This window comes from Cyrtonyx montezumae, unplaced genomic scaffold (genome assembly GCF_038088225.1).
Source record: "Cyrtonyx montezumae isolate F1298 unplaced genomic scaffold, pur_monq_1.0 scaffold_0, whole genome shotgun sequence".
Taxonomy (NCBI): domain Eukaryota; kingdom Metazoa; phylum Chordata; class Aves; order Galliformes; family Odontophoridae; genus Cyrtonyx; species Cyrtonyx montezumae.
Window position 1 is genome coordinate 8,384,530 of NW_027071824.1, and position 59,679 is coordinate 8,444,208.

The window sequence follows — 59,679 nt, forward strand, 5'->3', positions numbered from 1 at the left end:
GATTTTCACCATGTGATCAGGTTCAGACTTCTATTTTGTTGGTATTGTTTGTTTACACAGTTTGTGTTTACCAACACACCTTTCTTTTCTTAAAAACTCACATTAAAAAAAAAAAAACAACCCTGTCTTCACAGCTATTGCGCATAAAAATAAAGAAAATAACGACATGCGACAGGAACGTTCTCTCTGCTCCAGAAAATGACAGCGCTTGATGCTGCTGTGCCTACGGGTTACTGTTTTCTGTCTCCAGAACGCGCCTAACACAGAACTACAGCGCGTCATTCCTCTGACACAGCCGAAGGTGAGGCACGAGAGAAGGCGAGGGTTCCTCCCAGCAGGGCGAGCCGCCCACAACCAACATGGCGCCTTAGGCCTCACCCTGCCCACGGCCAAGATGGCGGCGGCACGCCGGGGCGGCCTTTGGACTACAAGTCCCACGGGCGAGCAGGCGCGGCCCAGCCGCCGCCCTCACGGGGTAAGCGGCGGCCGGGAGTGTGGCGGCGGCGGCGGGCGGAGCTGGCGCTGCCCTGGGATGACCCCTTCTGGGGGCGCCGGGGTTTGGCGGAGCTGCTAGCGGGGCCCCGTGTGGCCGGGCCCGGCCCGGGGCCCGCCGGGAGGTAAAGAGCGGCGGGCGGACGGGGATTTCAGGGGGCGCCGGGCGTGGGCGCGCTGCGGGGCCTCCGCCGGGCCTGGGCGCCGCGTCGGGTTCCACTGCCCTCCGTGCGGTCCGGCTGCGGCCGGGGGAGCAAGCCCCGAGCCTGGAGGCGTCGCCTGCGGCCCGGCCGTGCCGGCAGGTTGCTTTATGATTTGTTGGTTAGTTCCGCCAGAAAGGGAGCGAGCATGGGTACCCTCTGTTTCCTTGTCGTGTTGGTAAGATCCAGGTCAGCACCTTTTTCAGCAAATTCCCGACTTCCAGCTAGTCAGTGCTTTTCCAACTCCTTTCGAGTAGCTAAAGTGGCACACAGAGTGATCTTTTGTAAGAGTTGTTCTGCTGAGCGCTTTGAAGATGTGGCACTGAATTCAACAGGGCGGAGAATGAATTGTAGATAGTTATTGAGAGGGGAAGTTTGAAAATTAAATGGCGTTTGTATCCTTTTCCCTCGTCAGCATAACGAGATCGATTCCCAAGGTGTCACTTTGAGAGTCATTTACATAAAATTTTATATTTCTATGTGTGCCAACCACACTTCTAATACTAAATAAGAGATCATAATGTGCAAGCAGTATCTAAAAATGCAATTCTTATTTCATGTAGCTGAACTAGAACTAATAGAAAAATGTATATCCTGTATGTTTTAACTTGTAGAGAGGGAATAGCTTTTATAAATGTTGTGGTTTTGTGATTTTTGGTATTGGTATTCCACATCATAACATCATGTAGTGCATTTAGAGTTAAAGAGTTAATACTCCAGCTCCGTGGATCATCGATAGTTATGGGTATACCGGTCTCAGAAGAGAAGAAGAACTACATTCCCCAGAGGGCTGTGCGATGCTTTGTATTTTTACATAGTTCCGCTCAGAGGGAAAGATAAAAACTGTCTGCGGTCACGGGACATGCTCTTTCCTTTGGGATCGACTCAGCAGTGGGTGCTCGCTGCCGTCTCGCCTTCAGCATTTAGCATAAGACCTTCAGTTTATCAGACATTCTCTCCTGCTCATTTTATTTATTAACTTCAATTCCAATTATATTGTATTATATTATTTTGCTTTCCAATATCTATTTAGTAAATTAGCTTTCCTCCTCAGATCATTGCCGCTGTTTTGTTCCTAGGCCCATCTCCCTTTTCCTTTTTCCCTTTCTACCTTCCCCTTTCCTGGGGCGTGGGTATGTGGGTCCCCTGCACCAATCATCACAAAACCGGGCCAAACCAGCCCGTAAACTGTTGGCAATAAATCATGGCCTGGGTGACTTGCATCTACAGCCTTCTGTAGGCACGCTTCATTGCATTGAAATAGTAAAACATACCCTTTCTTTGTAGACACCCCATGCTGCCCCGTCATGTGCAGAGGCTGGGCCGAGACTGGATCGCCCACATCAACGGTTCTCAGGTGTTTGCCTTCGGCAGCCCAGTTCCTACCTGTGTGAGATGGGTCGGACACTGCCCGTGGGCCTCGTTCCCTCTGCCTGTTCCAGTTGATTTCTCAGCGAACTGGAGGCTCCCACCATTTTTTGGACCTTGGAGGCATTTTCAGAACTCTAATTGGCAGCTTGATAACTTTGCACAAAATTCTTGCTTTCACCTACCTAACCCTAGTATGAAAGCTGAGGGAGAGGAACCACTGACAAAGAAGAGGAGGCTCAGCACCCAGCCTGATACTCCAGGCCACAAAGAACAACCGAATTCCTCTGATCAGAAAGAAGCATTATGTGTTTCTGTCTCGAGGGATGAAGAAAGTGACAGTAACAAGAAAGGTGAAAGATGTTTTTTGCTTGTTTGTTCCTATCATGAATGTAAACTTGTAACAAATCACAGCACATTAGATGCAACTTTGCCCACCTCTTCTGAGTTAGTTTTTCTTGGCACCTCTCCCAGAAAACATCTCTTTAAAAATGTTACTGTGTCTTGTTGCTGAGACCTTTCTTAACTGCCCTAGCAAACACATCTTGATGTACTTAGATGTGAGTGGTCATTTTTCATTCACACGTTGTGACAGTACATAAAGGTACTCACAGAGGAGCAGTGTGGCTTCTCTCCTACTATGTAAACAGTGTTGAAAGCCTGGCTGAATTGCAGATACATTGCATTGAGGCTGTAGGGGCAGGCAGCGACATAAGCCTGTGTCACAGATTGGATTTGGCATCCTGGGCCAACAGCCTTCCTGCAAGGAAGGAGCAAGCAGGGGTGGTACGACAGAAGCAATCTCCTTAGACTGTGCCAGTTTCCTGTTTTCAAAGTAATTAGAAATCCAGGGCATGTAATTGTTTTCTGTTGTGCTGTTTACTGATGCTTATACAAAGATCATCTTCAGCAGAGATTCTAAATCATTGCTAATCAAATGAGCTTTTAGAATTGGTTAAGCAATTTCCAAAGCAAATAGTTGTCAGTAGAATGATTTCTAAGAGCAGTAAGAAGTCATATGCTTTGTTATGTAACTTGTTTTCTGCTGCGTGTGTTTTTTAACAGGAAATATCAAGAGGCACTGGGAATATTTCTGTCAGCACAGCAGGACAATGAAAATCTTTGAAAGTGCAGAAACTGACCAAAGCAATAGAGAATGTGAAGCCAAATTTGATTTCACAGTCATGTCCTACAATATCCTCTCACAGAATTTATTAGAAGATAACTCCCACCTGTACAAACACTGCAGGCAGCGCTTGTTAATCTGGACATACAGATTTCCCAACATTCTACAAGAAATCAAACAGCTGGATGCAGATGTGAGTAGAAAACAAGCATGTGGCTATTAATAAGAACTGATGCAATGCGGTAGCAGATCCTTGCTGGTTTTTATTTTAGTGGATGGGCTGCCTTGTGAATCCAGCTGAGCTGTTACTTGTGTCATGCCTGACAGTAGTTCTGATTTATGTTTTCACATTTAATGCATTCTTTGTGGTCCAAACTTACAGGAAAGGTAAACTATGGTCTTCTTGAGATGACTCTGATTTTCTACTGACACACAGCAAAATCTTTTCTTTTTTCCAATATTAAAACCTTCTTTCTTTACATAAATCACTCTCATTCTGATTTTCAACACATGCTTGAGTGTGCAGTAAAGAAGGCACTGAGTTTAAGAACATCTATATGCACAAAAGCTAAAGGTTCACTTAGTCCAGTGTCGTGTCTTCAGCACATCTGATTATAGATATTGTAGATGCATAATAGGAAAACAGAGCAGCTTCCTCTGGTAGTCTCATCTTCTGAAAGTTGAGAGCTCAAGTCTGTGTCATCAACTGTGCCAGAAGGTATTTAGTGCAAATGATGTGCAAGACTGAATGGCTGGTTGTTACTGGCAAATACTTCATTTTAAAGAGCATTTTTGTATTGGAAAGTGAATCCTTTTGTAGGATTATGGGGGCAAAAGAAAACAAACCTAACATCTTTTCAATTTTGTCTGAACACATGGACACTGCCAGCAGAGAGACAAATTAATATTTTTATCTGGTTGCATCTTTTAATTGTAAGCTTTTGTCTTAGGTACTTTGTTTACAAGAAGTCCAAGAAGACCACTATAGGAAAGAGATCAAGTCAAGTTTGGAATCCTTGGGTATGATGAAACTCTTATGGCCAGTACCCTTTTTTCTTAATCACTGTAATGCTTTACAGGTAATATCCAGAAAATACCTTTATTATGAAAGCCCACTTTGATGTGACTTGTTACTTAGATATGTATTTATTTTTCCCCCAACACGAATAGCTTGGTTTCCTAAACTATTTAAATGCTCATACATTGAAAAAAGTATTAGACCAAATTTACTGCAGTATTTAAACTGAAGATGGGACAGAATGCCTCTTGTGTTTGCTTTCCTTGCTGAATCATATTTTGAAGCCCTTATTAGTGAAGTCAAATCTTAGCATACAGAAATGGAATGATTGCTAGTGATACTTGATTATGTATGTATTATCAGTTACGTTAATTTAAAAAATACCAGATAATACCTTATGAAAAACTTACATTTTTACATTCTTAGCTGAAATTTATTTGGGGAAGTTAATATTAAACTATTTCCTGACTTGAGATGGCAGCTCAATGCCATGTGAAAGCAACTATTTTTGGAAAACAAGAGATAATGGGGATGATCCCCATCACCTTGAAGGATAATCAGGAACTAAGTTTTATGCAAGTTTCTTTTTACCATGACTCAGTTGTTTTGGTATTACTGTTGGAAGCCACTCAGGTCTGAGTTTCTCACAGGGAATTTGTGATGGATAATGTTTATGAACTCTGTTCTTTGCCTGGTATTTTGCAACACCAAATAATTTCCATTAAAGTTATCTTTCCTCCAAAGCATCAGGAAATTTAACCTCAAAGGATGCAGAGTTCAATGATGGACCTTTAAGAAGGGAATGCAAAGAGTGCAGTGAACTTCCCTTAGGCTTTGGTACTTCAGACTGCATCTTGAATGCTGTGGGAGGGGAAAAAGCAGCATGAAGTCTGTAATTTTTTTTAAAACAGATCTGTATTTTTTACAATAGCATTTTATGTTTTTAATTACCTTTCTTGCAGGGTATCACTGTGAGTATAAAATGAGGACAGGGAGAAAGCCTGACGGCTGTGCTATTTGCTTCAAAACTTCCAAATTTAGCCTGATCTCATCAAATCCCGTGGAATTTTTTCGCCGTGATATTCCACTCTTGGACAGGGACAACGTTGGACTAGTGTTGCTTTTGCAGCCTAAATTTCCATGTAAAACTAATGCTGCCATCTGTATAGCTAATACACATCTGCTGTATAACCCAAGGAGAGGGGATATCAAACTGACCCAACTTGCAATGCTCCTGGCAGAGATTGCCAGTGTTGCCCCTCAGAAGAATGGTACCTTCTGCCCAATTATCATCTGTGGTGACTTCAATTCTGTCCCTGGTTCTCCGTTGTACAGATTTATAAGGGAAGGGAAATTAAATTATGAAGGACTTGCTATAGGGAAGGTAAGCTTTTCATTTCTTACCTGAAAAAAAGTTGATTCTGATTTAAGAGAATTGATAGACGTTTGCTGTGGAGTTAAGCCTGGGTCTGTTAGCTGTGCCTTACAGAATGTTGTATCTGCTCCCATCACTCTAAAATGAAAAATCTGCCAAACAAATGAATTGTTCTTAAAAGGCAGTTATCTACAAGATGATTGTATCACTGTTTCTAAGTGCTCTGGTCTTTAAGTAGGAGAAAATAACCACTTAATCAATTACATACTGTGTTCTCTCTGAGAGGATGACTTTGAATTTCAGTGATTAGAATAATTGTAAAAATCAAATTCGGGATTGGGTGCTAGTTGTTTTTAGCCCATCTTTGGCCTTACTTGATCCCAGAAAAATAAGCATTAAAAAGATGAAATAAGATTCTGCTAGAGAGATGTCTGTATTTAGTCCTATTACGTTGCTAACATTGTTCTTGGTAATCTCTCAGCGTCATGTCATGACATTGTCATGACATCTTGGAAAGTTAGGTAGCTGCAAAAAAAAAAAATCGAAGAATTCACAGAGAAGCTGTGGTGCCCCATTCCTGGAGGCACTCAAGTCCAGGTTGGATGGAACCCTGAGCAGCCTAAGCTGGGGGGGGCAGCCCTGCTATGTCTGGGGGTTGGGACTGGGTGATCTTTAAGGTCCCTTCCAACCCAAGCTGTTCTATGATAAGGAGCATTTACTGTTTTTTTGTTTGGTTGTTTTTTTTATAGAGACTTGACAAACTGTTATAAAAGATTTATTCTAGGGGGCTGATTTATTGTACAGAAAACATGCAGTCATGCCAGGGTGTTTTGTTTTGTTTTTAATCAGATCTCTTCTGAAAAAGCTTGTTGTCTTTCTTAGGTCTCTGGACAAGAACAGTTTCCAAGGGGACAAAGAATCTTATCTATTCCAATTTGGCCCAAAAAGTTAGGTATTTCACAAAACTGCGTGTATGAAATCAAAGAGCAGCAAAAAGAAGAAAATGCAGGTCAGTTTTGGGATTGGTGGATTTTGTGGTCCTTTGAAAACATCCTTCAGGTAGCACTGAAAAACAGATTATCTTTTCTATTAGAAGGGAATCAAATTGCCTTGAGCTTGCACAAATTTATTGTTGGGCTTGTTAGAGTGTAAATTGTTTGTTCACATAGGCACGTGCAAATTTGAATATTGTACAAGATAAGCGTTTTCACATTTAAATCTTTGAGAAGGCACAGAATTTGCTGTTCAGGAGCTGACAAATAATCACATCAGGATTACTGTTTGCATCAGGACAACTGCTCGTGCTGTGTAAGGGAGACAAGAAAGGAATGCAGCACGCGTGTAGTGTCAGCCTACGTTCTGCTCCAGTGTTCATGTGTTACAGTGAGAGTATCTCATGGGACAAATTGGAAAAGCAAGTGATTCCTTGTTGAACATTGTTGTATCTTTCATCCACCCTTTTTGTGTCAGACAAAACAATTTGCAATGAATGTGATGTAGGGAATCTAAATAATGGAACAGAATAATTTAGTCCAGCTTTGTGAATTGTGCCTTGCTCGCCTCAAGAAATAAGCATACTTAGAGATATTCAGATCTTCTGTTGTAGCTTTTCAATATTAGTCTCACCTACATCCTACTTTTTAAGTAAACTGAATGTATTTTTATTTGGCAGGGGAAAAAATGGATGAAGCAACATTGGATAACACCAAAGAGATTGTAACAGCACCTGAAAAGTATGTCTTGTTGGGGAAAAATGGCAATCCCTGTATCTTATATAAGACTGTATCTTAGATTTGTTTTTTTTGGGGGGGTGGGGGGGAGGGGAGGGGTTGGGTTGGGTTTGATTTTAAAATTGTATTTGATTTTAGACACGGATGCACACTCACCCCAATCTGCCCATCTGGCAAAATAATCAATAGACTGCTGGGAAGAAACACGTGGTTATTTCTTTTTTGAAAAGAAGAATATATTAGCATTTACTTAACTGGGAAAAGCATGTAAAATAAAGCACAGAAGAAGGAAGCTCCTTTAATGGTATACTTGTGATGTCAGGCTCTAAGTTAGCCATGTCTTATCAGAACTGAGATCTTGGTATCGCTGCCAATAGATTAAAAATGTGTGGTAATCAAAAAGGCAAGGAAGTTCTGAGGAAAGGAGTTGATAACAGTACAGAAAATGCAATGCTGCAGTGTAAATAAATCTACAGCATGCCACATGTTGAAGACTGCTTGCAGGTTTTTTGCTTCATCTTATGTGGGAAATGAAGTAACGAGGATGATCAAAGTCATTGGAATAGCTTTGATCTGCAGAGTGACTAAATGGACTTGGGTCTCTTGATTTAGAAAAAAGAAAAAAGAAAGCTGGGAGGGGATTAACTGGAAAATCATTAAGGGCTAGCAGAACATGAGCAAATATTGAAGGGCTAAGTGGTGAATATACTGATGGTGACAAATTTCCAGACAGTAGATATAAAACATACAAAGGTTCTTCGCTCTCAGCACAAGTAGAACTAAGTGCTGAACAATGTTATACAAGGATTTAAGCAATGGTAAGGAAAAGTCATAGAAGAAAAATCAGTTGTGCATGACATAATTGATGTAGATGCAATGATTGTTGGCTGGGCTGTGAGTCGCACAGTTGCTGAACGTTATAGCAGTTCTCACTCCCTGCCCAACCATTTGGCACTGACTGATGCCATGCAGTTAAGGTGGGCTGTACTGACTCAGGAAAGCTTACACTTCTGCTAAACATGGATGGAAAAGGTCATCAAAATGCAGGATGCAGAAGTCTACAGAAACTGCAATGTATGGCCATGGAATCAATTGAAAAGAGGAACTTATTCCCCATCCATTTCGAGAGCAGGTGTTGTACCCACTGCCATCCAGGCTGATTTAATCAATTAGTAATAATAATAAATAAATAAAAAACAAAACACAACACTTGATTTTTAACCAGAACATATTGCAGATTAGGTTTAAAATGCAGCGGTGCAGGGTGAAGCAGGTACAGCTGAGGAGAGGGTGATTTGCTGAGCTGATGGGATCAAATGGCTGGGAGGGAGAGAAGAGCTCTTCTGCTGAAAGGTGCAGTTGTGCTTTTTTTTTTTTTTTTTTTTTTAAGGATTGAATAAACAGATGAGACAAACTGAAGAGGAACAGGCTTGCTGATGATGAGGAAAGGCAAAACAGGAGCCTGACTAGAGGAAAGTTTAGCCGTAGCCTAACTTGAAAACATTTTGAGTTTTAGTTCAGAAAAAAAAAAAAATTTCTTTATGTACCAAAGAGAGCAAGCAGAGATGAGTTAACAGTCAGTCCCTTTCTTATAAACTATTCTCATAGGAACATTTCTAGCACAAAAGGTGATGAGATGGATTGCTTAAGAGAAACACCAGTTTGCATATCCAGATGATTATTTGATTGTTCATTCCAGGAAATGAAAGAAAATAAAATGTTTTTATTTGATTCCTGTCTAGATTGTCCTCAAAACTGCAGCACCATTTTAAGTTGTCTTCGGTGTATTCTCACTACTTTCCTGGAACTGGGATGCCAGAAGTAACAACTTGCCACTCTCGAAGCGCAGTCACTGTGGATTATATTTTCTATTCTGCAGCAAATGATGATTCTGTTGCCCAATCAGGTAAAGAAACCAACTTTTAATTATTTTTCAGAAATGCTAAAAAGAACTTCTGGATCCAGTTGTAAGGGAAATGTGATAATTTGATTCATATCGAGTACCTCAGAGGTATGGCTGCCTTGTCAACCTACCACAGCTGGAATGTCACACAAGGCAAACTTTCACCTAGAGAAATATTCTTGTAGTTGCCATCTCGGCATGGAAACCAAGAGCTGAGGCTACAGAAAATCAGTGATGTAAGCAGCACCTCAGAAATACTGTTGACAGTAACTCATGGAGGGTCATAGTGGCCAGACCTACAACAAAGTAATTTTTCCAATCATTCAGCCAATAAAATGGCAATTCGTTACACGTGCTAAAGCTGATAAATGAACTACTCTGAAAATTACTTTTCAGATAGTCTTGGTGTAATCAATGTCAAGTGAACGGCCTTTCCACTGAGAGCAGGTGCTGGCAGGCCAGCTGTCACTCTCCTGCTTGCAGTTGCAGCTAAAACTCACCAGATGGTGCAAGAAAGACGCGGTGCCTCTGCGGGTGCCTTTCTTGGTGGGAAACTGCACTGCCCGGATCGTATTTGCGTGCTTAGTGTGGTACTCCTGTGCAGCACGAGATTCACATTACAGTTAGCTGCGTGTTTTATGCCACTGTCAGGCATGAGTGCTCAGTGCAGTGCCATCAGATTACATGGCTCTGCAGGACTCTGAGCAAAGAAACCTGGATTCTACTCCTGCTCAGGTTGCCACTGTTTTTTTGTGAATTAACATTATTTTTGATAACTGCAATGAAATCTGCCCCTTCAACTCTCATACTTTGTAGTCTAGATCATTAACATTCATTGAGTGAATGCACTGAAGTCTCGTTTGTGATAACACGCACAGGAAATGTTTAGCACAAAATATCAAATATAAAAGCTTAAAAGAGCTTTGGAAAGCTTTTCTAGAAGTCTCTATTCCTCCTGAATTCTGTGCAATCTGAGTGCTGTGTGATTTAAAAATTTATGGTATGCTTAGCCAAGAACTTTAGTTTGGTGTTCCGGAAATGTCTCAGTGAAAAAGGGAGTTAGTACTTACCTGGGTCCTGCAGGATTTGATTTGGTTGCTTCCAGAGTGCCCTGAGCTGGCACGAATCACTGCATGCGGACCACGTGCTCTGTAGCAATGAACTGCTGCTTTGTAGAAGTGCAGGTGCTGCCAAATAATACATTTGGCTCAAGAGCTGAGCAGACGTGTGCTCTAAAAACACTAAGACATTTTTGCAGCAAGGATTTCCTTCAAGGCAGCAGTAAGCAGCTGCTGTGTTGTCAGAGGCCTAGAAAGCTAGCAGTTGGCAAAGGGCTGAAGCTCCTGAGTTCTGCAAGGAGTTGAGCAGTTGTTGGGTCATCCTTTACATAGTTGTACTTGTAAGCCAGCCCTTAAAGGGTTCAGCTGGAAGTTCTGAAATAGCTGATCACTTTCATGCTCATTTTTGTTAAAGTTGCAGCTGCTGCTTTGGGCCATTCCTGAAAAGCACCCTGTGTAGTATCTCTGTGCAGTCATCAGGTAGGGTTCTGGAATAGTCTGCTCTCTCAGAGAGACAGCTCAAGAAGTCTAAAAGTTCAATGCAACATGAAGGATATTGTTCTTCATGAAATTTCTTAATGCAAAAAAAGAAAAAGCTTATCACTTTCTGCTGCTGCTGATAGCTTTGTGGTTTCTTCGTTTGTTTTTAACAAGAACACATTTTAAATACAGTCTAATAATAAGACTGTGAGAGGCTGTCATTCATCTTCCCCTCTTCCATGACCAATGTGGTGCTTTTCATCTGGGGGAGAAGGGGGATTTTTTTGGTACTTCTACGAAACACTACGAAAAATCCATTTCTTATGACAAGCCATTAGGAATGAAAATGCCAGAAGGTTTTCATCCTCAGCAGAGAGTACTGTCTGCCTGCTGGAGAACTGCATGCTCGAGGATACAGAAATATTACATGTACCAGTAACTCTCATGTGATTCTTAATTTTGCAAACGTCAGCTCTGTACAGCCATGCTGCTGTGCTAGGGAATAAGACTGGATTTATGAGGCTTTTTCAGTGAAGTTACAATGGCCAAATAAACAAATCCCTTTCCTTTGTTACCTCATCTCCTCCTACGAAGTGGAGGGGCTGTGTCCTTCTGAGTGCTGCAGCTCTCGTGGGAACAAAGCCCTTCTGCGTGGGAACAGTACTAAACTGACACAATTCCAAACCACAATTCAAAACCACGTGGTTTTGCATGGAACAATTATCAGACTATTGTCCATGTTTTCTTCTTTCTGAAAATGCCACTATTTATTTACTTCTTAGTTTAGTCTGTCTGTTTGTTCACTTAGGAATGGAGGATTCTCTTCACGGAGGTCTGAAGCTCCTCGGTAGGCTGGCACTTCTAACAGAAAAAGACCTCTGGACTGTTAATGGTCTTCCCAATGAAAATAACTCCTCGGACCACCTGCCATTGCTCGCAGAGTTCAGGCTCATTGAACGGTAACACCCCAAGGGCTTTCCATGTAGCTACAGTTACTCCCACCTTCTTTCTTAATGTGATCTTTATTTTTAAAAGTTAGTTCAAGCACTGCTGGTTCGGTTTAAATGTTTTGCTTGCATGCTGATTTGGTAGTGTTGGGTAAAGCAGACTTTTTAAAGAGACTTTTTTTTTTTAAGTGTTTTAATTACTTTTTGAAGTCTTTGAAGCAAAAAAAAAAAGTTTACACGAGCTTCCTCTTTGATAATGGAAAACATCTGTTCCAGTCTTCAAATGGCATTATTTTTCACTGAGATGCTGTAAATGGTCTTTACTGTAAAACTAAGTAAAATTGATTATTCCCTGAGAACTCTGCATTTCATCAAGCAGAAGGGAGAGAGTCTGGGTGCACACCACATTTCGCAGTGAGCTGGAAAGAATATTTTTTTATGGAGTTCCTTTTCAGCCACTTTTGTCTGAGTACTTCTGCAAAGAAATTCAACAGGAGAAGATGTTTAATAGGGAAGGATCATTCTAAGTAGTGGGATTTAACTTTCAAGCATCCCTTGTCTGGCACTCAGAGAAGTATTTGCTTAAGGCCTCAGCTCTTTCACAGGTTGGGTTTCACATCAGTTCCAATCTCTTCTACACCAGGAAGTACTTCTTTAGGCAACTCCAAACGTGCTGTAGGGCTGCTTTGAATCTTAAAAGTTTACACACATTTAAAAGTAAATGCTTTGGATGCACTGATCAATGGCTTTCTCTATTTGTCTTGTATTTGAATACTCCATGTCACTATGACATTTTAAAACAAATGGGGTATTTATGGAATATCACAACCTGGACATTTAGCAATAACAACCAGTGTTAGACAAGACAAAAAGTAACCCTAAGTCATTACAAAGACTACCATGATATTTTATTGAAGTCTTGCACTGTGCGTAAGCATACAAGTAATGAAAAAAACAAAGAGCAGCATGCATGTTTTCTACATTATTTGACCATTTTGCAGGAAGTTAAAAAACAGCCACTAGCACCACCATTAAGACAAATGCCATAATAAGCAAGTCTCAAGAGAAAATTTCATTTGAACGAGAACCACCTCAAAACAGCTCTGTAGCATAAAAGAGCTTCAGTATAAGTTTAGAGGTTAAGAAGAAATAACTCAGATTGCTCTGGACCCTGGTAATAGCTATATACTGACCACTGTTACTGGAGTTAAAGAGTAATAAACTGTGGTTCCACAGAGGAAAATAGAAATGTACCATAAACCCTCATGCTATACGATACAGCTGATCACCATGTCCATTTTTTCTACAGTATTTTACTCATGAGAAATCTGAGACACAGAAGAAAATTGTCACATGACACTGAGCAGCACAAAGTGTAAACCAAACTCTGTAGCTGAAGTCAAATTACACAAGAGTTTCTACTAAAAGAATTCTTCCCTCTCTTCAACTTCACTCCTGAACCAAAATTCCTACTGTGAACACAGGAGTGAAAAAGATTGGGGAAAAGAGGGGTGAGAAAGGCCTCCCTGTAACTGATCAAGTAATCTTGTATAAAGAAGTATAATACATTTGAAAAGCCTTTTTTTCCAGGCCTCATGAAGACTGATTACCAAAAAGCCTTTTGCTGTTTGCAGAAGGTTGCTGGGTCTCTGCTGGCTTCCTGTCCTAGGTAGACGAGTTCACTGACTCTTCTGAGCAAGGAATGAGGTTTGGGTATGTGCGCTCATTTTCTTCTGTTTTCATTCATTTCCTGGCAGATACAGGAAGGGTTTTAGGAGCTTCCATCTTCATTTCATTCAGTATTACTGTCATCGTGTTACAATGCCCTGTCTTCTCTGAGACTCCAAAACAAGTGCATGCCCAGAAGAGGAGGTACACAGGGCCCATGGCAGTATAATCTATAAGCACAGCACAGAGGGTAGAGGCTGGATGTTTGGAATAATCCAGTTTCTATTTAGGCACCTAATGAAATACTTTCAGGAATGCAGCACTCAAATGCTTCCAGAGAACTTCACTAATGTGAAAGGCATGAAAGTCTCTTACCACGTCACTTGTGAACGCTGCCATCCATCACCAGTCCTTAGCCAAGTCTCACAGCAAAAGGGCAGAGGAGGGAAGAAGCAGGCAAGCCTGGCTTATTATTGGCTTGGTTATTTCAGACACACAATGTATTTTATTGCTGAATGTGTTCCAGTACAAGCTTCCTTATTCAGGTCTGACTAAGCAGTTGTGATTACGATGCATACAAGAGAAATTCCCCGGGCAGCACGGTGGAAGCTTAACTTCAGCCTGTGATGTCTGATCTTAATATAAGATGTCAAGGCACCACTATCTGAGACCGCTCGGCCTTTCAAAGACAAGCTTCAAAGCTGCACACAGATCTTGAATGAGATGCATAAAGACTCAGCAACTGGGACATTTTTGCCATGATTCCAGTAACATTTACAAGGAACAAACCATTACTGTGGACACTTGTCCCTACAAAAACAGCAACCTCTTCTTGTGCTTCAGCAGTGTAGTCAGGAAAGACAAAAAGCTTGTGACAAAGTATAAAAAATTACGAAATTTTAGAAATTCATTATTCATCAATTAACAGTATTTTTTAAAAAAAACCTCATTTTTCCCCCAAGAAAATGTATGTTTAAGAGTACACTTGCATATTACTGTTACTCAACGTCTTTCAGCAACATGCACAAAACAATAATAGAGGTGGCAGAGCACATCCAGTGCCATTTTAATACTACCAGGAACGCTGGGAAACAGTACAAACTTGTTACAAAACAATCATACTGACAATTTTGCATATCTATTAAGTTCTGTGAGGTAATGTTGACACTTCAAAAAGTCATGCCACTTCTGCACTGGTTGTTTTATTGCTGAATTAACTATTAATTCTGAATGTGGTGGTGTTTGTTTTGTTTTTAAACACTGCACCCCAACACATCTTAGTACTAAGAACAGGAGTTGTAGCCACCCCAAAGGTACCACCCAGCACAATGTCCAAATTCAGTTAATGCTCATATAGTGAAGCCCTATTTGTAGAAACTTGCATACAACAACTGGTGTTACATCCTACGTGATAGTGAAGGTTCTCTTCACTGATGCCTTTTCCATGAACTGAATGAGAATAAATACTGCCACCAAGAAAAATCCTCTTCATTCTACTTTCTAGGTAAAGCCTTTACTGTAAGTGTCCACAAGTTAATAAATAGTCCCATTCCTTTTTTCTTCCAATGGAGTGAGGGTAAAGTGCAGTGGGAAGCACCGGGAAAGCCCTCTGTCCAGCCTATGGCTTTGTTAGATGCGGAGCTGGTAGCCCACCTCGTTAAGTGTAGCCAGGTCTCCCTTCTTGTCCACCACTGCAGGCCTACAAGGAGAGGAGGGAAGAGCGATCTGGCACTGCCACACAGGAACAGAGAGCACCTGTAAAGCCAGGTACAGCTTACTTCAAACTAAGGCTGACTACATCTGTTTTTTCTCACTGCAAGCACAAGCGTGCTGAATTTCTTACACAAATGAGCATAACCTGAGCTACTCACGTAGGCTCCCACTAAAGCCTAGCACCATCAAAGAACAAGTTGTCCATCCTCTGGCTTTTATGTTGATTTGAAAACTTCTGAGAGTCAACAGGCAAGGTTTCTCAAGTGGTAACAGCTGTCTCAGCCTACTCCTTCCCCTTGCCTGAGTCTGCATGAATTTCTAGAGCCAGCCAAACAGAAAGCCTGAGATGAAGCCTTTACAAGAATCTAATAGATTGGTACTATCAAGCCATTCACTTCAGTTATCTCACTTAAACACAAGCTGTTGCTATATCCATAACTCCAAGCAAATGAAACTTCAAGACTGAGCAATCACAGTCTTTCCCTGTTTAGCATGCAACAGAAGAGGTCCTGCAGCATCATTCTTAAACCTAAAAAACCCTGGCAGTGTATGGAAGCATTTAATTTGATTGATAGTTTATTCCAGGCTCTCAGCTATTCTCACAGTAGAAAAGCAAACATGTCTCAGTTTGTAAGTGCTTAAGACAATTATAGAAGCAGAACCATCCAGGCTGGCTTTAATTAAAAAGAGGAAGAAAGAAAGGACACTGGAAACTTCATATAGCGCATCTCTAGCTGGTCTCAGACTCCTGCTCTCAGCACCAGTGCTGTACATCCCCACAGGATAAGACACAGGCTTTGGTTCAAAATACAACCATAGATAAAGCTGCAGTGCCTATCCTGCACTGGAAGAAACCCCAAGGGAACCCCATCCCTGCAAAAGAACCCAGCAGATGAGGTGTGTGTGGGGGGAGCAGGGCCTGCCCCGACTCTAATTACTCATGCCCTAAGCACGGAGCTCACAGTGATGACGTCTGAAGCACAGCATCGTGGACCAAGTATGAATTCACAAGTTAAAATGAAAGCCTGCTGTGAAATCATCTGCTGCTAAACTATCTGGAAGTTATCTTTAGAAAGTTAGCCTAATGCCTTTGTTAGCCACTTGAAAATAAATAAATAAGTGCTGAGACAGTAAGTCCGGGAGCCTATTTAAAAAGAGGCGATCATAAATGCGTGACTAATCTGGGTGACGTCTGGGCTTTCGCAGTTGTCAGCTTCCTGGCACGAAGCAGTGCAGCTCGAGCGCGGCTCTTCCGCATCTAAGGTCTGGAGTCTGCTGGTGGCTGTACAAGGCCTGGCAGCTCACTTCTGTCCATTTAGAGGTATCGCTCGCAGTCAGAGTCTGTTCCTCCCCACTCAGTGGCAGAAAAACAAATAGCTACGAAGCGTGAATGAAGCGGCCTGGGTTTTTAAACCATTAAAATCCAAAGTTTACAATGGAAGGGGTATTTATGCTTTGGCAAATAGAGAAAGGCTGGCTTCTTCCACAATCCCCTTAGCTGGATAGCAGCCCAATACCAGTGCTACTCACAGGAGATCCAACTTCTTTTGGAACGGTGATAGCTGAGCACCCCACACCACTGGGAGATCTCTTTCTAATACCTACATCTCAACGCCCCAAAACATGATCAAACTGCTTTCCTCCCTGTACAGGCCTTCTGCACCCCAAGATATGTTCTCCATCTCTCCCCAAATGTATTGTATAAAAACTGGGGGGAGATAAATAAATAAATGGTAGATCTCACACTTCCACACTGTCACAGTCATTCAGCATCCTGAGCTGAACCAAACAAGTGTCACCAGGGCTCCCAGCAACACCCTATGGAGGAGCCTTCAGGGAGCAGTAAGCAAGCAGCGCCAGGACAAGCAGCACTACTGGCCTGGGGAGCCTGTCAGGCATTAAAGACCCTGGTAGAGTTTTCCTATAGAGGCCAGTGTGTACACTGTGCACGCTGTCCAATAATAGTGACAGCACAGGAGTACTCACGATTTGTCTCTTCTGAATGGCCGTCTTGGAGGGCTGGCCTGCCTTCGGTGAGGGGACAGCGACTTACCCCGAGACCTCTCCTTCATGGGAGAATGGGCACTTGAGGGCTTCAGAATCTGTGGGAGATGGGGAGGGAATGGAAAGTGTTCCATGAGGGCAACAATTCATGAAAAAGATAAAGATTAAATGGAGGGCCTTACACAGTAGGACAGACAGCACACACAGAGCCCTCAGTCCCTTGATGTCCATTCAAACATTGCTAGGGTTATGAGGAACTCCATCGGCACTGCATGCATGCTCCAGGCCGTTTTTAAGACTCAATCCTTCAAGTAAGCCCCCTTGCAATGTAAGTGCTCTGAATTAAATGGCTCACACTCCAAACTGTCATCTTGCGGCTGACTTAGAGGAGGTAAAGACAGCATCAGGCACAGCCTTAACCCGTGTGGGCTGAAAGCCCTGAAGCATGCAGGGCTGAGGTCCTGGCCTTGAGGACAGGACAGGACAGCACGGCTTGGTACAAACATAGAGCTGGTGCTCTACCAGAAGCAAGCACTTCAGGAAGCTGCCCACCCACACGGACTTGAAGTAGAGCCCACTTCAAGTGGATTGCTCTCCAGATGGTATTAGAAGGGCATGAATAGAGAAGAAGGGGGAAAAAAAGCTTTATTACTATGCAACCAAGCATATTGCCTAAGACGATATCAGGATACAAGCTGGCATGGCATCCTATCTGTGCCACTGCCCTACATGCTGGCTCTCCTCAGAAGCCCTGTAGGAGATCACTTTGGCTTCAGCGCTTTTCACTGCTGCCTCCTTCCCCTGTGCCCCAGGCATGTGCCCAGCAGCACACACAAGGTGACAGAGCCAGCAGTGATGCTCGCTGGGCCCACCTGGCTGCAGCACGGCAGGAGGACACAGCCCTCTCTGTCCCGGTGGGAACCTCGGGGGACTCCCAGAGATGGACACGCACCAGAGGCAGAGCGAGGGCACCGCTCGCTCCTCCGCCCTACTTGGCAGCACAGGAGAGGGCTGTCCTGCTGCCACCAAGCAGCACTCCATCAGGGGGCAGGAAGGCTGCCTCAGCCCCTACCAAAAAAGGCACATGGCTGCCATGTATGAGCCATTCCTCAGCAGGGCAGGGTGTGGGAACCCAGAATAACTCGCATACCACTCCAAAAGAGCCAACCCCATACTTAGAAATGCACCTGCTCAGCTCCTGCTGCCAGCAGAAGGCTGGAGAGGCCCCAGCTCCCCTTGTGCCTTAGCTGTGACCGGCTCTTTGCCCACAGCCGTGCTGGCAGCATGCTCAGGGACACCCCTTGCCCCAAGGGCAGCCAAACCCTGCAGCCCTCTGGCAGCCAGCCCTCTCTCCCTGTGTTTCCCTCAGTCCTGCCAAGGGTTTGCTTTCCTTTCCTCCCAACCTCACCTACCTCGTGACTGCTTCAGGGTGGCGGGAAGCATGCCCTACATGGAGAAGTGACTCTCCTCAAAATGTGCTCGCATACCTCGGGGATTGCCATCATGCTCCTCTACAGACTTGCACCTCTCAGCAGATAGAGGAAAGGTCCGTTTCCTTGTACTGCAGGCATCCACCCCTATGTAATGCTGAACCTGCCTGACTTGGAGCTGTACAGCAACCCCACAGCTCCAGCCCCAACAGCCTCCTCTGGCCACCCTCATCCAGACCTAGGAAATGTGCAGAGAGCAATATGAGTGCTGGCTGCTCGATAAACAGAAAAGAGTGGGGGGCTCCAGTGTCTCCCAGGCTGAAGGAGAGATCCTGGAACTAAAACCAGGCACCAGACCTACCTTCATCCTCATATCCCTGGCAAACTTCTCCAGCTCCTTTCTGACTTCTGCGCGTGTCATTTTGGACACATTGAGGACCAGCTGTTTCCACTCAATGGGCTGAAAGCTGTGTGGCTCATGAGGGACATACAATCCGATTTTGACTTTTTTGACCGAATGCAAGTACTTTTTATAGGAGTCTTCAAATTCAAAGATGAGATCGCTCAGAGTTCGGTACGTCAGAGGTTTGTCCATTAGATCCGAGCGCCTGCTCATGCCCAGCGAGCCGTACCGGCCATTGCAGTAAATCCCAAGCACCACATGATGAAAATAGTTCCCTGAGAAGTGGGTTTTAAAGCTGATGGGGAATCGTTCCACGGAGGGCTGCCCATTTGTTAGGTATCTGTGCACAGTGAGTCAAGGCAACAGTGGGGTTAAGAAGGGAGCACCACATTACAGCTGTGAGACCTCCAACAGTTTTCACTGCAAACACAAGTGTATTCTCACTGTGCCACAGCAATGGTCAATACTACTAAAGCCTGTGTTACTGTGTGGAGGATAAGACACAATTGTTCAGGCAGGAAAGGGCCTGACTCTACCATGCCTGTGGGGGAGAACAGAAAAACAAAGCAACAATGACAGTGCTCAGTGCAGTATGCTGGAGGAGAGCATCTGCCCCAGATCCCTGGGAGCTCCTTCATCTGACACCAAAACCAAAAGGGAACCAATGACACTTGGTAGGACTCCAGCTGTTTATCCTCATTTTCACACATCTCTGCAGCCACTAAGCAGTACAAACATCAGAATCCTCTCTGGGGTTACAGATTTGGCTTTTCAACACAATCCTGTCTGGCCACTCCTCATACAAGACCGCTTTTGTACATGTAACACATTGCTGAGATAAAGACAAGCTCCTGGGTTGACAGTTAACTGTTTCCAGATGAGCACAGACACACAGGGCTGGGAGCAAACCCTTCAAAAAAAAAAACAGAATTTGTCCCTGAACTGCTGGCCACCCATAAATGCACCAGGGGAAGAGGCTGAGGGCCAAGCTTTCTGACAGTAATATGGCATCTCAGATGGGAGCTGCGTGCTGGCCCAAGTGGTTTCCTTAGGACATCAGTGACCCTCGCAGAGGGGAAAGGAAAGAGATTCCTTCAAACAAGCAGGTCCAGATCATTGCCAAGTCTGTGAGGCTCCCTGCTGCTAACCCTGGACAGCTGAGCCCCAGCTCCAGGCGCTGAGGCCCACGGGGCTTCCTGGGCACAGGCAGGGCAGGTGCAGTGATGAGGAACAGCTGCAGCACACTTCAGCACACTTGGGGTACACCATCCACCCAACACTTGCTGGATTTCACATACTCAAAACATTTTTGCCGCACTCGGAATCAGGCCCAGTGCTATTGCGACAACCAGAAAACTCATCCCACTGTCGTCTCATTTAGGTCACCTTGCTCCAGGCCTTAAAAGGAGCACCGTGCATCTATCAAAGTCACCTTACAGTAACTTGTCCTACAGCCAGTTTCTTACAGAAGCCCATTGTATTTATCAATCTGTATAACTGAAAAAGCAGTATCTTTTTTTAACACCTACGAAGCGTTCAAACATCGCCACTATTTTCCCTTCATTATTAAAGGGTTTTCTCTCGCTCCCCCGCGCCCTTCTATTGAGCCCACACAAAGCGTGGCGGCCGCCTGCCACACATACACACTTCCGCCACCAGGCCTTGCAGAAGTTGCAATATAATCTCATTAAACGCTGGGTAGAAGTAAAAGGCCCCTTTGAGGATGGAAATTACCTGCCATCAAACAACCCAGCAACAACTGCTGTGGAAATTAACCTTTAGGTACAGGTTGCTTCTGCCGAGGGACTGCTTAATGAGAGTCCCCACCCGAGATGAAATACACAGCAACCGGGCCTCCCCTCCGCCCGCATGTCATTATTAGTTCCTTTCCTTTCTGCTTGCTCAAGAAGAGCTGTATTGTAGCAAACAAAAGGCAATGACACGCTGACACCACGGCTGCAATCACATTTCTGAGCTGGGCCTGTAACTGCAGGAGGAGTGTCAGGGAGTAAATTACGCAGCACAATGCTGACACAGCACGGAGCAGGAGAGGGCACAGGCGGCTGTGAGGAAAGCTCGGTGCCCTCCAGATGCTGGTCCTGGTGTGAGTCAAAGCAGCTTCCCAGGGCCCAGCCATGGGGCTACACAGCCAAAAAGTCAGTACCAAGGGATGCTGGTCACCTCAGACATCATCCAGGAGGACTATTTGACACTTTCTGGGAAACTACCTCCTGCTCCCACACAGGAAACACGCAAGGACAACACCTGGAGCTCCACAAGGGGATGTAGTGATAGGACAAGGGGGAACGGCTTTAAACTAAGAGGGGAGATTAGATAGAAATTCTTGACCCAGAGAGCAGTGAGGCCCTGGCACGGCTGCCCAGAGAAGCTGTGGCACCCATCCCTGCATGCACTCAAGGCCAGGCTGGATGGGGGCCTGGGCAGCCTGAGCTGGAGGGGCAGCCCTGCCCACGGTTTGTGCTGCGTGGGCTTTGAGGTCCCTTCCAACCCAAACCATTCTTAGGTTCTGTGAACATGCTGAGCTAAGGCATGATCTGAGTCAGACTCCATTTTAAAACTGCAACAGGACTAGATTCTGGATGTTTGTTTGCTTTTTAAATCTATATACGTACATGATGACTCCAGCAATGCTTTACAGTCAGCTCTTCTGCATTTTAATTTATTCCTTGGTAAACTCTACTACCAAAAAAGTCCCACAGAAATCCCAGCATTCTTCCACCCTGTTACAGACCATTCCCTAAATAGGCGCTCCCCACTGAGGAACACAGCTCCCAGCCAGAAGAGGAACTCTTCATCCCCTTCATTTGCCAGGAACAAATTTAGAAAGGGTTTTCTCTATTGCTTTTTTTAATTTTTAAATACATAATCTGAGTGGGACCTTTCCACGTGCTTGCAGTGTGGCTCCAGGCTTTGGATGCTGACATTTCTGGAAATAGGCCTTAGCAGCTGATGCCATCTACGCAGCTGGCTTCCCATGGCTACCCGAGCTTGTGTTGCTTATGACCAGCAGCCTCCTGCAGCCGCTGGGAACCGTAGCCAGCTCAACAGGTGGTGAGGGGACAGGCCGTGGGGTGCCAGCCCACTGGTGCCCAAACCAAGGGAGTGACTGTCACGCACCACGTGACAGCAGGCAGGGAGGCTCAGACAGCAAGCACAGGCCAGGGCAGCCCAGTTCCAGGGAGGAGGGGCAGTGCAGCCTGGCTGGCTGGACACTGCTGCTCATGGGCACCTGCAGCTGATGCAGCACTGAAATCCCTGCTTTGTATGGCCCTGCTGACCGAGCATGGAGCCAGATCTCTAATGCCCAGGTGCAGCTTGAGATGATTAGTTCAAGGTTAGGCCACAAAGGTGAAAACGACAACGAGGTCTCTGAGCTCTTCCCAGCTATCAGAGGGGCTGCAGCTCTTCAGCAGGGCTCTCCCTGCCCCTATTCCAGTTAGAAAACAGGTCAGGCTACAGACGAGCTTGCAGAAAGCAAGGAAGGGATGTCAGTAGCTCAGGCACCCTGCACAGACAGCAGGAAGAAACTCTCCCCCTTTCCAAAGCACCCACTAACAGCCAGGAACTTGCCTGCAAGACAGGAGGGACTCCAGCAGTGATAAACATCACGCAATGATTAAATGGACAGGGTGTAAAGCCATCAAATCATCTCTCCTCCTGGGGCACCTCTGCTCTTCCCTGCTTAATGACATTATTAGACAGCTGGAGGTCTCATACACCACACAGGTCTGCTGGTTACCTCGCATGAACCAGGCCAGGGGCACTGCAGACAGTGGGAGTAAGTTAGATTCACCTGCCACAGACAGCACTCTGCAGAACCCTGAGGATCTGTACTCACCCTCCATTATTTTGTTTTCCACATTGTAATAAAGAATACAACGTGGATAGCATTCCCTTGGCACCTTTTGGTTTACTACTCCCTTTCCTGAGCACAAGTAGTTTTGATCCTTGCTTATAATAGATGTAGTGAACACACCATTACTCAGCTGATCTACAGCTGAACTGAGAAGCATCCTAGGGAGGGCAGCAGGAAGAATGCCTCTGGTTAGGCACTGCTGAGCAGCCCATGAAAGCAACAAGACACAAAGCAGTTCAGACAGCTACACAGAGGAGATCTGTGCAGCCTGCTGCAATCAATATAATACTGGAAGATCTGTGTGAGCTTTTGGTAATCTCACAGCAGCTGCTCCCTTGCTGTGTGCAGACAGAGTAGCTCAGTATTTTACTCACTGCCAGATAAAAATGCTTCAAAATACAGCGCAAAGGCAATTATGCAAAACTTAATTCTGCACCAGGAGGGACTGCTACAGTATTTTACAAGAAGTCACGCTGCAAAAGGCAATTGCACAAGCCAGCAAGCAACTCAATTAAATGACACCTTGCTAAGCCTCTCAGTGGGAGCTGGGCTGTCAATGGGGGCTCACACTGAGTGTCCACCGTCAGCAAAGCCAGGCTTTGCTCCTTTCAGTAGCCAAGCAACAGGACAAGGCCTGTCAGCGCACCAATCACAGCGGTACCCTGCTTCTGGAGGCAGAGAACCTGAGGTTAACACACACGCCCATCAGGATGCTCAGCTCAGGTGGATGTAATTCAGTGATGTGACACTCAGAAGAGGGAACAGAGGGCAGCAGCATCTCTCATTTGGAAGCCACCCAACCCTGGAAAGCAAACCACAGCTGCTGCCTAACCATGTACACACCCGGAGGGTCACACTGAAGATCAGTCTTGTAGCTGACAAAAAAAAAAAAAAATCAGCCAAGGACACATTACAGAGATCTGCCCCAGAAACACACCTGGCACACACCATGAGGCTCCGCAGGGACTCAGGCTTTGTAAGGACCATTTCCAAAGCACACACTCAGGTGGTCCATCTACTTGCCAGTGATATTGTGTGCCCACACCTCTCCTTTAATATAAAATCTAAATATTTTGGTGGTATCTTTTAGCTTCCTTTTAACAAACCTGTTCCTAGACAACCACCTCGGCAGGCAGCCTCTGTTCTTACACAATGGACTTCCAATGCAGGAACTGGAAATCAAAGGAAAAGACAGCCTTATCCCACTCTCCCCTCTAAGCCTTCTCAAGAGGTAATCTCAACAAAAAGTACTTTCAAAATGTTTATGGAATACTATCTTGAGACAGAAACACTCATTCAAGGCTTAAAAATCCAAATGGTATAATCCAGAGCTTCCAATTGTTTTACCCCACCAAGAAAATGAGATCAGACTTGAGGGAAGCAGGAAAAAAAAACCCAACTTTGGAGCCCTGACACATGGATAAGCATAACACGCCTGCAGACATTGGTGTCAGTGCAAGCCACCTGCTGCCACCAAGCCCTCAGGACTCGCAGCAGCACACAGTGCAACTCTCAGACACCCCTTTGCCAGCACCAGGCAATACAAGACATGGCAATTCCTTCTGCCACGAGAGGGGGCAGCAGCAGCAAGCAGAACGCAGCAGAGCCACGCCAGGGGCCGCTCTGCACTGGGCTTTGGTTTTCATTGCTAGAAATCAAAATTGATCAGTTGCAGTGAGGTATACCCAGTGTACAGCTGTACCTGTAGGCCTGCCTTGCAGCGTTTGGGGACAAGCAAGTTAGTTTATCAGTGAGAGAACAAGGGGGTCAGGAAGTGAATCAGTCTCCAAATGAAAATATCCTTGTTATTTTCTGAATTTGAGTAGGAAATAGCCATTATGTTAAGTAAAGCATGAACACTTAACCATAGCGTACACCTGTTTCAAAGCACAACTGTGGACTGAGAAACAAAAAAATGAACACAACTTTGGTACACAAACACAGTACAAAATCTATGTTTCTCATGTATTAACAAGCTCCAACAGCAACTGGCAAAAAATGATGAAAAAAAGGAGGGACTGAATGAACAGACACTTATGCGGGCACTGTGGGCCAGATCCTGATGTCACATGGATTTCTGGGGCAGGAGGCAAAGCCAGCACGGCCACAGGAACACAAGCTGATGTTTGTAACAGCACACAGTCTGCCATCTCCTTCTGCCACACCTCAACAGCTCACCAATCCACAGCACGGGCAGTCCCCGAGCTGCATACACTCACCTTTGGCTGTGCACATCTCAGACACACTCCAGGACAGCTGAAACATCCAAGAGTGCTGCAGAGTGAGAAGTGACGGACACATGAAAGGATACATCCCCAGGATGACTGCTTCAAGGCATTTGATAGGTAAGGACTCTCTGGTCATTTCTCTTGCTGTTTCCATCAACCTAGGATGGAGACAAAAAGCTTTTAGTCCGTATGGTTGGAACAAGGTTCTCTCATGCTCTGGGAAACAGACATTCCGATTTCTCATATCTGCAGGTGCTGGATGTGGTCTGAGGTTCCCAGGGAGCTCTGTCTGGGTCACTGCATGAGTCCTTGGGACTGGAGAATCCTCAGGGGATGCAGAGGACACAGCACCTTGTAAGTGGGTGACAGCTGTCTGTGGAAGTGCTGGAAGAACAGCAGGCTCCTTCATCGCACTGTGTCTGTAACCCCTAGGGCTGCCTGTTAGAAACTCCCCTGCACACCACAGTCCCCTCTGCACTGCAGAACATGCCTGCACTGAGCTGATCCCCTCAGCAATTATGTCCCTCTTTGAGCTGATGGCTATAGATGCAGGCTGAAATTTCAGGCATTTTTATCAAAGTCTGCTCTGCAGCACAGACATCTTACACCACTGCAAGCTGAGTTATCTCCCTGCTGCTCTCCATCTCCTCTGGGCTGCCCAAACACTGGATTTCTTATAGGAGTGCAGGAAGCAACACATCCCTGGGATCATGGCAAGCCCATGACATTTAGTTGCAATCTGGACTCTTCAAATAAAATTACCAGGAGAGATAAAAGTGATATTCAATAGCAGCAAGACGATGCTAAAAGCTGAAACAAAGGACGACTTCTATTTTGAAATCTCCGCTAACCCTCCCTGAAGAGAGCTTCATAAAAAGAGAAATATTTCTACCAGAGAAGACAAGAATATGCATCTCAAGCCATTAATCTATTTTCCCACTTCACCCATCTCATGCATTCTACACCTTGTATTCAGCATAAATGGCAGTGCAGCTTCCACTGCTATTACTGTCTGTCACAGGGATTCCAGGCTACAAATTATCTTTTCATTTGTAAACAACTGCTCTTTACGCACTGCCTGCCATACAGCGGGCTCAGCAGGGCCAGCCTGCCTCTGCCATGCTCACAATCAGCGACAGGAGCCCCAGCACCAAGCAGCAGGTCTGGCAGGGACATAGTGGAGCCCCTTCACACCCCGCAGCAATGCGAGGCAATTCCTGTGGCTGCTGGGCTTGGGGTCAGCACCTCATCACCGCACACAGCACCGGCTTTTGTAACAGCTGCCTGCACAAGCTCCCTGCCATCAAGTCAAGTTGTCAGCTTGGATATAACGTTAATGACTCCCCAGCCAAGGAGGGAGGCTTCAAAGTAATCGGCCTAAATGAGCAGCCAAATTAGCCTCGATATATCTGTCACTGCAATACTCATAGTATTTAAGTACTGAGTTCTATTTAACATATGCTCTGCTTGCAAGTACAGCCCTTCAAGATGCTACACAATTATTAAGATAGACTTAATTTGATCAGAAGAGGCATTTTGCTTGCTTTAAAAAAAAAAAAAGTCACATTGATATACCACGGCTGCCTACTCTGAGGCTAGCAGCTGCTCTCCCGTTCCTCTGCATAGCATCAGAGAATAATTCAGCCTGGCAGGGAGCATGGCAAGCCCTCCTGTCCATAGGCAGAACAAGCCCAGGTCTCGCCTCAGCATGGAGCAAGGGGGTGCTAGCACCCTTGTGAGTCCATGGAGCACAGAAACTAAGTCAGCTGAGGGCTAAACAGAGCCCTGAGGATCTCTGAATCCAGCAATTCCACCCTGCCACACCCAGTCCTGGGCAATGCTCAAAGCTTTTTCCTTCAAATTTGCAATAGAGGCCACAGAGTTTGTGGATGACCCAGTTCAATAACCACCAAGAGCCTTTCTGCCACTCTTAAGAAGCCTGAGCTGAACCATGGCCTCAAAAACTGCATTTGCATTGGAGACAGTCTTCAGAAAATCCCTAAGCCACCACTCTGCCCCAAGGTAGCATAAGCCAAACCCCAATCGCTCCTCACTGATAATTTTCCAACCTACTTTGAACTGTGTTCTCAAAGGCTCGGGAAGCCACCCGTAAATCCATCATATACTTAACCTCACATCTGAGAAGGTCCCCTAATGTTTAAACTAAATCTTTATTTTTGCAATTTAAATGAGAAGCTATTTCTGCTATCCATGGTGGACACGGAGACCATTTATTAACTCTCCTCTTGCAACATCTATACACACAAAAGGCTGTAATCTACCCTCTCCACTGCAAACATGACAAAGCAAACCCACATTTACTATTATTATTATAGCCCTCCCTCCCCCAACTTTGCTGTAAGTCATGTTTTCTAGACCTTGGGCAATGTTTCTTGCTTTCCTTTTGTTCTCTTTTCACTTGTAGCCCTTCACTTAACCCCACCACAGCAATACAAACACTCATTATCTTCTCAGTCCAACTATACTTTTGCACCAGCGCAGTGCACTGTTGGCTCTGCTGACTCACACTGAATGCTTTTAAAAATAAATACAAAATCAGATCCTTGTATCCAAAACCAGCCTCTCATTCTCCACTGTGCATCCTCACAGTTCAAGATTCCCAAAACTATTCACAGCAACTGTCCTTACTAAAATACCTCCTGTTTATTCCATTCCACCTCCTACTCTCCAGAAAAACCCTGAATCCCAGCTCAGTCTTGCAAAGCCTCGTCACTTTGTTTAGCTTGGAGTGCAAAGCACATTCATTAGCAAACAATTAGTTTTATCCACACTATTAATAAAACAAAATAATTGAGCTAGGACAGATTTTGCACACCTCAACTGACAGTCTCTGCTAGCCCAAGAACAAGCTATTGTCATCATGCCACTTTCTTATCGCAGCTTTTCATGATTGTCAGAATCGTTTTATTTAGGTTGGATGCCCCTACCTTATCTGGAAGCTACCAAAAGCCATACTGAAGTGATCACTTCTGCAACTTCTCCTGCACAAAAACCTTTACAATCTCATAGAGATAAAACGTGTCAAACTCATGCTGTGTGTTACTTACCACCTTAATATGTTCCAGACACTCAACTATTTGTGCTAGAGTTTTTTGTTTTTTGTTTTTCCTGAGATCACAGACGTTTCTACCTAAAACCTGCTAGGCAAGTATTTGTCCCAGACCACAGTTACACTACTGTCCACGATAAGCATCGCAAATGTGAACGGGCTTGCATGCTTCTCCCTCCAGGTCCAGTCCTTGGCAAAAGGACTTCTCCCACATGCTGAATATAGCAATGTTCTCTCTCTGTGTGAGCATGCAGATGTTCAAAAGCCTTCTGCAGCCTGTTGTTTGGGGGATGGGATGAGCCCATTTTCCTTTACAGCTCCATCAGGGTTTCTTAATAACATGGTGTGTTGAAGCAGTATTATGGTTTTTCTCCTCCCTATTATTTGGTTGCATAGTTCCCACGTGCCTGCTTCTATCACTCTCCTCTTGCCATCCATTATCTGCTACCACAGAATGGCTCCACCTTCACAGCTCAGAGGCAGCTCTCCAGTTTCTCAAAGCACCCAGAATCCATCGTTTTTCAATTCAGCTGGAGTTACAGTGACCAACTAGCCAACGAATGGAGGGAACAATGCAATACCACACCTACCAACACCATCCCCATTATTTTGTGCAGAACAGAAATGCTTGCTCCACAGTGTGCTTCATGTCTGTATCCTAGATCAGAAGCTTGCAGAGGGTTTTTATTGCTCATTGTACAGCCAGTAATAAAAGTATCTTAGCACTGAATTAACATTTATAGACATTACTAGATTCCTGGAAATACATTTTGCTTTTCTGAAGCTCTTACTCAGTCCATGTTTGGCAGCTTTAAAAAGTGACAACTAAAGAATAACTGATTTTTAAATCAGAATTGCACAAACAGAAGTGGTAATGTAAATTCTGCCAGCATAATCCTGTATAGAAAAAAGAAAACCCGTCCTATTGGTAAGTGCCTGAAACACACATATCCCAGCTGCGCTCTCACACCTACCACGTATCAGCAGAGCAGAACTCCACTGAGTGTCCTTTACTTACCCAATTTGAAAGGGCACACCACAAAGCCTTAACCAAGGGCATTGCCCTGGATCAAGACATTCACACTATTCCCGTACATCTCGCTTCTGTACAAACCCAGGCAAGCTAAGATACAGTTTCAAATACACGTTGCCAATACCATAGGAACAAGACACAGTTTTCAGGGTCACATCTCAACCACCCCAGCTTACAAAGCCATACCAGTGCAATCTAACATTTTCAGAAGCGTCATCTGAGTCTAGACAAATTCACAGGGCGTCAGGCAGTCTAGATTCAAGTTGCTAACTGACTTTTTCATAGAAGAGATTATAAAGACAGAGTTGTATCAAGCCTGCATTGCTTTATGTTACATGTTCCTACGGATAATTTATGCTCTCCTTCCTAAGCCCAACCAGGCATTTTTATTCACTCATGTATCGCTCCGACGCTGACAGTAAATCTCCATAATAGTCCTCCCTCAATAACAGAAATATTCATTAATATGCTCCAGCTGCTTTAGGACACTTTCATGTGAATTTATGAATATTCATGGTTTCTACCTAGCATTCAACTTCTCTGTGTCCAGCCACCACTCTCATGAAGACAGGCCAACCGAGATCTCATAATACTTTCACTAGCCTGAGCCTTCATAATAGGAAATAAACAATATGTTCAGCATCAATAAATCATGACTCGGCTTCCAAGAGTTGGTAGAAATGGATAGTGCAGCATCTTGCCAGATTCACTTGCAAATACAAACCTCGCTTTGTCAGCAGGCTCCCGCATTATTTCAAAAGCAAGTGAGGGATCCTACGCACATCGTGTGCCGGGGCTAGTCCTGTCCATTAGGTCAAGGAGCAAACCAGGGCAGGCTTAGCAGCTAGCCCTGTGCAAATCCGAGGGAAGAGAGAGGAAGACAACAGTGCCTGGCAAGCCAGCCCCTAGTGGCCAGACCTCTCCCAGGGGCCCTCACTGTCTGTCTCCAGAAATCTCATCACCACAGAATAGATTATTCAGAAGTCATTGCAACAAGGAGAGAAGCCAAACAGAGTACCCAAGCCACAAACATTAAGGGCAGATAAAGTGAGGAAATGAGACCACTCAGAAGATCAAAAGCCTGGATTAAGTCTCCACACTGATTCACTTTAAGGAAAAAGCACTGTCCTCATCAGCCAGACTTTCATCAAGACCAGGAGAACACAGACCTGTCTAGTAGGGAGTTCATCTCATCCTCCGCTTCCTTGGATAAAAGTAATGGGACAACTTTAAAAATGAGTGACCAGCCTGAAAACTGGTTTAAGTGTCTATAAACCCTTTCATCATTTAAATAACAAGATTTCTTCTAAACAAGTTCCACCAGTACAGTAAAATTACATAGAGAAATTAAGTGGGAAAGATTGCTGTCAGCAAGATGAAAACTTGAAGTCTGGAGCTCTGATGGGAAGAGGAATTTACAGCAACACACTACTAGAGACAGACAGCTGAGGAGAGCTAGACAGAATGGCCTACAGGAGTCATTTCACTCTGCTCATCTAAATTTTGGCCTATAAAAAAGGCACAAAGTCGTCAACAGGACCTCCCACCCCAACCCAAGTTACTGGGTCCTTTCAAACAACTGTCATAATTCTGATACAGCTCTTTCATGCAGTGAGGTCCCAACTGTCTTGCCACACTTGTTCACACATGCTCACATTCATATTGCATAATACAGTGTCATCCACATGAGGTGGAAGGAATGACAAGACGAACAGCAAAGGGGGAACCAAGACCACGACTTGAGCTATTCAAAGGTGAAATAACTGAGCCCAAGACAACGTCAAGATTTCTGCAGCATCACACGCAGTTGATCTCTTCCTACTATCAGCAACAGCATAACAGTGCAAACCAGAATATCAAGACTTACATAGTTTCCATAAAAACAGCCCGGCCCTCCCATCCCAACACCAATAAACAAGAAATGAATTTTTCCAACCCTGCATATTCAAGCTTGGCCAGCTACAGCATGGCTACTGAGCAAGTTCAGCCCTTCCCCTTGCTGGCTTGCTACAGGTCCTTGTGCCAGAAGGCAGCAACCTGGGACCCTCCTTGCAAAGGCAGTGACACACCACTACGTTGCTCTGCATCAGCTGAGTGCCTACAGTATTTTGGGCATATACATACACATATAATATACAGGGCAGCATACCACCTCCAGAGACACTTACCCACTTAGAGGTCTGTTTTTTCTGATCTCGAAGAACTGAGTTCCTGTGTGATTGTATCTGAATTTTGCATGTTAAGGAAAGCAACTTAAACAGACAAACAAAATCACAATGCTCAAATTATGTTACATCACAGAGATGAAACCCTGGCACGAGAAATAAGACAATTACATCTTTTACTCATCTTTCTGTGACATGATCAATCAGCATTAGACGGAGAACCAAGCAAAAAGGTCACCTGTCTAATATGATACACTTGGCACTTGGGAGTCGTGAATCCCCTTTTCCTCTAGCTCCCATTTGCCATTGGGTTACATTAGCTCTTGAAAAAGTCTCCCCTTCGAGCAAGAGCCCAAACCAACCAACATCATTCATCGTTGCAAAGAACTAATTTCCTTTGTAAGTTTTAACTCACTCAGCCTGTAAATCGGCCGCATGGAGATATTTACACTTATTTACACTTAGGAAATTTAAATCATTCTCTAAAACACAAAACGCACTTAAAATGGAACTAGTCAGCTAAGCACAACTCAAGAACGAAAGTTAACATCATGAACACGTGAGAGATCATTACAAAGGATGCCAGAGGACAGCCACCCACCAACCAAACCTCAGCACAGTACAACTATCACAGCTGCCAGCTGCGTGACCATAGCTATACAAATCTTCAACTTACATTGGGATGTTCAGAACTGACTTCGGTTAGAGTTCAGAGTTCTCCACAGAAAAAGAAAAAAACCCACAACTTTCCTACCCTCCCCCCTTTGAATTTTAATTCATGAGGCCCACTCAGAGTTCTTTGAAAACATACAGCCTCCCTCAGCCCTTAAAGGAAGCCAGGATGCTGCTCCCCAGTCCCTGCACACTTTGAAGCTTTTTTGAACGCAGAGCCAAACCCGATCTCTGTGACTTGTTCCTGCTCCATGGCAAAGTGCAGCATTTCAAAGCCACAGGAGGAAAAAAAGTGTTTTTCTTTTAAGCTGTGTGACATGGACTCCCTTCCAGTGGGCAGAGAGAGCTGCAAGGGGGCCTGCACAGCAGTGCCTGCCCTGCAGCTGCTGCCTGGGCTTTGATCCCAACCTCTGTCCTGCTATTTTTGGATGCTCCTCCAGCTGCCACCCAGATCCCTTCCTAATCCTTACCAGGACTTCACATTCGTTCCTCATCTTCACTGCTTCCCCCAGCGCACGCACACAGACACACACAAAGAGAGAGTTTAAAGAAAAAGCAAACAAAGAGCAGCCAAGCCAGCATCCGGCCAGCAGCTGCTTCCCCAGCATTATCTGTCAGGGTGCAGAAGGGCTGGCTATCAGGCACAGGGCAGTGACAGAGCAGCAGGGAGGCTGGGTTGATGTGTGCCGCTCCGATGAAACCCAAAAACAGTTGGGACATTTGTAAAGGACCTTCCTTGTTAACAGCCATCCCAGGGCAGGCTGCAGGGCTGGAAGGCAGACACATGCTCCAAGACCTCCCTCCTTCCCACAGCTCCTGCTTTGCTGTGGCTTACTAAACGTTTCAGAAAAGGCTGAAGAAGCCTGTAGCAGTGCTGAGAGGTGTCCCTTCACCCCCAATGCTCCGCAGCCCTTCTGACTGGCTCCAGCAAACCCTGCCAACCCCTGAGGCCGTGCTCCATGCCGGACACATGTCAGCCTTCTCTGCAAGAGCACACGCTGTGCAGAGGATACTGCAGCATCTTCATGTAGGACTGTATTGCCTGCAGCCATTCCGGGATGGACATGGAGAGCTTGTAGTTGGGCACTGGCGGCACCGAGGGCTGGACACAGGGAGAAGAGAAAGAGATCAGACAGCTATCACTCCCCACAGGAGGCTGAGTTACTCAGACAGAGGCATGCACTTAATGCCGTGCAGCATCACAGCACACAGCTCCCACCTGAGTGAACTTGGGCACAGGACAAAGCCACCCCATTTGTGACAAGGGACTGCCCACACCACGCAGCTCAGGGACAGGACAGGCCCCGTGTCTGTGCAGTCTGTACATATAGGCTTCCCACACAAACACAATCCTAGCACTTGCCAGGCAGGGATCAGTGGGGCCAAAAGGCCATCTGAGGGGACCAGATAGCCAATGATATTAAGACACTTAGAGACAGAGACTGTACCATAACAGGATTTTTTCAGAAATCCCCTAAGGCATCTGCTGGTGCCAAAGCACCATTAGAAGCCTGGCCTTCAATCCACATCTAATCCCCACAGCTATGTGGCTCCTCAGCCCGCAGCCACACATGGAAGGGGCAGCTCCTTGTCATCACCCAGCTAGTGCAGGGGCAAGGCATCGAAACAAATAGGTCAGCACCTATTAAAACAGGCAGTGCCTCCATCACATGGACCTGGCTGCCCAGGCTCCCACCTCTGCTCTGAGCAAGCTGCTCAGTGTCTGCTTTGTGACAAGCACCTCCCAAGGAGACCAGCACCCACATTCAGCTCGCTACTACTGTCAGACAGTACACAGGCCTCGGAAAAGGGAAAGGAAAAGACTCACACTACTGACACACAAAAATCTGTTTTAAATGGGAAGCAAACAGATGGCTGCGGCTCCAGTGTGCTGCTGGCACCCTCAGTGCAGCAAGAGAGATGGCAACCACACAGACAAGTCTGCTGCCACAACTCACGAGTGGGGACTGTGAGTGTTTCTTAGTACAAATTTCCAGGCATATGCTCCTCATTAGATGTAGTTCTTCAGTTACACAAGTTCCTTCTACCCCCAACTCCTTTGGCTTGGATGGACCACTGAGGCAGGGCTCAAGTTTCAGGAGCAGAAATAGTTAAAAAATAATAACTAAAAAAAAAAAGTGAATGAAGGTTTCAATATGTAACAACTGCTGCTCTTGCTCCCATGCAGACTCTCCTGTGAAATAACAGCCCGCCTGCGCGTGCACAGCACACCAAGGCAGCAGGGTGGCCCTCACCCAAACTACAGGAGCTGGACTGCTGGAGAGCCTTTAAGCCCCCAGCTGCGGGGGGACAGGATGGGTGCTGGGACACAAGGCCTTGCTGCACATAGTGCAGGCATCCAACCAGGGCTGGGCTGGGCCAAGACCTGAGATTTTGGTGCCAAAACCTTCTGTGTCAATATCTTCCACACATGTGTGTGAGGTACACGTAGAACAATATCACTAGAGCACTGTGAGAGCTTGCAGCATGAATGACTCTGGACTGCTCTGCATCTTGGGCCAGTTCCAGGCACAAACGTGGCAATGCAGGCACCAGGCCCACGCTGGTCACCCTGCAGCCAGGCAAGCTGATCTGGGCCAGCTGTGTCCTGGGTTTGTGGGCAGAGCTCCACCTGCCCAGAGCCCAGTCCCTGCAGGTTTTTGAGCACCTGCAGCTCCTCATAATGCTACTGGAAGCACAAAGGACCCAGCACACACCAGGCGCCCTACGCTCTCAGGGTTGGTATGAAAAATACCACAGCTCCCAGCACCCTATAACCACAGGTCCATCCCTGGTTTCCAGAAGCACCCACAGACATGGGGCACAGGCAGTGGCAAAAAGCGAGGGGGGTACAGGGCTGCAGCATCTGCCCTTACCCTTGTCTAACCGCAGGGAGCCCCTTCCATTCCTCCTGTCGCATTTTACACTGGGCTCAGGCCAGGGCTGTCATTCTGTCACGGCATTTGTTGCCTTGCATTGTTCCACTCCTCAAAGCACAGCCCCTGCAGAGGGCCGGTCCCAGCCCGGCAGCGGGCAGCAGCCAGCCAGCGCTGCGCGTGCAAGCGGGATGTCAGGGCTGCCGAGAAGAGACGCAGGCAGCGCTGCGGATCGCGCGTTAACAAAGTAAGCGGGATTCAGGAGCAGAGCGGTGGGAGGCGGCGACCCTGCATCGCTATTTCTGAGTGGTACGTCCACAGCCAGCGAAACCACTGCAACGCGACTGCTGACCCGAACAGCGCGGCGGAGACAGCGACCGCGCCGTGCCCGTGAACGCCAGGGGTCGGCTCGCCGCGGGCAGCCCCGTGCAGCTGCCTCCTCCCGCCCCACCGCGCCCCGTTAGGAGCAGGAGGCCGCCGCGCGCAGAGCGAGCGCTCCGTTACCCACCGCGGACAAAGCCGACGGACTCCCGCCTAGGGCTCGTCATGCATTACGGTCTGCGCGCACCATCCCACCGGCCCAGGCCCCGCGCCGCGCCCGGCACCCACCCCCTCCCACCACCGGGCGCCGAGAGCGGCTCAGCGGCATCGGGTCGCGGGAGGGACGCCCCGCAGCCTTACCCGGGCCAGGCAGGCGGCGCTGCGGATGGCGGCGGCCACGGCGCTGCCGTCGGGGTGCACCCGCTCCACGTGCCCCCACATCCGCTCCCAGGTCTGCCCGTCCAGCGGGAAGCCGCTCTTGTTGACGAGGAACAGCACCCCGCCGTCCCGCTGCTCCTCCTCCTCCGAGCCGCCGCCGCTGCCCGCCGCCCGCGGCTGAGCGCTCCGGGAGCGGCCCCCGCCCTTGGCCGCAGCCGATACGCGGCGGGGGCCGCCGCCGCCGCCGCCCGCCGCGCCCGTCATGGTCCCACAGCCATGTCCCGGGCGGGAGGTGACCGGAGACCCCCGCCTTCCTCCGTCAATAGAGATGGGTATAGACGCGCGTTTGCGCGCGCCGAAGCCCCGGCTCTAACGGCAGATGCCCGCCCCCCGCACGGCACCCCGAGTCCCGCGGCCCGGGCGCCCCGGACCGGCCCCGGCCGCGCCGCGGGCTCGCCGCTCCATGCCGCCCCGCCGTTACCACGCTGCGGGCCGGCCGCCCGCCTTCGACGCGCTTCTATTGGCGGCCGCAACAAAGAGGGGCGGGGCTAGAAGGCGGGCGGAGAAACAATTGGCGGAGGCGCTGCCGCGACGATGGCGCCCCCCGGCGGTCCGGGTACTGTGCCAGGCCGTCACTCCGCGCCACGATCTGCCTGACCCCGCGGCCATTCAGAGAGCCGTGCCCAGCCCCACATAGCCCCCCTGACTAGCTGCCTAAGAACAGAAATCCCACGTGTAAATGAGCCCAGTAGGTAGCACTAAGTGAGCAAAGAGAGCTGTGCCCTCAGCCACACTGAGGCTGGGATCAGCCCTATCCGCTCCATGACGGCTCAGCAGCACCAGGTGTACACCACTAACGGTACCCCGCGGGAGCCGGCGGCCCCGGGAGCGTCTCGGATGTTGGCTGGCGTCAGGGAGGCTGGAGAAAGGCTCTGTCAGTCAGAGCCAAACGAGGCTCTGCCTGCCAGGGCACCCATGGCTTGGAACATCTCAGAGGGCACTGTGGTCCTCTCTTCAAAGAACAGGGCTGAGCTTAACCTATGATCTTCTTCCTAACACAGAGCTTGGTGCCACTGCAGCTGTTTTCTGGGTCAAATGAACTAATTTGATCATTAAGTCATGCAAGAAGGTTCTAACCTTCATTATTTCCAATTGCAGACTCATTCACACGCAGAAGGCCCTGCAGTGCAATTACACAACCAACGGAGGGGAAATTAATGGCTTTTAATTGCACCGTAGCAGCAAGATGATGTTAGCATTGGCACTGCTTTCAAGAAGCTTTCTCCACAAGTGTGCAAGGAGACCCAAACTAAGAAAACAGGGATCTGCTCTCTCTGCTGAGACCAACATGGACCCCTGTTGCCTGCTGTCCCCACAAAGCCCATTGTGATTGCTGGGTGAGGAGTGGTCTGGCACTGGCACAAGCTGCCCAGGGAGGTGGTGGAGTCACCATCCGCAGAGGTGTTCAAGAAATATTTAGATATTGCATTAAGGGACAGGGTTTAATGGGGAAATATTGGTGGTACGTGGACAACTGGACTATATAATCTTTGAAATGTTTCCCAAACTTGGTGATCGAATGGAAACAACAGAATGTGGGTCTGGAAAATATGCCTGATGTAACTGCACGATGGATGTGCAAACTTCAGTCCATTTCCTGAAAAAAAAACATGGTGACCTCATTTGGTGCCTGGAAAGGAAAATAAAACTCATTTGTTCGGGCTTTTTGTCCTGACCTGGAAATCACGCTGGAATCAGATTTGCTTAGTAATGAACCGCAAGGTTAAATGGTGATAAGGATGTCACCATGGTAATATGTTAATGGCAAGTTTGCAGGAGTGGCTTGTGTAACCACTGAGAGTCATTGATTTATACATAAAGTTCGTAAAAGCTGGGAAAACAAAAATGTAAAGTAGACTTTAAAACAACAAAGCAAGTTCTGAAAGGAAGGCTTGAGGGTGTGCTGCTTTGAAATGCTCCCCAGACTCACCCTTTCTTGAAACTTTTAACTGTTTTGCACTGCTCTAGGACAAGAGCTTCAGCTTTAGCAATGAAGAACATCAGCAATGCCTTTTGATTTTTGCCTGAGCAGGTCCAGGACCTCTTGCACTAATTCTACCACAACACATCATTAGTGCTAATTTAGTTGGATTTGTTTAATGGGGCTCCACTTGATCTCAGTCTCAAGGTTTCCATCACAGGAAACCAAAGTGGTAGGAAAAGCCGATACATCAGGACTAGCATGTAGATCCACCCCTGTGTGCTCCCCAAAATCTCTCCTAGCCCTGCTGACAGCAACACAGCCCTGCCCACTCTGTCCCCATCACGGCCACTTTGCTGACTGACAGCTAGTAGTACCAGGTACAGTGGAGATCTCTGCTACTGAGCAGCACCCCAGCACATGCTGGCCAGCCTGCCTTGCAATTTGTTGTGAAGGACTCACTTCCCAGCATATCACATGGTTCATTCTCTGCAACAAGATCTTTTTGTGAAAAACAAGGAAACACTATGGTAACCTTCCATGAATCTACACAAGCCATCTTCCTTGGACTGCTCGCTTCCCTTCATGACCTCCAGGCACAGGGTGAACCTGCTCACACCATCAGTTTGCTCAGGGGAACTCTGTAACAGCAGTACAGGTAGCAAAGAAAGGCAGCTGCTAAAAAAAGGATCTGCTCCTCTGACACAAGATTGCTTCTATCTCTTCAGCAGTTGGCAGCACCCCAGCCCTCGTAAGAAGGGAGCTGCAATGCTTGAGCAGAGGTGAGAGTTGGGACTGACTCCCTGCTAAGGTAAGCCTCTGTGTTTGAGTACTGAGTCATTGCTTTCTGCACCAGGAAAGGAGTGGATGCCGTGCAAACACTGCCTGCTCAAGATCAGGAGTACTTGAGAGTGGACTGAAAAAATGATCAAGTTTAGCAATAAAACTTGTCATAAGCCCAGCAGCCTCAAGCACTTGGACCGAGGTGCTTTGTGAAATCTGCAAAGAAAGAAATGCGTGATTCACTGTTCTCATTCCACAAACTGCCAAAAGATCACCGCAACACTGATGATTTCATCAAGCAACTTTTGATCTGGAGCAGCAACTTCAAACTCCATTGGTTGCCAGTGCTCCGCAGATTAAATCCCCCTCTCAAGAAAGCAATGACTGAACAGTAGACAGAACACTGCAGAAGTGCCTGCAGATGAGGGTCAAGTTCAAATGCTGTGGTCCACTTCAAAACACGGAGCTCTTAAAGGAAATACAGCCATTTGGAACAAAATGATTTTTTTCATTCATCAGTATTACATGCCATCATGTGAATCATTCTCATTTTGCAACTCTAGCAAGGTCCTCATAGCCCACGGCAGAGCAGATGAAGTATGTTGGAATAAAGTCACCCCAGGCTCTTTGCTTCCCAGAAGCTGCTGGATCTGTGCATCTCCACTGACGGCTGCCCAGGGTTGGGAGACTTTGTGAGGCTGAGCCTCTGTGGGCTCCTCTACCCTTCTGAAACTTTTTTTGAGCAGATACGAGAGGAAAAAGCACAGGAGCTTTAGGTTTCAAGCACTGGCCTCCAGATGAATTGTAGGCTTTTAGCAATAGGCCCCTAAGTGAATTTCAGCTGCACTCTGGGAGCACAAGATACACAAACTAAAGCGCATAGAGCTGCTTAATAAGCCAAGGGCAAACCATTCTCACCCCAGCAGGATGCTGCAGGTTTCTTCCTGCATCTGAACGCTGTTCTGAATTAACTGATTAATTATTCTGAGGAAACAAAGTTATTTTCCAGGGAACTAATGAAGAATATCAGTACATACAAGCATAGAAAGGGTACTGTAACATCTTAATGTCTTCTATCCTTGACACCAGATGGACAATTCAATTTGTAAAAGAATAAGGAACTCACATGTTGTCCCTATTCTACCTGATCCAGCAACTTTAGGACTTCCCCTTCTGATCAAAATCAGCACCCCAGAGGCTGAATACTGATGGTACCTGGCATTCAGCAGGCACTATCTCGCAAATCAGTAACGATGTCTAAACACTGCTCATACTTTGCCTACTTTTTACTGGGGTACAACTGCTGAAATACTTTGCTATACAAAGTCCAGGATATTATTGTTTTGACTTCTGAAAGATATTATCTAAGCAAAGATAGAAATATTGATTCAGAACAAGGTCAGATGAGGACAGTCCATTGCTGAAGGCAGCAGGGAGGAAATCCAGCAAGCTCTAAGAAGCCTTCTTAGCATAGGAAACAGCCAGAGTGTTTTGTTAATCGCACATTTTAACTGTGCAAAATCCAGTTTCTGGAAGTGTATTCCACTTGTTAATTTTGGATACATATGGCACCCCTCAGCTATAAAGGAAGGATTTTCTCTCAAGGGCTCTGAGTCACAGTCAGGATGCCTTCACATCTCCCACATACCTGGTGAGGCTTCTTTTCTTTCAAGAAAGACCAAGTCTGTGCTAAAGAATGAACTTCGAGGCAATAATAATTTGCTGTGTTTGTTCATTTCCAGCTGTGGCAATGTTTAAATTGCAACACCAAATGGGAATATAAGCCTACAGCTTTCATAGAGGTACTGTAAGAGGAATACAGTCCTAAGCAAATAAAACTAGAAGTTAGTAGCATTGACTTACCACACAAGGCTGGTGCACCTGGTGCTCTGCACAAACTGCAGCTTCCTTTAGGATTTAACTCTTATGAAAAAGTAGCTCGGAGCTGTGTGGAGAAGGAAGGTGAAAATTAAAATCATTTTCTTACAGCAGCTCTACTTTCTTTGAAGCTGGCTCCTTCAGACTTGCTCGGCCCAAAGCTCACGTCCTAGGAATCAACACTAATCATCTGAGAATAAAATAATTAAAAGAACCTTTGTGCTACCCTGGGAGAGTTGACTTTTTGGACAGCCCTGCTTTAGGACTCAGCCATACTTTTTCTCCATACACCTCCTTCAAACCAAAGGAGAAACCACTACCTTAAGGCAGTGCAATTCAACAACTGGTGCTAATACTTTAATTTCATACACTGACAAAATTTCACTGTAAGCCAACAGCCTTGTGTATAATACTTACATAACATGTATAAATTCAGTTTATATATGAAAGCATGCGTGTTTATTAAGTGCACAGTATACAATTCACACATAAAGCTTAGCTCTCCTATGGTAAATGACAGCTTTTGAGGGGGGAAAATGAATCATTCTTACACAGCAGTTGTACCAGCAGCTTTGTTCCAATCAAGTTGCACGCTGCAAGCTCTGTAAGTGACGTGTAACAGTAAAGAATGATTTCACCCGCATATATACATATGTACAATACTGCATTCAGAGAATATTCATAAGGATTTTTATTTTGAAACAAAGAATATGACAGTAACCAAAATTACAGCAAAAACCTTTGCCATCTCCAAGAGAACAAAGACAAGCAGTAAATAACACAGGTCTTACAAGGAAATACATTTGTCTTAGGCATGTTTTTGCTCATTCCATTCTATTCTGTGCATTAACAATTTTTCTTCACAGATTTCAGGCAGCACGTTGTGTGTAGGAGGGATACAACAGTTTAGCCTGGGGGCTATGAACTGTTTTGTAGCCTCTAACGCTTCAGAAGGTGTTAGGTACAAGTACAGCAAGACCACATTCCCATTCACAAAGGAAAACTAATGAGTTCACATGAACGGAAAATGAGTGATGCATACTCACAGCTTAACCCAGTTTCACTTGGTCACAGACACAGAAGTGAGTCCAAAGCTCTTTCAAAAAGCATTTTTTCCACTAGCAAACATAGGTTGGTGACAGTAATCACACACTCCTGTGATAGTTAGGAAAGTATACTTAAAACACAAATTAATGCATGGGACTGGGGTGGCTCTCCTCACATGGCTTCCAACTCCATCCCCTCACAGTCAGCACAAACGATCCCATTCCTGGATTGAGTACTCTTTAAGCAGTTGTGATTTTTAGCCTCTGCCCAGAGAGGGCTGAACCACAATCTCACAGTTCAAAGTCAAACACTATTTTCCAACTCCAGACACGTTTGATTGACAAGATATTATTTAAAAACAAACAACAAACAGCAAAAAATAAAGCCTCGGTTACCCCAAACCTGTTTCTGCCACAATCTAGAACCTTGTTTTTTTTTTTATAAACAGACAAGAAGATTACTGGTTTATTTATTCCTCATTTTGCTACTTAGCCTTTTATTTCTATACTTAGTTCATGCCCAGAAATAGCTTTCAAGTAAACATATACTCACAGGTCTGCAACTTTCAAGTTCCTTCTGATCTGCATTAAATCCAGGATGTAATTAAGTCTTCATTATTAGGAATATTTTGTTTTCAGGGACCCTGCAGGCTTTCTAGCACACCAAAAACCTTGTTTGGACAATTTCAGAGGGCAGCCAAGTAATTTGGCAGAAGATGAAAAACACAAGGAGCCAGTAGGGCTGGAATAGTTTTCAATAATCTACCGAAAACAACTAAACAAACTGGAAACCAGCGGGGAAAGGAATTTTAAAAATAAATTAAGAACTCAACTTTAGAATTTGAACAGTGTTTAACAGACATGCAGAAAGTATTTATTTCAGACACTGCCAGAGACCCTCTTGACATTTGAAAGCACATCCCCCGAAAGAGAATGCCCTGTTAAATTTTTGCTTTTGAAAGAGAAATTAAATAGCAACCAGACCCTGAACACAGCAAAAATATACTGAATCTATATTCTGTGGAAGAGTTACATATATGTCATAGTATCGTTGTCACAGTATGTCATATACCGCTTCTCTAAAGGCAAAAATCACTCATAGATAGCAGAAAGGAAGGAACTTTCACTTTGCTCACTCAGGCTGAAAACATACACATCCCCAGATGGGGTAGCAGGCATCAGTTAATCATTTCATGTAAGAACTGAGATAATTAAGTACCTCTACCTCCACTCCTCTCCTCTTGCCTGCCATTTGAACACACCCTTTCAGCCGACTCACAGAGGACACCTCTGACATCTACAGCTTCCCTCTCCAGGAGCTATAAGGTGTGCATGCTTTCTCCCTAGTGCTGGATTTGGCAGAGGCACAGACTCGTTTTGGGAAGACAGATGTTCCAGATATGCTTGGCTTTTTCGGGTATATACACTGCCACTCAGCCTACTCATGTCTGAAGCATTTATCACACAAAACGCTACATTAAGAGCAAAGCTGAGAGGCTAAGTTAAGAAAGCTACATACAGAGGTTCTTTTTTATATAACAAATTGTCTAAACCCATAGAGAAACAAAGCAGAAGAGAAGCATTTAATTACACTTAAAACCTTAAGAGACTATCCTGGGAGTTGCAAAGTTCCCCATAGCAAGCTGTAACCCACAAAAAACTTCAAGCAGGATTCAACCTTCTGGGTGGCACTACTGAAGTAGGAACTCAGAGACTGCATCACTGATGGCACTGAAACTACAGGCTCACCTTAAAGGCTGCTAAAGCCTCAATGCTGCTAACTCTGGCTGGACTTTTCAGCAGTAGAAGAGCCTCAGTATTACAGTAGGGATGTCAGTTCTGTAGCTGGGTAGATAGTACACACGGTGAAGAAAAATATCAGAAGCACTGCAGTGAGAAATAATAATACAAATAAAAATAATACAAAAACAAAGAAGCATACTTTGTAGCTATGATTCATTACTTAAACAGCAAATATTCCATCATACAAAGAGAAACATCACTTTTTTCCTTTCAGTCACTCTTACAGCTTTTAACTGCGAGGAACAAGACATTATTTACTGTTCAGTTATACAGTGACCACAAGTTTTACAGGAGACAAATTATACAAACATGTAGTAACACAGAAATAAATGGAGGGGGAAAAAAAACAACACAACACGTAGAACACGTTTTCTGATACTCCACAAATATTCAGGAGGTTTAACAAACAATGGAATTTCTTCAGCAGCACTGTTCAAACTCATGATGAGGCAAGGATCTTCTTTACTTTGTAAAGGCACCATCTCTTTGTAAACACGTGTTCCTCTCATTTGAAATGAGAAAGCACACAAAATATTCAGGAGGCAATCTGTGCAATTGTATTCCATTGCCTGTGGATACTTCACTGTAGACAGATATCAATGGTCTTTCTTCCACTTTTCTTTCTCTTAAAAAAAATGTATTTTCTTCAATATAGTTAGTGGGAAGCTCTTTAAATCTCCCCAGAAATGCTTGATGAATCTACAAAAAAACATTTTCTGTCATCTGCCTTCCAGTCTCTATCAAGAAGTTTCAAGGCAAAAGAAACTCAAAACACATAATTGCAGTCATCTTGTTTTCAGAATTGTGCTACAGGCAGTTTCCCAAAAGGAAACACTGCCTTACATCAGAGACATTAAAAAAACAGTATGAATACCCTCCAGTCAAGCAGCTACCTACACTGACTTTGTAATCACACTAGAAAAGACTGAACAAGAAATTAACTACCTTTTGATTTCCTAGGGAGAAGATACTTCTGATCATGACTGCACTTTAGGACTCCAGATGCACATTTTGTTGTGCATCCTGAATGAACATTTCTTCCAAGAAAGAAGAGCACACAGGGGTTGGACTCAATGATCCCCAGAAGCCCCTCCAAACCCCTATGATTCTGTGACTCAGACAGTTCTTTGCTAGCAAAACGACAAGTCTTATAATCTGTTAAAATAAATATTCCATATGAAGTTCTACTGTTTATATCTTGGGTAAAATGAAGTGAGCATCTTCATAGCTCCCACCACACAACTGTCGCCAAAAATCACATACGTTTTGCTACTCATACACATAAATCCAGTGATTACACTAATATCATTCAGCATTCAACCAAAATTGTGCGTTTCCAAGCCATCTTATTTCAGGATTATAAGTCTGATTGGATTTTTAATGCAGTACAAGTTTCACGTTCTACCGGATTGTCAACTGGTACCTGCGGGAAGAAGAAAGCAGCAATCAGGGATTAAGCTGCTACACAGCCAAAGCCACTTTCAACCTCAGTATGCTTGTGTAACTATTGAGTTAGACTACAACTACATGTAGTTTACTAAAACTGCATGTAGTTTATTAGCTGGAAGAGACATTTATAGAAAGCCCTATTTTCGCTTCTCTTTTTGATTAAGAATAAAAAAAATGAACCAAAAAAAAATTCCACAGAATCAAGTATATTTTAGAGTTATACTAAGAAACATTCACTGCATATAGATGTTTATCACATGGCGGTTAACTCCCTTTTTTTTTCCTCCATCATGTCCAAACACAGGAGAATCTTGATAATCAAGGTTTGGAACTGGTGTATTGTTTTGTCCTTATTTACACAGGCAGCTGTTCTACATGTATTAACATAGGTAGCTCTCATCTGTGATAATACTGGGGTGAGAACTCCACACTTCTGTTTCAGTGGGGTTAACATTAATGAAGTTATGTGATAATCTAGCTCATTAACAAGGTAATGAAGGAAAGAGGAACAGTCAGGGACTGCTATGTACAAGTCATCACGTCCATCTCCATGACAACCCTAACCCAGGCTGATAAACCCATAGGCTGTCATACTGTGGGAATACAGCCACACAGGTTTCATGTAAAGAAGTCTGCTCCTGTGGAATCGACTTGCAAGTTTCTGAATCTTAAGTGCTGAGACTGTTTGCAGATGACCAGAAGCTGCTGTATTTGCAAGATGCCTTTATAATAAAAAAGGCACATAGAGGACCTTGAAATACCCAACTTCAGAAAGCTGTTTTCTTTATCAGAATCCAAAGGGTCAAGAAAATAACAGCACTGAAAGAAGTTTGAGGTGTTGGCATCAGACTCGTGACTGAGTTAAGTTGTAAAAGCTGCTGAACCATGGTCTTGGGACCTCATAAACAACAGGAAGCACAATGCTCACTCTCCCATAACTCACTAGGGTGCTCAGCAGAAGAATGACCTGGCTCCTCATGAAAACACACAATAAGAACTGCAGCATGTCTCCAGTTCATCAGACATTGAATTCACTTAAAGGGATGGCATGTATTTAAAACAAAACGTGTCATCTATAGCATGATCTCCTAAAGCAATATGGAAAAAGGTTTCACAATTTACAAAACTACATACAAGCGTGGAAAAAAAAGAAATAAATCCTGGACTCAAGAAGTAAGAGATGAATACTAGCCATATAAAAATCAGGAAAGTCTGGCAGCAGAGATTTCTTGTGGAAGCTAAGGAAAGAAACATATCTGATGGCAGTATCCCACACGGCTTTGTCATTACAAAGCAGCACAGAAACAGTTACACAGTAAGTTTTTGTCAATCACTCTCCTCTGTTAATATCACTATTTCAATAAAAGCCCATCATTCAAGTGTTGTAATATAACCAGTGTAGAAGAGTCAGCACTTACAGCTTTAACGTCCATATTCATAATCCCTGAATTCACATTGTGCCTTCGCAGATCTGATTTTATTAAGGCTGGGGAAAAAAAAAAAAAAGAAAGAAATAGAAAGTTGATTTCCAGCTTTGTAATGACATGCATTTCAAGGGCAACATTCACACAGTGCAAACACAAAGAAGCTGCTTTTAGCACTGACTCAAAATACATTTATTCTTTCATAATTTGAAGTGGTGACAATTGGAACTGGTTCCTCACAAATCACATGCAAAAAAATGACAGTAAAGGCTTTTTAGCCATGAATACCTAAAGCAAAGCTCAGTGGTTTTGGCACTCCCAACACACTTCCAAGTACCAGCATGTCTAAATCGCTGCTACAGTTCAGGCATAAAAATAAACATTTCTTACATTTGAAAAACTGCACTTACCAATTTGCTTATGTTCACTATCCTACTTTTAATCTGCCACAACTTCAGGACAAGGCTCAAGAAATGAGTGATAAATGGTTGTCCACCTATTAGCAACTTCAGCCTTAAAACAAAGCGTGTGTACATAGCAAGTAGGTAAAACTTAAAGCAAAACATAACCTGCACTTATTAGTCATTTTGGTCCTCAGCCCAGACAGGAAGTCATTTACACACATATTCCAAGTGCTTCTAACATCTCAAAGAACTCCACGTTTCTACATTTAAAATAAAACATTACTTACATTTCTGCTTAATTACCTGTTAAGATAATGCCCACAAACAGCCAGGCACAAAGAAAGATGTTTCCTGCACGAGGACTGTAGTCTGTTGTAAGCTTTCCTTGAACAAGCGTAAAGACAATTCCAAATATCTACAAACAAGTCACTTCATCAGTACCACACAGAAAACAATCATCAGTTTCAGACCACGCCACACTGAGCCAAATAACAACTTTATGTATATATATTTAAAAAAAGACTACAGCAACCCAATGGAGACCAAAGCCAAGAAAGACTTAGATTCTAGCAGGACAGCCTGGCTCAACCTTATGCCCCCTGGATAAATCAAGTGATATAACTGTAACCTGTGCCGATGCATTGAGGAGACCCGACGACGTGCCTTCAGACTCCGGGTACGTAATTTCCACAGCAAATTCAAAGCCGAGTGGGAGATAGCCTGTCATGAAGAACCTGTCAAAGAATAAAAAATTATGAACTTATGAACTTATGAACTTATAAAACAAGATGATGGGGATGGCTTTCATCTGTTACTATGGCTATGAAAATCAAGCACCAACACCTGGTACTCTGAATTATCTGCTGTTGTGAACTGATGATTTTCAAGATCTAACACAATTCAACACTTGCTTCACCTGCCAAATAAACCACATCAGTAAGCTACAGACATGGATTGAGAGCATGGTGGCAGAACATGCAGTAGGAACACTGAGTTAAAACAGTCAAATACTGTTTCCGAGCAGAACTTCAATTACCCTTCTAGCCTCCTTTCATCACTCACCCAAGCACTCCTCCAGTCACAAACACCACTATAAGGTATCCGAGGTCCAGCGTGAAGGTAAATACCACCATCCCAATGAAAGAGAGAATATAAACAATCAAAGTCGTTTGCCTGCAATGCAACAACAATAAAAATATAACATTTTAAGTATAAGGCCATAGCACATCGCTGAAGCACAGAAGAGTAACAAACATTATTTACTCTCCTGCTAACAACTGACCTTCTACGATTATGAATGTGTTTCCTGTAACTCTAACTTAAATACATTGCACGTTTCAGTGAGAAGACATTCCTTCACCAACTCCTTCTTACCCCAGTTACATGGCTGCCTCATTCAAGGCCAAGAAAACTACTCAGACTCACAAATAATTGCACAAGAAAACAATACCTCCAAGCTATTTTAGTGCTCCACTGTGGTGCACCTCTTGGCCATTCTGCAGCACAGTCCATTACAAAAAGATCAAAGCAGCAGCAGCCAAATCAATTTAGTGATAAAAATCAGACCAAGAAGCACGTCAAAAAAAATAAATAAAACATTTTAAATCTGGAATGAGGGATGTAATCCAAAACATTAAAGCATCTACAACTCACTTAGAAGCCAAAAGGCATGCAGAAAATCTACAGCACTGGCATCCTATAGGTTTCTATGGTGCTCACATGTGAGAATCACCAAGGGAGAACTCTCCTGCTGCCAGCAGCACACTGGAGCACTGCCCACTTCTGGAGGGCACCTCACCACAGGTGATGGACCCAAGAGCTCTTAATCTAAAAGAGTTCTGCTGTATGGTCACCCCAGAATGAAAGCCAACGTTATGCTTCTTAACAGGCCCAGGAGCAGTACAAGAACTGGGAATCCTTCAACCGGATGCTTCACAAAACACAGGAGAGCAAGTTTTGAGCCTTTATGCTTTCCCTGTAGAAGGAACCTGCTGGGCCTACCTGGCCGCTACATGAGGGACACACAATACTTTTCTTGATAGCACTACACTCCCTGTAGAGACAGGAGTAGATGGAAAACCCCTTCAGGTCTTTGCCTTCTCCACAGCACATCCTATCTCATTTATTTTGGCCAAGAACCGGTAACAGAGCATCAGACTTCTACCGTAACCTCTGAAACTCATCTTCATCAGGTTGCTAGAAGATCAGGGATGTGCTGCATTTTATCATCAGTTCACCTCCACACTTGCAGTATTTTTCTCACATAATTGCACCAGACTCCTACCCTTAGCCCCATACATGCCTACCCACACTTACTTGTATGTTTTAGTGTAATCCAGCCACAAACCACAAATAATCGAACCCACCATTCCTGCCACCACCAGTGTCAAGCCAATTCTCCCAGCGTTCACTTCTTCTCCCTTTCAACAAATATTTATATGGTGCTCATTAATAACTTGTTTCCACTCAGAGTCAAGTTCAGACCTCTTGGCAGACATAAGTGCAAACAAACATTCCTATGACTCCCACAGCTGTATGATGCAAGAAACTGTATGGGGGGGTACAAAGGAAACCAAATCTAAGTAACAAACACCATCACCTCTGCAAATATAAAATTAAAAACACAAAAACAAAACAATACTTACCTCATAATGAGTTACTATCATCTGGTTTAATAATGTGGAGACAGAATAAAATGTTCCAGTCATAATTCCTGCAACAGCAAAAGAAGAGCTTCAGTCATCCCACGTCTAGCCATACAGATCTGACACTGCAGATTTAATCTTTTGGCATTCAAGACTCAGACCAGAGGAATAACCTTTTATCTACCACGAAAGATCTTTCCTCCAGACTTATAAATGGCATTTTGAATACTGTTGGGTTTTGCAGTATAGGCTGCTGAATACGTACTGGTTTGACATTCCCTCCTTCAACCAAAAAAAACCCACAACAATTAAAACTCACTGTGTGTTTGGCACACACTGGAACTGCTCCGCCAGACAGCAGCCAGAACCACTTACCATAGCTGATCAGCAGAAGTACAAATGGAACATTTTTGATCAAATTAATAATTGACTGCTTGTAGGAGTAATCCTCAGGAGGCATAGCTTGCAGGAGTGCTTGAGAGTGACTGGGAGGGTATTTAGGCTTCTCCTCAAACACTAGGGAAAAACAAAGAAAAGATTTTCATCTGTCTTTACCAGAGTCATGCTTGTTTCTTTCTTGAAATATGAAGTGTTCTAGTGCAATACATTTAACAAGATTAATTTGTCTTTTTCTAGTACTTCCATAAATACATTCTAGATTTTTTCATGCAACAAAAAAAGTCATGGCCAGAATGGATGTGTTAATTAACTTGGTCACATCTCACTACTACCAGCATATGGATAGAGACTGCCTTCATCTGCAACACGTCTAGACCTACACATCTGAATTGTACGAATAACAGAAAGAATTTCCATTACATCATAGCATCCTCACAGATCCTAGCAAAAACCACGTGCGTCTTGAGAGAGGTTGCTCCATGAGAAACATGACACACGGTAAAGTTTGTCTCCTTACCCTGACACAACAGATAGTGAACACAAGTAACCTGAGAACAGGTAAACTCAACTCCTGTGGGCTGTCAGATGCCTGAAGAACAATGACATAAGCACTCCCTGTGGCCACAGTATTTTCATGCTGTAAGAACAGAACTTACCAACTCCTGTTAAGAAGAACAAAAGTGTGGATACTATTGCTGTTCCATAGAACATGATGCTTATATTATGTGCCATTAGATCAATATCATCAGGGGTATTTGGAACCAGAACAGGTGGCAACAAAAAGCCAATGGCAGTGCCAAGCTGTAAAACAAGAAAAGAAACAAGAAGTCATTTTCCTGACAGTCTGGGTATATATATATATACAGCATTTGAAAATGTCAAGGAACAACAGCCTTAAATTATTCTGCAACTTGTCTCTGCTGCTCCTACAAAACTAGGCTGTATTCTTAAATGCTAGAACAAAGACTTAAAAACCCTGCATCTATTCCAGGTTAAAATAAATAAAACTTCAATGACTGTCAGAGTAGCAAACTCACCCCTCAGAGGGCACTCACAGCAGAGGTGTGCCAGAGGACTTTCAAAGCAGCCTTTGTGTATTCGCCTTATAAATATTTCCCTGCTTTCCCCCTCCGGCCCAGCCATCAGATTTAAGCAGTATTCAGTGCTCGGTTGAAGAATTCCTTTCTTTTTATCCTCACCCTTCAGTATATAATGTTCATAAGCACAAAGGACAATATTTTTCTTAATGTATATAGAGGGCTTCCCTTTCCCCATCAGCACAACCCTATGCAGTACACACAATTGTCCCATGCCACCGTTTTTCACCTTCTCCATACAGAGAGCTGCAGTACAGAGAGTACACTCAGAAGACCAAGAAAGAGCCTGGTATGCCCCAATCTGAGAAACTACTTTTGAAAACCTGGTGTTCAAAACAACCCTTGACAGCCACACTCTCAGAGATCTGTGTTTCAGCTGCAAGTAAGCAGCACCTCGACAGAACACGCGTGATCTGGGACGGTCCCACACTGCTATTTCTCTCCTTCACCAGCATTAGAGCGACGCACAGTCCCAAACCCGGTTTCAGCACTAGCTGGGGGAGCTCCCGAATGTGCTCCCACCAAATGGAGGCCCCAGCAGCTCTCTGCCACTGGGGAGGACTGGTGAGCATCTGGAAGCGCAGAGATGCAGCTGACAAAGAAACATTAATACTGATTCTGGAAAGCAAATGCAAAACTGTTGTTGGACTTCTAAAATATTATTATTAATAATAATTTTCAGTTCAAAGTGGACTGCTGACTTTTCCAGAGAAAGGCAGAGAATGAACTGTTGTGGGAAAGCAACAGAACAGTTGCTAATACAGAAGTTGATTATAGCAAGAACCTTAACCTAAATACTACCACTAATAATCCAAAGTGTACAGTCATAAATCATCGGACTCATCAGACGGAAAACACAACCTCTATTATCTCAATAAAGCCACACCTGAGACCTCAGCCTGCACCGGTGACCTTGGTGGGAGCCCCCACAGAGATGGGGGCTGAGAACAAGTGGACAGGAAGGAAAAGTGAAGCAGCGCTTCACCTCCACCTCACCTGGTTGCCCAGCACGGCCACGGAGCAGGCGGTGGACACCTCGGCGGGGCCGAACCAGACGGAGGCGATGCGGGAGGGCAGCCCCAGGATGAAGACCTGCGCGACGGCGCACACGGCCTGAGCCGCCATGGTGAGCGCGTAGCGGCCGGGCGCCAGGCTGCAGCACTTGAGCCAGGCGCCCAGCGCGTTGAGCCCCGCGCCCAGCAGCGCCGTGAGGCGCAGGCCGCGGGCGTCCAGCAGCCAGGTGGCGGGCAGGATGAGCGGCACGTAGGCCACCATGTACACCATGGAGAGCCAGTCTATCTCCGTGAAGGACACGCCGTAGAAGTGCACGAAGACGTTGCTGAGGATGCTGTACTGGATCCACTGGAAAGCGTTCACCAGCGAGTAGCAGCTGAAAACGGCCAGCACCGCCAGCCGCCGCCGCGACACGCGCGTCTCCGCCCGCCCGCCCGCCCCGGCCGCGGCGCATCCTCCGGGGCCGCCGTTCTCCGCTTCCTTGCCGGGGAGGAAGCCGTTGTGCTGCGGGGCCCCCAGCATCTCCCCTCTCTCTCCTTCCGCCTCCTCTTCCTCGCTGCCGTCCTCCACCATCTCGGCCGTCTCCCCGCCCAGCTTCCCCTCAGCGCGACTCTGCCGGCGCACACCGCAGTCCAGCCCGCCGGCGCCGGGCAGAAAGCAGCCTCGGGCAGCCGGCGTGGGCGACGGGAGCTGGGGCGGGGCGGGAGGCGGAGCCGGGAGGGCCACCTCCCTCTGCGGGCGCCGGGGCCTCGGGGTGCGGTGCTGCCGCTCCAGGTGTGGGGCGTTTGCAGCGCGGGAAGGTGCTGTTTCTGTATCAACGCCCGCTGTCGTTCTGGACAGAGCAGTCCCTATTTATTCCGGCTGCTGAGTCGCATTCTGGGCGGTGTTGCTCGCCAACAGGCTGCCATTGTAGTCTATGCTTGCAGCTCGAAAGTCTTTCAGTGCAGACGATGGGGAAGCATATGGTGACAGAAATGATGTAAATAATCCCCACAACGTCCCCGAAGGAGCAGCAGCGTAATCTCGTTCCCGTAAGCTCTTTCTCGGCTTACAGACCCTGTGCCGCAGGGCAGGACGGCTGCAGGCCTGTGCGCGGCAGCCCATCAGCTACACTGCAGGCTGCATCTGCTGCTGCCCTGCCACAGAGCTCCCGGGAAACAGCCAGCGCTCCCCTCGGCCCATAGGTTCGTCTGTTTGCAGCTGCAGTGCAAAGAAATGCGCTGATGGGTTAAGACAGATGGAAAAGATGCCTGACTTGAGGCAAAGGGTGCCCCGGACTGGCACAGCACTTGGGAACGTCCCTCTACTCTCTGGCCCTAGCTCCATCAAGAGCCATAGACAAAGCACTCCTTGTCTCTACCTAACCTCTGCAGTTTAGTGTGATGCACTGCCCAGAAATCAGGCTGTGTGGCTCACACGTAGGCCAGCAGCTGTCACCTCACTAAGATGTTCCCTTAAACCTTGCCCGGTTTGTGTTTGTGTAGGAGTGGTATCTGGCAGCCCCACCATGATTTAAAATCCTGCTGCTCTGGACAATGTGCCATTATACAAGTGGATTGTTCTCCAAAGAGCATTACAAAAATACCAAAATATTTAAGTTTGCTGCTGGCTTCTCTGCAAAATCATTTTGCACGTGCTCAGCAAATAACATATTGCAAATTGTTGGTGCATACATTAGAGCCTAATCAGATTTGCATATGACTGGTAGATGGGCTTAGCCACCAGCCTCGAGTTTCCTCGCTAATTATGATTTGGTATTTTAGTTAACATCAGGTGATCTATTTAAGCTACAGTTCCTGATCTAATTTAGAGCATGCGTAGTACTATGAACACATTCTTCAAAATGCTAACTTGGCTATGTTTGCTGTCCGCAAGCACTTAGCTAAGCAACAGTAGTGATGACTGCAGGCACTGTGGATTTTTAGAGACTACAGCAAGCAAATCTTGAGTTCACAGATCACAGAGAAGCAAACTTCTCTTTTTGCAATGAAGTTACCTATATCAGATTCAGGCCCTCCTTGCCTCCTTCATTCATTCCAAGAAAAAGCCTGATCTAGTTGTACTTCTCTTGCGTAAGGTCAGGTGCTGGGTAAATTCATTTCTTCTGCCTGACTTCCGAGTTTAAGTGCTACTTGCTGCAGAAGCATAGCCTTGTTAAAAACAGGACTTTGTTTTGGTTCCTCTTCTTAAACATCAAAGCAACAGAAGAGTCTGCTTTCACTTTAGATGTATCAGTGCTACATGTCAGTAAATGTACTGAAAAAATATCTTGAGACTACACCTCATACTTCCAATAGTATCTGTTTGTGGTTACTGGAGCCCAGCCGTTCACACTACTCAACTACTAGAGCATTCCTTAGCACAAGGTTGGCGTGGGATAGTCACTATTCAGTATTTAGTATGGGCTGGGAGCTCCCCTAACCCCCAGCTCGTTTAATAGGAAGATTTAACACTGTAGTAGGCCTTACAGCCAAGGAAAGGGCCACAGCACTTCAAGTATATAGATAGATATAGTCTTCTTCTTTCCAAAGGTGTAAACAGTGATCTGATTTGTTTTTTTTTCCATTGCATTTTGGATGACCTTGCAGTCCATCCAGTGATAACATTTAGCCCTAAAGACACACAAAATGAGGCTTCGTTCTTCTCTTGTTCTTCCTTTTCCTACTGTTAACTATTGGCTCTGTGCAGCAGGCCGAGTTAGTGCTGGCTGGTATGCTCTAAGTAAGGTTCAAATTCAGCCTGTTCTAGAGCTGCTGACGTGTCTGAGCTTTCGCTTTCACAGCAGAGAGCATCCTCTTTGCATGACAACACACAAAGCTTCATTCGTTTTCTATGCAGGAATCCCACACAGAAGAAATACCAAAATGAAAAGAAATCTCAAATTGATGTCTGAAGCAGTGACAAATGCAGCTGGGTTCCAATGTACACAACCAGGCAGTGCTGATGCTTGGTATGAGGGAGAAGAGGCACAGCCTGGCTTGCACCTCAGAAGATATGTTTCCCTCAAAGCAGTGGAGGTTATCAGGGAACTTTAGAAAAGAAGAGCCTAAGCCTGGCACAGCAGAATGAGCTCCTGGATGAAGGCTAGCTCCTATAAGAAAAGTGGATTTTTTTCCAGAAAGAAGTAAGTTTACTACAACTTATCAACTTGCAGTCAAGTACATCACTGCCGCAGCTACACTAACATTAGTAAAGTCAAACCAAGCTGATTTTGATGAGGTAAAGTCTATGCAATTTCACCTCTGGGACATGTGATTTACCTCCAGAAGTACCTTCCTAACCAAGAAAAAAGAAACCAGAACAAATTAACAGCACTAGGAAAAAACTTTGATACTTGCACCCTAACTTTTTACACTGCTGTAATTCATAGGCTTCACAGCCATTACTTCTGATTTACATCCGTTTGTGTGAGAAGCAGGGCCAAGGACATTGTTAACAGCAGGAGAAAGTTATCCTGTGAGAAACAGCCATTGGAGGAGCTCACTTAAAAAGTGCATCCTCGGAGTTCTACGTTTCATGGATAATTTATTAAGCTAAAAACAGAAGACTGATGTCAAGGTTTGCAGGACAAGTTTAGCTTAGAACTGCTGCTATCTCTTTTCAATCTAGCCTCTCACCTGAAGTCTGTTACTATAATATACTGTCATTTGAAAAAGTGATATATTTTCATAACTATTTCCAAACTTCAGTTCTATCTTTCAGATAACGCACCTTTGGATGAAACATCATTCAGAAGGTGCCTTTCTATTTCAGTTGAGTGCATGTAACAAAACAAAGGGAAGTCAGCTATAGTGTGCTGCTTTCAAGGCATAATTAGCTTCTCAACACTCCTACCTAGGTTATCCCAGTGATATTAATTCCTAGTCATGTTCTTCTTTCAAACCTCACAACAGCATCTAAGCCTTCCACCTAGAAATCCACAAGTGCATCTATCTTTGTGAAACTTGAGCCTAAGGGTAGGAAACTGAAACGAACATTTCACTGGGACTGGGATTGTAAAATGTTGCCAAAACACCAACACTTCTTCAAAAATAGAATTGGAACTTCTGTGTGCACCTGGCACACAATTAACATTTCCATGATTTTCTGTTTTTTACATTTCAATCCACTTCAGTCTTTACTGTCAATAATTTAGATGTTATTTTATAAAGCAAACAACTCCCAGTTACAGTTTGCAATGAAAAGGTTGATCTCATTGCAGGGACAACCTCCATTGAAGAAATGCACTGTGTACTTGTCTGTAGACAAAAAGTACACCAAAAAAAAATCCAACTACAGCAGCTTAAGAAAGTCATTTCAGAACAAAAGATCTGAAGTTCCAGCTGAGCTGGAAATGAACCATTTTAGCACGGTATTAAACAAACTCAGTAAGCTGGACTTGAAATAAAGTGGTCAAAGAGTCACGTTTAAATTTCTTCATTGAAAGCTGTTAAGAGAATACAGGGAAAATGTAAACATCCTCTTCCTCCTATGCAGTCCTCATCCCAGCAACATTCGCCTGCTCTTCCCACAACATAAAGCCCTAACTTCTTTCACAGAATAAGCATCTGCAATACAAAGCTTAACTGAAGTCTGTTCATAGGTAACTCCAGGTGCTTGTCTGGTCACCTCAATTTTGGAACATAACTGCCCATACATAGCAGGGATGTCTGTCTGTGACCTGTATGCAGTTGTTTCATGTTCTGGAAGGCACACAATAATACACTCTTACTTAAGCATCAGAGAAAAGTTCTGAATTTCAAAATATGGGAATGGTAAGTGAGCAGGGTACTCTTCTGTAAATAATATTAGAAATTAGCACTCTGAGATGTCTCAATCCATACAAAAGATACAGAAATGTACATCTGGTGCTTCTGTCACGCTGCCATCTGGTTTTCCTTTTGTAGTCAGCTGTCAGTTTGTAATACGTAATAGAATTTTTCTCCCAAGTTTCCAACTAAAGCAAGTGGGGAAAAAAATGTTACATACACAGAATTTGTGTACAAAAACAAACAAACAGAAAGTGAACAAATACAGTAGGTAAAATGTATTGGGTTCTTATTCACCACGGGTAAGAGCTTCTTCATCTTTCACAAACAGTGTAACCTCCATGTGAATCCTTTATAAACAGTAAACACTATTAGTAAAAGTCACAAAATGCAGAGGGTTGTCTTTAATGAGCACTGTCATTTGCAACAAGTACTCATTCATTCAAACAGTGGTTAAATTTTGGGAAGAGCCTCAAAGCATTTTTTGTCATTACTTCACGAACTCTTCCCCTAATACTCCACTCTCTGCAGCAGTGCGCTGGCAGACAGTCTCAATCTCAAGCTTTTCTCTGAGAAAGAGAAAAAATGACATCAGCCTGACTTAGCAAAGGACTGTGGGACAGAAGTGATTAGAAAAGCCATGTTAACATTAAGAAAAAAACGCCAAGTGTCAGATAGCTTCAGTAGGATACTGAACAATCAGCCAATGCAACCACCATTCCAAGGAACAAGGATAAAACATCACCTTCACTTCTGGGAGGTGTCAGATAACTGGAGAGCTGCAGCAATTTAATGTGCTGTACACTTGGGAAAAAACACCATAACAGGACTTCACTTTCCCAACTCTCTTTTACTACCTGCTTCACCACAACTTAACTGTCCAGTTCGTGTGCACACTCTTTAAGATGGAAGGGAAATGTGGATTTGGATCTACTAAGAGCCAAGTACGAAAATGCACTTGTATTTTAAAGATAGATTGCTCACTCCATCTTGAGAAACGTTGTTACTTTTACTATTGAGGAAACCCAAACATTTACTAACAGCTTGAAGTTCCCAGTTTCTCTCTGAAGAAGTTATCAGCAGGAAGAGAGGCATGTTCCTTAAAGGCCTGCATCTATTCCATAGGGAAGACGCTGGCTGACCTGAGCATAACCAGAAATCAGAGGGTTTTTTTGGTTTATACTTGAATAAAAAAAACACAATGCCTGCCCAAGCCCCTGGCTGTGACAGCGCATTATGGAAAAGGCAATAACATCCCTGCAGCCTACATCACTTGAACAGGAACTCAGCCATCCAGACACCAAAACGGGCCTTTTCTGCTCCTTTGCTGGGAAAGCACTGCAAGCATTCTTCAAGGACCCCTACAGACAGCTCTCCTTATCATACACCCAGCAAGGTTCAGACTATTTCAGATTAGCTGCAAAGCCAGAATGTCTCAGGGAAAATCCTCCCTTTTACTATTAGGGGGGATCATTTGGTGTTCTCCAAGGTGTCAATGAATGCATTCACTGGTGTGCTTGACTGGAGCACCTATCACATAACCTCAGCCCAAAAGCTGACATGCTGACTTACATATTATTTATCTTTTCAAATCCTTGAGGCTCTTCTTATATGAAATCACACCAGGCCACTAGAAATGAAAATATTATGTTACATTGCACTAAGGCTCTTGCAGCACATGGAATTTAGAGAGAACACAGGAAGAGAGTTTTAAAGGGGTGTTAGTAAGGGGACTGATCTACCTGTTTTAGACCTATTAGTTTGGACCAACAGAAGGACTCATTATTTGGATCCATTTTCCAACATGGATTCTGTTTAATTAATTTCTGGTGCTGCCTGGAAAACAGAATAGCACAGGACAAGGTCAATCTCACGACAGAAATCAATACGGTAACATTCAAAACAGGAACCAGATCCGCCAGAATGGCATTCAGACTGATTAAGCTTCTGGAGATAATCTTGTATTTCCAATGAACTGCAAATACAGGCTAAACAGAGCATTTATGTCCCTTAAGACCTCAGGCAATACAAATGGCTGGCAGCTTTCAGAAACCCTAGGAGAGGAATGAAGAGGAAATAACTTGGGTTCTGAAAATAACTTTTGATTCCTTACTTCTCTTCATAGGCTGTAGAACTCAGGCCCCTTGGAGTTACACACAGGACAAAAGCTGTGTCGGATGTCAGCATGCAGACTCACAGAGCTAGTGAAAAGCTGTATTCAACTACTTGAACACACTGGTGAAAGATCACCCTGGCCAGCCCCTGCTGGGCTGTTGGCTTGTGTGAACCACACTCGGCAATGTCCCCAGGTGCCTGCTCACTGTCACCCCCTTTTCTTCTTCACTGCATGGTCAATAACTCTCACAGTATCACAGCTTTTCCCAGGGTAAATATCTGAGTGCTAGAAGCAGCAATATTTCAGTGGGTAGCAGTGAAGGTGAGAAAGTGCAGCCTCTCCTTTCAAAACACTTAAAAACAACTGCCTGTGGGAAACTTAGCTCCAAGCTGACACGTGAGGCCTTGTTCAAATCCCAACGTCTCACTTTCACTCCAAAGGAAAACAGGACTGCAGGGAGCACTGACATTTTCCACAGCGTTTAAGTCACCCACAGCCTCCCCATCAATCACTTCTCCTTCTGCGTTAATTCAGATATTGGAGAACGATAGCTGGAAGATAAAGCAGAAGGCCAAGCCTCATGCAATCTAATTATAGTACACTGAAATGGCTTCCAGGAACTCTGCAAAGATAGATACCCTGATTATGCCTTGTAATGGTTGGAAGGGGTAACAGCCAAGTGAGTCCCCTTCCAAGGAAATAGTAAAGGTTCACAGATTGTGACTGTGCTTGGTACCAGAGCAACACCAAGTAGCACCACCAGCCCAGAGCTGGAGAGCTTCCTGAGCACAGAGCCACATGTCCAGGCAGAGATGCAGGCATCAGTCTGCTAATAGAGGCAGTGGGTGCACAGACATCTCAGGGATCAGTTTCAAAGTTGTGCCTAAGCCTGTGTCCTGCACCCACTGGTAAATAAAACGAGGAGCAATACTGACCTTCCCCTCATGGAATGCAGTCATTTGCTGGCTGAGCGAGAACACACATTTTTGCTCAATGCAAACCCATGCCTTCAAAAAGTAGAGTGCTACTAAGCAAGTTGATTGTTTTTATCTTAATTATTCCAGGAGAAGAGCACTATCCTGCAGCAGTTTCCCAGGCCAAACACGGACAGCTTTCCTTTTACACACATCCTGATCTCTACTTTTTTTTTTTTAAACACTTCTAGCAGCATCAGAAGTCAGGTGTCAAGGCAGTTACACATCTCCCTTTACACTGACTCACCCCTGATGCTGTTCTGATCAGGCTCCTACACCTGGATGGCAATTACCCAGCTCCACCTTTGTACTGTTATGCCAGGTCCAAAGGGTATACAAGTATGAGCTGTCAGTAAGCTGTATGAGGACAGCTCTGTCCTGAA

General features: G+C 45.0%; 3 protein-coding genes across 7 annotated transcripts; 1 reads left to right on the plus strand and 2 right to left on the minus strand.

Annotated features, from left to right (window-relative positions):
- The first annotated feature begins 381 nt into the window (after window positions 1-381).
- On the plus strand, window positions 382-12,475 carry ANGEL2 (angel homolog 2). 3 transcript variants are annotated; one of them, XM_065746893.1, is made up of 9 exons: window positions 382-475; window positions 1,980-2,413; window positions 3,126-3,379; window positions 4,137-4,206; window positions 5,167-5,588; window positions 6,462-6,588; window positions 7,252-7,312; window positions 9,052-9,215; window positions 11,559-12,475. In XM_065746893.1, exons 2-9 carry the CDS (start codon window positions 1,987-1,989, stop codon window positions 11,711-11,713), a joined length of 1,680 nt encoding a protein of 559 aa, XP_065602965.1. In that variant the 5' UTR covers window positions 382-475; window positions 1,980-1,986; the 3' UTR covers window positions 11,714-12,475. The 3 variants fall into 3 exon arrangements, with proteins under 3 accessions (XP_065602965.1, XP_065602889.1, XP_065602800.1); XM_065746817.1 differs by lacking the exon at window positions 382-475 and adding an exon at window positions 536-617; XM_065746728.1 differs by lacking the exon at window positions 382-475 and adding an exon at window positions 816-881.
- A 53-nt stretch (window positions 12,476-12,528) lies between these two features.
- On the minus strand, window positions 12,529-40,234 carry VASH2 (vasohibin 2). Of its 2 annotated transcripts, none has more exons than XM_065747012.1 (7): window positions 35,518-35,625; window positions 32,974-33,062; window positions 31,292-31,348; window positions 25,104-25,178; window positions 18,874-19,255; window positions 17,065-17,180; window positions 12,529-15,064 (listed from the first exon to the last, which is right to left on the minus strand). In XM_065747012.1, the coding sequence occupies exons 1-7, from the start codon at window positions 35,596-35,598 to the stop codon at window positions 14,995-14,997; spliced, it is 870 nt and encodes a 289-aa protein (XP_065603084.1). In that variant the 5' UTR covers window positions 35,599-35,625; the 3' UTR covers window positions 12,529-14,994. The 2 variants fall into 2 exon arrangements, with proteins under 2 accessions (XP_065603084.1, XP_065603147.1); XM_065747075.1 differs by lacking the exon at window positions 35,518-35,625 and adding an exon at window positions 40,163-40,234 and having other exon boundaries at window positions 12,530-15,064.
- A 2,065-nt stretch (window positions 40,235-42,299) lies between these two features.
- Window positions 42,300-52,119, minus strand: FLVCR1 (FLVCR choline and heme transporter 1). 2 transcript variants are annotated; one of them, XM_065747267.1, is made up of 11 exons: window positions 51,441-52,119; window positions 50,004-50,148; window positions 49,324-49,464; window positions 48,949-49,016; window positions 48,620-48,723; window positions 47,366-47,476; window positions 46,932-47,037; window positions 46,607-46,718; window positions 45,894-45,961; window positions 44,388-44,449; window positions 42,300-43,725 (listed from the first exon to the last, which is right to left on the minus strand). In XM_065747267.1, the coding sequence occupies exons 1-11, from the start codon at window positions 52,029-52,031 to the stop codon at window positions 43,653-43,655; spliced, it is 1,581 nt and encodes a 526-aa protein (XP_065603339.1). In that variant the 5' UTR covers window positions 52,032-52,119; the 3' UTR covers window positions 42,300-43,652. The 2 variants fall into 2 exon arrangements, with proteins under 2 accessions (XP_065603339.1, XP_065603257.1); XM_065747185.1 differs by lacking the exon at window positions 42,300-43,725 and having other exon boundaries at window positions 43,741-44,449.
- Between the last annotated feature and the right edge of the window lie 7,560 nt (window positions 52,120-59,679).

What these genes read in the sequence shown, in the direction of transcription:
- ANGEL2 (XM_065746728.1), top strand. Translation starts at nt 841, where the DNA reads ATGGGTACCCTCTGTTTCCTTGTCGTGTTGGTAAGATCCAG. An exon ending in AAGTGACAGTAACAAGAAAG is followed by an intron (nt 2,414 to 3,125) that starts GTGAAAGATGTT and finishes GTTTTTTAACAG; the next exon opens with GAAATATCAAGAGGCACTGG. An exon ending in ATTGTAACAGCACCTGAAAA is followed by an intron (nt 7,313 to 9,051) that starts GTATGTCTTGTT and finishes ATTCCTGTCTAG; the next exon opens with ATTGTCCTCAAAACTGCAGC.
- VASH2 (XM_065747012.1), bottom strand. Translation starts at nt 35,598, where the DNA reads ATGTGGGGGCACGTGGAGCGGGTGCACCCCGACGGCAGCGCCGTGGCC. An exon ending in TCCTACATGAAGATGCTGCA is followed by an intron (nt 31,349 to 32,973) that starts GTATCCTCTGCA and finishes TGCAAAATTCAG; the next exon opens with ATACAATCACACAGGAACTC. An exon ending in CCAGGGATATGAGGATGAAG is followed by an intron (nt 17,181 to 18,873) that starts GTAGGTCTGGTG and finishes CATCTCCCACAG; the next exon opens with ATTCTGAAGCCCTCAAGTGC.
- FLVCR1 (XM_065747267.1), bottom strand. Translation starts at nt 52,031, where the DNA reads ATGGTGGAGGACGGCAGCGAGGAAGAGGAGGCGGAAGGAGAGAGAGGG. An exon ending in TGATAGTAACTCATTATGAG is followed by an intron (nt 48,724 to 48,948) that starts GTAAGTATTGTT and finishes ATTTGTTGAAAG; the next exon opens with GGAGAAGAAGTGAACGCTGG. An exon ending in TCCTCAATGCATCGGCACAG is followed by an intron (nt 46,719 to 46,931) that starts GTTACAGTTATA and finishes ACTTGTTTGTAG; the next exon opens with ATATTTGGAATTGTCTTTAC.